This window comes from Ostrea edulis, chromosome 6 (genome assembly GCF_947568905.1).
Source record: "Ostrea edulis chromosome 6, xbOstEdul1.1, whole genome shotgun sequence".
Taxonomy (NCBI): Eukaryota; Metazoa; Mollusca; class Bivalvia; order Ostreida; family Ostreidae; genus Ostrea; species Ostrea edulis.
In genome coordinates, this window is record NC_079169.1 from 60,636,641 (window position 1) to 60,708,729 (window position 72,089).

Here is a 72,089-nt window from a genome sequence, read left to right on the forward strand (position 1 = left end):
ACATATCAAGGAACATTAATTATGCAGTACAAAAACAAAAAATCTACAATTCTATTACTTTCATATCCATTATCCTTGTCACTCGGTAATGGAGGTCATCGGTCCAGGCGGAATAATAAAATGACTCATCTGGAGACATCTGTACCGGCATAATTACTCTCATGATAAACATATAAAAGATCGATTTATGAAATTCAACATTTTTACAGTCAGTTCTCGTCTTATTAACAATTAAAGAACCTTTAAATCTTCTTTTATGGAAAGCTTTAATAAGTGCTCTTACAAGTTAAACAAAATACATACGCGTTTCTGAGAGTTTTAATCAAGATTTGGAATTTAATATTGCATGACTGAAAAATAATGGGGAATGTTGAGACTACATTTGTTCTCGTATTTGGCTCTTGTATATTTTTCATCTACGTTTTTCCCCGAAGTTTGCTATTAATTTCTCTGTTAATCTAATGATCATTTATTATATCGTATGAAGAAACTAGAATTTGCGAAATTCTGACTTTAAACGAGACTGCTGAAACGCCTGCACCATTAGCGTGTTTGTTAGTAGCCTGTAGGCTTACAACAATACCAATTAGTAACTAGAGAACGTTTTTATGTCTCCCTAGCTCCCCAAATTGGAAGTGCTCCAAATGAAACTTCCCCCCTTAATGTACTGCATGATATGGAGGAGAAATCATCAGCAAGAACCACTATAACTTTAAGGACAACAATTGAATCCTCATGTCCCTGCAGTATGCACGTCTGCAAATGCCATTGAAGTATAGTAAAAAAAAAAATTCAAGTCTATCGGATAAGCCATATAGGAGGAGAAGTGTTCACATTTTAACATCCTCCACCCCTCTTAGATCCACTATAACCTTAAGGAAAATAATTGGATCCTGCTGTCCCGACAATATGCACATCTACAAATGGCAATGAAGCATTGTACAAAGTTCCAAATCTATCCAATATGTGATATAGGAGAAGTGTTCACGAAGATATTTTACTTCCTCCACCCCTCTTAAATCCACTATAACTTTTAGGAAAATATTTGAATCCTGTTGTCCCTTTAATATGCACATCTACAAATGACGATGAAGCATTGTACAAAGTGGCAAGTCTATCCGATAGGCCATATAGGGGGAGAAGCGTTCACAAGATTTCATGACAGACAGACGGACAGAAAGTACAAAAACAATGTCTCCCCCTGAAAGAGGGGAGACATAAAAATTGCCCTATAGTGATATGTACTAGTTTCTATATATATATATATATATATATATATATATATATATATATATATTCGCGTTGGACCCACAAGGGGCATCAAAGTGGCCCCCAGACTCCCTGGCTCATAAAGTTGCGCCGCCTAACCGCAATTCCTGGATTCGCCCCTGAGGTGTGTCCTCCGTTGAAGTTCTTCATAAAATAACAAATACGGGCCTAGTTATACCAACCAATCACCACTTCTTGGCTTGCGAATGGCCCGAGAATGTGCGATTACTTGTAGACATAAGCATCTATAGTGATGTAATGCCTCGTTCTTAGCGCTTCGTTCTGGAAATTTCTACAAGCTGATTCAAGACTAAAATCACAGATTGAAGAAACGAACAGGCATATTTTATTTATTCACAAATTGTCTAAACTTATTTCTTCTATAAGATCAAAATCAAGCATCGATAAACAACGGATTTACTCCATATTGTTTTGTATTGAGTTGTTATTAAAAAGAATTTTTTTTAGAACTGGCCTAGATCCGCCAAAGCGTGTCCGCCACTGTACTCTCAGTTTTGCTATTTCAGGGTTGTTTATCGAAACGAAAGTAGGTTTTTAATTAAATTTACTACATTAACTAATCAAGTAAGATTCTATTATAGCTTACGGACTTCACCTCACATATGGAATAATACTAAAGGTACAAGCAGTAACTCTGGAACAAGCTTTTCGGAGTTTATTGGCAAAAATTGTTAATTTATAAGTGTAGATATGTCCTCTAATGCTATTGATACTACATTGAAACGAAATGGATATTTAGAAGGAGGAGGTAGTCTTTTACCAATATCATAAATTTCATTATCCTTTGAGGTAAGGGTTTGGTTTCAGCGTGGTGCCAAACTTATTATAATGATTTGAAGGACTTCTTTAAGATGGCTGATACCGTATGTTTAAATGCATATTTAGGAATAACAGAAAAAGATGTACAAAATATGGTGAATTTTACAACCCCAAGGTTTTACCTCTAGGATGGATCCAAATTCGTCATATCGTTTAATGTTAATACATATATTGTATTATGTAAAGCCTTTCATCGGTGTATGAACTTTTGAGGGTATTGAAGTTTTAAGAACTCATCTTCTTTCATACTGTTGCTGAATATTAGAATTTAGCTTAGATATTCAGAACAGGAATTTATTTTCTCTAGATTTCATTGCTCTTGGAACTCAAGTGATACTTTAACTAGTACTCAGGTGACTGATAAGGCTTGTGGGCCTCTAGTTTATAAATAAAATTAATACTGTATGGAATGTATAGGTGTAATTTATCCCAATGATTTCTCAATGAAGTCCAAAACAGTGGTGGAAATTTGTGTAGAGTGGTATAGGGAAGAGTACTGTATTTCAATTTTTGAACATCATAGAAAATATACGAGTCCCTTATTTTTAGGAATTTCATATTTGTACTCATTACAACCACATTAAACCAAAAATATTAATCCATTTGTTTGTTGATATTAAGTGTCCTTAATCATGTTATATACTTGTGAAAAACTAAATTATTTGAATCAAGTAAGGCGTTAGGTAGCAATGCCACTAAATTTACCAGAATCTCGAATGTTTGTACAGAAGAAAGAATAAATTGGTAGATATCAAACTTTTGTGCTTCGGCTTCTCACAGCCGTAAATGGCAATCAATAATAGTTAAACAAGATAAACGCAAGAGATTACTGAATAATTTGCTTCTTGTATGGTTATATTGGTTACGTGAATCCTCTCTTAAACCACAAGGGCAAATGAAACTTTCAACATTTTTTCCTAAATAGATCATACTTCAAAATCAAGTTACAGATCAAGGTTGAATTTCGTCCTGATCTGTTGATTTTGCACGAAGTTATGCACAAACTTTGTTTGGGGAACATAATAACGTTATACCATCAGAACACATTAAAATAGAAGTAAATGAAAAGAATTCCACTGGCTGTCTCTGCCAACGTTAACGTGAAATAGAACAAAGGAGGGTAGGAGACAAGGATATTCCAACCGATGCCATGCCAAAAGGTCAGATTTATACCATACCAAAAGTCCAGATTTACACCATGCCAAAACGTCAGATTTATGCCATGCCAAAAGTTCAGATTAATAGATTGATACCATGTCAAAAAGTCAGATTTCTACCATGCCAAAAGGTCAGATTTATACCATGCATAAAGGTCAGATTTATACCATGCCAAAAGTTCAGATTTATATCATGCCAAAAGTTCAGATTTTTACCAATTCCAAAAGGTCAGATTTATACCATGCGAAAAGGTCAAATTTATACCATGCCAAAGGGCCATATTTATACCATGCCGAAAGGTCAGATTTACACCATGCCAAAAGGTCAGATTTATACCATGCGAAAATGTAAGATTCATACCATGCCGAAAGTCAGATTTACACCATGCCAAAAGGTCAGATTTACACCATGCCAAAAATTCAGATTTATACCATGCCAAAAGGTCAAATTTTTACCATGCCAAAGTGTCATATTTATACCATGCCGAAAGGTCAGGTTTACACCATGCCAAAAGGTCAGATTTATTCCATGCCAAAAGGTCAGAGTCAGATTTATACCATGCCAAAAGGTCAGAGTCAGATTTATACCATGCCAAAAGGTCAGATTTATTCATGCAACTAACAATCAATCAATCTTAAAGATTCTAATTTTCGCTAACTAAAGTATTCACAAAAAGGAATCATTTATCTTTTAAGAATTTTTGCATTAGAAACTATGTTCCAGCTCAGAAACATCTGCTTACAAACCTTCAGAAAGAAAGAAGACTGAAATGGGCTCTTGCCGCCAATTACAAGAATACCGGGAAAAGGTTTTATTTTTTGATGACAGTATTTCTAAGACGTACAATGACCAATAAGCAAATTGCGTTTGTAGAAGGAATTTTTTTTTTCATTCCAAATATTTACAATTCATGTGAAACACTCTATTTCTGTGAGCTGGAGATAATTGAATAACATAAATGGTGTTGGAGTTTCAAATTAAAATCATACAAAGGTGACCTAAATTCAGATCAATACCAGAAGATTTTGAAAGATGTAAATACATGTGTTTAGTATTTCCAAGAAATTAAATTCTTATTTCTACAAGATTTAGCACCGTGTCATAGCTCAGAAAACACACGAGAAGTTCTACAGCAAATTACTGATCATACATGTACACTTCCATGATCAGGGTCTCTTCATTTGGTGAACGTAATTGAAAACATTTGGGTAGAATAAAAGAAAAATCTTTAACAAAGTTTGTCAAGGACTTTTATGGAATATAATTTATCCCCATATGGAATGCACTTCAACGGGTGTGGTACTCAATCCTCAAGACAGTGCAAAAACTTAGTTCATATCATGTTAAGCAGGGTTAGAATAGGTCTTCAGAGCCCCCTTGCTTGTCGTAAGAAACGACTAAATGGGGCGGTACTTCGTATCAGACCACAACAAACCGAAGCCTTTTCTCTGAGCAGGTATGGCACAATAAAGATCCCTCCCTGCTAAGAGGCCATAAGCGCCAACCATAAGTCTAAAATTTTGCAGCCTTTCACCGACAATGGTGACGTCTCCACATGAGTGAAACAATTGTATTCCTGTAAATGTGGTATATTTTGTTAATATTGCTGTTTAGGCCATCTTTTGTTATGTACACATGTACGTCAATCGACCTATCAAAATTGCGTAGACCCGATCATTTTTCTCAGAATATTAAACTCTATTCGTTACCAGGAATATACTACATGTCGTTAACAATATCAATTTTTTGGAAATCGTTTCTTTCAGACGCCTTTTTTAGAATGACAGTTTGTTGCAATTTACAAACATTTAATCTACATGGATGACAATCATTCGCGCTGAGGTTAAACTTTGTTTCAGCAGCGTTTCAACGAGAGAGGATTCCCTTTAAAAGTATTATAAAACGGGTCTCGGTGAATAACACTAATTGTGAAATATGTAACAGTATTCTTGATGATATGTAAGTGATGGACGTAGAAAATCTGGTGTTAAAATTACAGAAAAGTTAATATTTGTCACAGAACTTGCTAGGCAGAGTTAGCGACTTTAAATTTGGACTTCTAGATAATGTCGGGACCGCGTGTTCAATCTTTTTCCCTTAATGGACGTATTTTAAATGTTAATTTCTTTTAAATAGAACTATATTATATAATATATATATGTATATAATATATATATATATATATATATATATATATATATATATGCATGCACCGGTACGTTGTATCATATTTTAAGAATTATTCCAAAGCCTATATTTAGATTTTTTTTTAAAAATTCAACCAGTGATTTGGTTTTCGCCTTTTCTGACATTTGATATTTTTTCGATACCATCGTATATTTTTCATTTTCTTAGAAATTTAATTTTTTAAAATAAGAATTTAATTCAGCTAAAAATATTTTGAATGCTTGTAAAGTTCACTCACCTTTTTATATATAGAAGTATCTCTCTAACCACTAAACACAGGAAAGCTCTTCGTTAATTTTTAAATTTATTGATGATGTAAAAGTCACAAAGGGATGGTGATGAATACGGCTGCCCCAAACTTCCGAAACAACTGTCTAATGACACGATTTGAGGCCACGATGCGCATTATATAACGTCGTTTTTCCATTAGCTCAAGGACCGTTAGAAAGTATTGAACATTAACCAAAAGGCTTCGTTGAAATCACAATAGGTTTCCAATTAGACATTATCTCTGGTTCTATTTGGATTAAATTTATGAATATGAAGCGATTAATGTCATCTACAGTATTCCATATGGGCAAGAGGGAAATGTAAGAAAAATCCAGCACTTAGATTTTGACGCCGACAAAGACAATGGGTGCTATACAGCAGAGTATTGGTTCAGGTTGATATTATAATACTCCATTAATATTTATAAGAAATGTATACAACAATTATTTTTCTATTACAAAGGAATTTCCTTTATAGAAATAACCTTTTCTGGTCAATGTAATAAAATGTAGATTTGTTTTAACTACTGATGTCCCTATAAAAAATCATATTCTTACGTTGGTTCTCTAATATTATAGATGACGATGACGAGAATTTTCCAACTTCTGAAGGTAAGTTTCCATGTTTCATCTCTCTCTCTCCCCCCCCCCCCTCTCTCTCTCAATAGATACATACCGGTAGATAGATCGATCGAATTTTGGTATTTATATATTTAGTGATCTCTCTTAACAATAATATATATATATATATATATATATATATAACGTAAAAAACGATTAGATACATTTGATACGACAGCATTACCCAGAAAACCTTATTGATGCTGGAATCCAACAAGCAGAAAAAAATTCCTATTTCAGAACATCGGAAAACCTGCCAAAAGGATACCAAAAAGAACAACAATGTGCCTTTCGTCGTCACACACAATCCAAGGAATCACAATATCTTAAATACAGCTAAACGATTTTTTCCAATTTTGGAACAATCCAACAGTATGAAAAATGTGCATGGTGAATTCCTCTCAAATTATTAACAGCCGACGTTAGGTACCATGCCTAAAAAATCCTAACTAGAACCAATTTCTCCCTGAATAAGGTCAAATACTTAAAAAAAAAAAATAGGGTGACCCACGCTGCGCGTGCGAATACATAGAAGAGGGTGATTCCATAACGTTAAGATCCGGGAAAATATTGAAAGTCAATGCCATCATGAACTGTAAATCTGATAATCTTATTTACTGTGCCAATTGCCTAACTTGTGGAGAAAACTACATAGGACAAACGAACAAACTTAATGCGCGAGTGAGGGTGCATAAACAACAAATTAAAGATCCTAGTGTGCGGAACACTCCATGTAGTGAACATTTTGTGGAATGCGGGGGTGGTAAATTTAAAGTGTTCCCGTTCTTTAAAATGTTGACTGAAAATGAAATAACTCGCATAGCCAAAGAGGACTATTTTATTAAACTTTTTAATCCAAGCCTTAATACAAAATATTTGAACAATTGAACTACAATTTAGCATAATATTTTCACAAAATATGTGGGAATACGGAACTTTCGGGATGTGCCGGAACGACCGATTATATTTGACGTTTATACACCACGGTCACGTGATAATAACCATTTGTAGGGCAAAGTTGACATTGATACTCATGATCCTCAAGATATTCCCTATATTTATTTCCCTCGTCAACTCACCTAATTTAATCAAATGCATTTCCGTTAAAAATGGTTGTAGTGATTCCTTACTTGCAAAGATAGCATTTGAATACAGGAATTTGATAGCAAATTGAAGTATCCTATGCTTGATTACTTAGTTGTTATTGTAATCCGGAAGTGGCATGCCCTACAAATTACGTTCAACGCACGATAAAAGTCAGAGTGGATCCGTATCTCGAAAGTCCCGTATTAGGCACAAATTCAACTTTCGGCAGCTCCCTGCTACAGAGTTGCGCATGCGCATTGTAACTTTTTCTTTCGCTTTGAATCCTGAACGGTAAACAAATTCAGTCATGATTGCGCTAGCTATTTTCTGTGTGGTATGTTCCTTTTTAATCATTTGTTAAATTAATATGTTGGCGGTGCTACCGTTTAAGCGAGCGCAGCTTCATGTATGTACAGATTAAATTTTGTAATGTTCATGCTTTGATCAGGTTCAATTTAAACCCCGGGCACTGGAAGTTAATGTAAATATATAGTATGTGCATGTATAAAAATATATCCACATTTGGTATGGAACCCCCCCCCCCTCCTTTTTTATACATGCACATACTTCCAGTGCCCGTGATTTAAACAATATATCTATTGTAATGTTCATGCTTTGATCAGGTTCAATTTAAACAATATCTATTTGCCAAATAATGACATATATGGCAAGGAATAAGGACTGTTTTTAAGTGTTTCTTTTGTACCCAAGGTTACATGCTCTATATTCCTTTATACAAAAGTTACAGAAAGGGTACAACACAAATCATGGAAATTGAAAGTAAGAATTACATGAGGTGGTTTTACATATTACCTAGGGTACAATGGTACAGTGGTTACATTCAGTTGAAGTTGGTCTGTTGGATGCAAGTAACGTATTAAAATATGGTTTTAGCCATATACTTTGAAATGAAAAAAAAATTAAAGCTTATACTTTAGATAAAGGGTACTTTAGACTTTTAAAGGTTTGTCCTGACCCTAACCCAGAGTAATTCAGATAAGGTCAAGGTCACCAGTTTTATAAGAATAAAATTCTTGCCATATCCATAACTTTGTTGTGGAAAAAAACCTTCAGAAGATTATACAAGACATGAATGATACTTGTGATTTTGAGAGGTGTAACAACCCTGCACTATGATTGTTTTAACAAGGTTAGAAAGAAATGTCATTAATACAAAAGTCAAGGTCTCAGAGTTCAAGATATATCTTAGAAATTTAAAATTTGAAAGGACAAAACCTTGGATTGGAAGAGGAACATGAAGTCACGGTCGTAGAACTGAGAATTTAAATGTTTTTGGTCCATGACAATTTGATGCTTGGACTGTTGATAGGTTTTGATACTCACTGCAATTTTTGCTCTCAACATGCATTCATTCCTTATAACATTTCCATTAGAATTTGGACAAAATAGCAGAGTTCTTTAAGCTATTTTAAAGTGAACCTTTTCTGTTTACCTTGCAGGGTAATCAGTCCATAATCCTTGAGACAGCTCTAGTTAGTCTTATTTTGACATTTTATGATTGCAGCAATTGCAAGATATTGAACTATTGTTACATTTTTGTGACAGATGATTGAACAATCTAATTAAAATCAGACCCTAAGATACGCTCACAATCGCTTACGCAGAGTATACGGCATGAATTTAAGAAGTCTGATTTTAATTATATTGATGATTGAAATTCCGATTTTAGGTGAAGATGTTTTAATTTATTTCAGGTTTATGAAGAAGGGGACATGGGTTTGATTCTCAGAATAGCAGTTTATATATACATTAACATGCCTTAGATAAATATATATTTAGTTTGCTTTGCACATATCTTTATTTTTTATGCACATTTTCCTTTATATTTCTCATGATATATTTAAAATATTATGTATGGATGGTGATGGCTGGGGTTGAGTTATATATAATTTAGTATGAAAACAACCAAATTTTTCCCAATTTCGTGTATATAAAGATCTTTATAACACAATTGAAGCTCTTTCTCTCTGCTTGCTGAAATCTTTACTACTTTTCTAACACTTCTACTGCACCAATCTAACACCATTATAGGTAGTGTACGGACAGTCTAAGACATGGGTTCAATTCCCATTACTACCAGAGTTGAATACATTTTTGTATGACTTATAGCTACAGTAATAAATTATAACACACTGCATGGCTTAATTTAACCTCACTGTTACATTGTTGTTTTTCTCTATTAAAAGAATTTATGTTATAGTTTTAGTAATGATGACTTATTTTATAGTACCGTTGTAACCGTATTTACTTTCTTGAATTTAATGAAAACAAAAAGAATATAAGAATATTTCTATTTTAAGCATATTCATTGCAGTATTTTTATAATATAGATTTTGTACACTGTTTGAAAAGATCTTCTTCGTGCTGCATTCATTTCTTAATTGTTCATATAAAGGACCAGTTCCTTTCCAAGGGGAGATAATCAAGAAAAGGCAAAATATATAGTGGGGTCATTAAAAAAAATTCTTTTGAAGAACCATCGTGGCAGAAAAGGTGAAACTTTTGTGAAAGCTTCCTGATATAATGTTGATTCTAAATAATTGAAAGCATCGTCCCAGGAGTAGGATGGGGCTACAATAGGGAATCAAAGTTTTACATTGGAATATATTGGAACAAATCTTAAACAATCTCCTTCCCAAAAGCAACTGAACCAAAAAATGGTAAATCTTATGTGAAAGCTTCTTGACATAATGCATACTCTAAATTGTTCAAATAATGACCCCTTGGTAAGGTTAATTGGGACACAATAGGGGATCAATGTCTTAATTGGACTATTTTAGAAAAAAAAGTCAAAATCTTCCCCAAAAGCACTATCGATCTGCAAATCAAAGTTGTGTTGACTAAATTATTTTGTATTTTAAATTATGGACCCTGGGTTAGAGTTGGCTAAAATCAGGATTGAATTTTAAGTAATGCTTGTATACAAAAAAGGAATCTTCTCCATAACTGCAAGGCCATGTTTGTCATATTGATATTAAAGTATTCCTATGTTGTGTGGATTCAGAGACCCCCTAGAGTTATGGTAGGGTCATAAGAATGGAGTCTCAAATTTTCATGGGAATATAAAGGAGAAAATTCTTTTAAAAATCTTAAGAACAGCAGGGCTCAAGTACTCAGGTGAGCTTTGTGGCACATACACCTCTTGTTTCAAGAATAAACATTATAACTCATACTTAACACTTAGGTTGCTCCTGACCTGAGGGTGTGTCAATACCCTATCATAAGGTAATTGACTGAGGTTAAGGTCACAACATTTTGTGCATAGTTTTGATCCAATAAAAACCCCCATGGTGGGTATTAGTCCTTCTATGACATCTCTGGATAGGGTGATGATCTTAAAAGATCAATCTGCTTCATTTTTCTGTATTTTAAGTCATTAGCTTTAGAAGTTTTGTGTTAGTGTTTGTGTTACTGTTATTCAGTGGTAAGGTTGAATTTACCTAAAAAAAAAACCAAACACATTCTAATGCAACTGTTTTGTAAAATGCATTTTGATTGCCTAATGCACTGTAGTTTGCGGCAATAAAACGAGCATTTACGAGACGGAAAGTATTTGATTAATGCGTCAATTTACTGCCTAGATTTTCCATGAAGACCCTATTGGAAAATTCACATTTCTGGTATATACCCATGTTAAATCAGGCCATGTGTTGAACAAAACATTTGGAAAACAATAGGGTATGGATTTTTATAATGCAATACTTAGCAAGAAACTGCTTGAATGGTACCTGTTATGAGTTGATGTATCAGTATGATACACAGTTATGTACATGTACTTGAACATGTCCAATATCGATCAATAAATTTATATTGATGTCATAAGTTGATTCAGACTAAATGGTAACACAGGATCCACATAATAATAATAAAAGATTTAAATTACATTTTTATTGCAATTAATTTATAGGCATCGGGTTTATTAACACATAACATAGTTTGGTCAAATTGATATGCAAATAATTCTTAATTTGGTTATTTATTGCATGCTTTCTTACCTGAAACCTTTGATAGGCCCTTTTTTGACAATTTTTTTTTAAATGTTGACACTTATGTATTAATGTTGCATATCTATATTTTGTTTTGATTAAAATGTAAACTACTGTATAAAGTACCTGTGGATGTTTAAATGTGTGTTTTAAATTAGGTAAATTAGTAGGAAAAACACATATAGTATAAAATTATAACTATTCCTTCAACACTGTTCAAGACAATGTTGTTTTAAAAGCTAAATCACTTCATGTTGGAATGTTTACATGAAAACTTCTCTTGTTTGATGTATTTAATGTATTGTATATTAAACTTAATGTTGTGTATATTTTACTTGATAATCTTCCAAACCATAGACTTCTGATGATAAAATTATGAAAACACTGTTCACGCTTTTATTTATGAGGGCCGAAACCTTCTTGGTGCTTTGCCTTTAAACTTCATTTTATAAGACTTGCTTTATTTTTTTTTTTTTAAATATGCTTTTTTCTAAGAAAAGTTATAGCCATGTATTATAAATTATTTTGCACCAGGAAGGTCTCAGGAATAAATCTGTTCTCTTACCTGACTGATGAGGCCCAAAGAGAACATTTAAATATCAGCATTTTCAAAAGTATATTTCTTATTTCAAAACAAGCATTAAGAAGCCAAAGAGGCACATCAGATTTGATGTATAGATGCACCTTTTAAAAAAACTTCTCTCTACTATAATACTCAGTATCAGTGAGTGAATGGAAGCATTAACTGAGAAGATTCATTAAAATATTCAATATGATGTGGGTGTTGCAGTTGGGGTGGGAAAAGTTATAATGTAGCTGGAGGGGGGAAGCCCAACTCAATCATTTGAATTAAATATTGGTTATTAATCATCACAATGTTCGTTAAAATAGTGATTTTTTTATTTGAATCATTCAAATAACAAAGAGGAAAGAAAAAGTGTTAATAAACCATGTACATCTACTTCCAATTCATGTGTACTTACTGACCTATAGCTTTCAGTTACTACATGTATTAAACTGTTAAACTACTTATAATATTCTTATTTTGTAATTCCTATTTACCATATTGACATTATTGTGGTGATAACCCTTACTACAATATGTCCACTGTCGTATGTATTTACATATGTGTGTAGAATATTTATTTTCCACCTATATTTTAGAACTTTTCATTCTCACACGGGTCCAACACAAAACTAATTTTACTCACTTCATTAAAATACATATGTGATCATTATTGTGTTTATACATGTATGTCTTAATTTACCAAAATATCACAGGCACTTAACATATTTTTCTTATCTAAATTTCGGTGTACTCTGCAACGTAAAGCTGGGGGGGGGGGGGTGGGGGTGGGGGGGTTAAATACCACTGTGCTTAATTTGTCAGGGTATCTTAAACCACTTATACATTGGGTTAAAATTCCAAGCAAGTTAATACCTTTGTTACCTTGAGTAACACATTAAATATCATAACATTAAACTAACACGCAAAAGAGACGACCGATACGGGATTTGACCGTTTTCTTACTTGATTCTAGGCCTACTTTCACTTTGTGTGTGACGTCACAATTATGGTCACATGGTGTGCAGGGAGCTGCCTTTAGACTCGTTCATTAGGCACCCTACCAAACGTTACCGGTTAACGTTATTATGATGTCATAGAGGACTCGTTTAATTGACGTCATAACAAAGACGTTGCTACATACAATTTTTGAACTGCCTGATGAACCATGTAGACATGGAGAAAGCGCTAGCAGTAAATTATTGTTTTATATGGAATGTGTCATTCTGATTTTCAATATTTATTTACAACGGTGCCGAATCAACTTCTAATATATATATATATATATATTATAAATTTAAAAGTCCTTGGTATAGGTAAAATATAGGAAAAAATTCAGATGAAGATTTCATTTATTCCAAAGCACTTTCGCTCTTCAGTGGAATATAAAAAAACACATTATTGTTGATTAAATTCCACTAAAGAGCCGTAGAGCCATATATATATATATATATATATTTCTTCTACGTGAGAAGAAAAAATCTCTCGCTGTGACCTTCAATTCGACTTTTAGATATATCGATGACGTTTTGTCTATTAACAATGATAGCTTTCATTCATATGTCGATTTGATATATCCCTGTGAGCTCGAAATAAAGGACACCACAGAGTCGTCCACTTCTGCTTCATACTTAGATATTTTATTGAAAGTAGACATTAACGGCAAACTGACAACTCAACTGTATGACAAACGGGATGATTTCAGCTTCTCCATCCTCAACTTCCCACATTTATGTAGCAATATTCCATTATCACCTGCATATGGTGTTTATATATCTCAACTGATTCGATATGCAAGAGCTTGTTCTGCGTATAGTCAGTTTAAGCTACTGACAAACAAGTTGATGGTACAGGGATTTCAACAGTCTCGATTGAAGTCAGCATTTCGCAAATTCTATGGTCGTTATAACGATCTAGTTCGTCAATACAACCTCGCATTGGGTCAAATGCTGTCTGACGTGTTTCATACCGATTGTTAAGCCGTTCTTGGCACACTGATTTTGACTGCGGATAACTCCGTTTACCTGATCAGGATATGGGGCTCACGGCGGGTGTGACCGGTCAACAGGGGATGCTTACTCCTCCTAGGCACCTGATCCCACCTCTGGTGTGTCCAGGGGTCCGTGTTTGCCCAGCTATCTATTTTGTATTGCTTGTAGGAGTTATGAGATTGATCACTGTTGGTTATCTTCACCTTGCATATATATATATATATATATATATAGGGGCAAACTTTCAATTTCAACGGAAAGGAATTCACCGTAAATGCGGATATGTCTTGTGGCTCTAAGAATTTAATATAAGTTATTACATGTAGCGGATGTAGACAAATCCATATCGGAGAGACAGGAACAACTCTTAGAGCCAGAATTCGTGAAAATAAGCAACACATTCAAGTACCGGAATACCGTAAAATAAAACTGAGAGAACATTTAGACGTGTGTGGAAATAGACATTTTAACGTTTTTCCTTTTCACAAACTTTTTACGGGCAATTTAGTGGAAAGGAGAGAAAAAGAAAAATATTTCATTCGCTCATTTAGACCTACGCTCCAAATGACTCCCTCTGTATTGTAACGTCATTATATTGTTATAGTCATAACAACATAATCATGTAAAACGTCTGAAGATTTTTCAAAATGAAAGCGCTATTTTACACACACACACACACACATATATATATATATCGCATCTTTTTAAACATATTTTCTATTAAGCAATCTATATGTTAACAAAAACACGAGCTTTATTTACATAACAAAGAATTGCATCTCACTTGTAACTCAACAACTGACATTAAAATTTCTGCTAATTTAAAAGATACCTTAGTTAAGCATTGTAAACATTAAAATGGAAAAATATTTTTTTTTCTGTTCCCATCGGGTCCATGTCCCTTTAATATGTAGACGTTTTGTTTGTTATCAGCTTTTGCATGTTAGTTGTAGAGTTAGTTTTCTCTTCTATTTAGTTTTCTTTTCAATGTAAATATTCTATCGTCCTGAGGAAGGTATAGGTCGTCCCGAAAATTTGACAATATACTATTGTTCATTTTTAGTACTTTTTATATCCTTTTTTATTTGACCTCGTATCTACAGATCCCACACTTTGGATGTTGAGTGTTGTTATATATATATATATATATATATATATATGGAGACGTCACCATTACCGGTGAAAGGCTGCAAAATTAAGGCCCATGCTCGTCATTTACGGCTTTTGAGCAGGGAGGGATCTTTATCGTGCCGCACCTACTGTGACAAGGGATCTCGGTTTTTGCTGTGATATCCGAAGGACCGCCCCATTTAGTCGCCTCTTACGACAAGCAAGGGGCTTTAAACCGGATCCTTACAGGAACAAGAGGCCCACAGGCCTTATCGGTCACCTGAATACTAGTGAAAAAGTATCACTACTTTCATGGGCTATGAAATCTAGAAACAATTTCCTGTTCTGAATATCTAAGCTAAATTCTAATGTTCAGCAACAGTATAAAACAAGACGTGTTCTTAAAACTTTAATGCCCTTAAAAGTGCATACACTGATGAAAGGCCTTAAATAATAGGTGTATTAACATTAAAACATCAAAAGGTTTGACTCATCCTTAAGTCATAACCCTGGGTTGTGAAATTCACCATTTTTTGTACATCCTTTTCTGCTATTCCTAAGTATGCATTTAGATTTTATACAGTATCAGCAAACTTACACATAAATACTATATACTAAGTTTAGCCCCATCCTAGGGTCAAAACCCTTACTCTGGGGTGGAAATCAAATTTACAATTTTGGTAAAAGACTACCTGTTCTATCCATTTAGTTTCAATTTAGTATCAAAAGCACTAAAAAAAATGTTATTAAAGTGTTTTACACATAAACACTATATATTAACAAGTTTGGCCCGCCCTGGGGGTCAGAACCCCTACCCCGGAGATCATGCAATTTACAATGTTGGTAGAGGCTTTCCTGCTCTACATTACTATGCATTTAGTTTTTCTTACATGTGTGTGGTTTTTGAGAAGCAGATTGTTGACAATTTGTCATTTTTGGGCAGTTTTTGCCCTGCCCCTAAGGCCCCAGGGGTGCAGGAATCCTGAAATTTACAATTTATGTCCCCTTTGCTCCATACCAAATTTGAAAAGAATTGGAATGATAAGTTATCAAGAAGAAGTTAAAAATGTCTATTGTACACACATTTAATAACTGACCATTTTGGCCCCAACCTGATACCAAAAACCCTACCCCTGTGATCATCAAATTTACAATTTTGGTAAAAGATTACCTCTTCTTTCTAAATATCTATTTACTTTCAATTTAGTATCAATAGCACTAAAGAAAATGTTATTTAAGTGTTTTACACATAAGGCCATGCCAATTTGTAATCTAGTTCGTCGGATTCGCCGCTTCTATTTGTAACAAATCCAAATTATAATATTATCAAAAAATAATATCCGCCCGCGTGTTCAAAAATATCCGTAAATATTTTTTTTTAGTTTTTACAACAAGCGCACAAATAACCTTGATGTATATGCTGACAAATGACAGAAGCGCGGGCTCTCGAGAAATTTCCTAACAGTGCAATACGGTTAAGTTATTCATGATGTCAATCTTAATATGTACGATACTTCATAACACTGGATTGGAAGTTGTTCCTTATGCTGGAATCGAACTGGAAGCCGATGAAACTTTTGAAGCGCTGTTCGATGCCACTATTTAGAGAACATTGATAGCGTATGATTGATTGTTTGATTAGCCTATATATTGACTGAAGTCTCTCTTGAGAATATTTCACTTACATGAAGACGTTACCCACTCATTCTCATATAAAACAGCAAAACCATGTCGCCAGTATTTATAGTTGAATCGTGAACATAATATAGCAAATACCGCATTCATTTGGCGAGAAAATATCTGAGGAAGATATAAAAACAAATTTAAAAAATCAAAAGAACTACATTTCAGCATAAATTTATTAAGAACGGGAGTTCAAAGTACAAAAGCACTACAAAAACCCCTTGTCGTCATTTGAGTGGTTCATGTTCAAGTCCAGGTTATAAAAATAAACGTCACATATTCGGGTCAAAGAGTGTGTGTTTACGTAAGATTGGAATGGATAGTTAAATTTGTAAAGAAGTTTGGTACGTTATAAGTAACTCCAAATTAATAAAGGACTGATGAACTTTGTCGCCAAATCACATGTAATCAACGAGTCCAATGTACTTCTGAAAAATTCAATATACTTTATGTCTCAGAAAAAGGCAGAATATATTCTTATCAGTTATATATTATCTACTTTATTTGATATCATAAACATTTCCATCAAGCTGTTAACAATAAAAAAGTTACTAAACCGAGAATCCACAAAAGTCAGTATGCTGAGTTAAGAAAGTAATCATACGGGACGGTCCTACAGGGCATACTACTTGGAAGTGATACAATTTACTTGTGTTTGTTTTTTATTTAGATCGTTTAGAAATTAAAAAATCAAAATTCACTTTGATATAAACAAAAAATATGGAAATTCAACAGTTTTATGTTGAGACAAGTAATATACGGGACGTAATCCACGAGTCCTAATTTTAGTATAGCTATTCCATCAAGAATATCTATTTTTAAAAATTACATCGAGATCGGGAGCTTTTAAATTTTTAAAAACATGCGTGTTTATTACGTCATACGGCCAAGAAGTCTACAAAAAAGTTGAAAGGCGGGACGATGTGGTATTCAAACCCAAAGGATAATTTCTGACTGAAAAAGGTATGTAATTTATATTATCATATTTATTTATTTGTGTATCTAAACAGAAAATTGTCTTATTATGCAATAATTTGATTTATTCATATTGTATGGAACACTATTTGTCGATCGAATAGGCATGCAGATGTAAACAAAATAGCATTGTCATTATGTCACGTGAATTACGGCTCTTTGCCTCGTAAATTACCTTAATGTTTATGGTTTCCATTTTTAGATTAGTTTTTATTTAGGATTGTGTACGGTCTAATCATGTTTTATTTTAATTTATAATATAACAAATTAATGACTGGATAATAAAAAGCTTTGATTATATGAGACGATTATTTCCTGTTAATGTCTCACTTAGAGGTATACGGACATCTTTAACAACAAACCATATTCTACACAAGATACTTTATTTTCTGCATGTAATTAAATGATTTCACGTTTTAATAGATCTATTTGACTTATTGATATACAGACGTTTATCAAATCTGGTTTACTTCCTGCAAAAAGATCTCCAATAAAGAAAGTAAATCTATCAGTTTTTTGTCCCGTAAATTACAGAAAATTATCTTTCTTTATTAAAAGTAGATTTGTAAAATTTGTAGTCTTCAATGTTTATATATAGTATAAGAATGATTATTACTTGCAAAAAATACATAATATACTATTTGATTTACTATCTAAAAGTTCCAAAATAAAATATTTTGATGATTTAATCAGACATCGACTCGTATATTACAGATGGCGAAATCAAAGTCCCAGCGAATGAAAGAGTACCGAGAAAGGAAAAAGGCATCCCTAGGTGAACAGTGGCTTGCAAAAGAACGAGAAAGAACTAAGTTATACTATAAATCAACTGAACAACTATCAAAAATAGACAGAAATAACAGAAGAGAAAGAATAAGAAAAAATGTTGCGGCATACAGAAAAAGACAAAAACTGTTGAAAAATAAGGAAGAGAATAATGATGCTACTAACACACAAGGCAGCAGTAGATGTTCTACCCTAGATGATGAAAATGGTGTCTCGTCGACTACAATATGCTCTCCATTAGTTGTTAAATTACCATCTCTAACACGCCGAATGTCAGGTGGAAAAATGCGCAGGTCTCATATCTTGCAACGTGCTAATAATAATATTCGCTCCTTGAGGAAAAAGAATGAAGAATTGCAAAAAAAGCTGAAAAACTCGAGAAAGATTATTGAAAGAGAGCGGAATAAGAGACTGAAAACCCCCCAAACTCCACGTAGCAAGACAGAATATTTAATGAAACAAGCAGGTTTAAATTCCAAGAAAAGAGAATTCGAACCAATAAAGAAAAAATTATTGTATGCAGAATGCGTATCAAATGAAATTAAGGCAGCCAGTGACAAAAACCCTAAGAAAAAAAATGTCATTGGAAGAGTAGTTTCAGGGCGAATCATGAAGAAATACAGGCTTTTGACTGAACTCAAGCGGGCAACTCATATAAAACGAAACTCAGTCAACAATCATTCAAAAGAACTAACCTTCAAAAGACAATCAAGGAACCTTTTGCATCGCAAATCGGTTGCCAGCGACATAGAATCGTTTCTCTCTAGAGACGATAATTCCAGATGCATGCCCGGAAAAGCTGATGCCTTGAAAGACAACAAGGTGGTGAAACAAAAACGAATCCTGAATGACTATCTTCATAATATTCACCTGAAGTTCTCTGCTGAGCATTCCTACAAGCTTTCCCTAGCAACATTTGCCCGTTATAGACCAAAGTACATAACTTTGGTCAATTATGCATCAAGAAACACCTGTCTTTGCCAAAGACATCAAGACTTCGCTCTGTTACTTCGATGCATGAAACATCATGGAGCCGTCAACAGCACTAGCCCAGACAATTTCGTATCGACCCATCAAGAAGGCATTGAAGAGGATTTAGAGAAGATAAAAGAAGATAACATTGAGTACAAACAATGGAAAAGAGTTAAACTAGACAACGGAAAAGAAAAAATGAGAATTGTAGATGTAGAGAAAACTAAAGATGAGTTCAAAGAAGAAATGAAGAAAAAATACGAAGAATTCAAAGGGCATGTAAACAGAGTGAAAACTCAGTATGAAGCTGTCCGTAAGATGAAAGATGGCCTTTCTGTAAACCATGCACTTGTGCAAATGGACTTCGCGGAGAATTATTCGTGTCAAAACCTTGATGAAATTCAATCCGCTTATTGGAATGCAACAATGGTTACCTTGCATCCAACAATTACCTACCTTCGTTCAACAGATGGATCATTGTCTCATACCAGTTTAGTGTATGTGTCAGATGTTCTACAACACAATGCCGCCATGGTATATTCTATCATCAAGGACCTCATGGTATCCTTAAAGCAAAGCAATCCTACCCTTACCAATATTCATTTCTGGACGGATTCCCCGACTTCCCAATACAGGAACAAATCTATATTCGATGTCATAAGTTGCTTCGAATCAATGTTCGATGTAAAAGCTTCCTGGCATTTCTTTGAGGCCGGACATGGGAAAGGACCTTGTGACGGAATTGGAGGGACAACCAAAAGAAATGCAGATAACGCCGTGAAACAGGGTAAAGCAACTATTCAGGACGCAAATGATTTTTCTGCATGGGCGTCGAGCGAAACCTCAAGCCAGATCAGATATAGATTTATATCACAAGATGAGTTCGAGGTTGGTAAAAAGGAGATTGATGAAAGAAGTAGACGACTACTTCCTGTGAAGGGCACAATGAAAATCCATGCAGTTGTTGGCATTACAGAGGGGAAAATCATGACAAAAAGCTTAACTTGCGTATGTGCTGAATGTTTCGGGGATAATGGATTCGAGAATACTCTTGCATGCCCGTGGGAAATTCATAACTTGCGAAAAGACGAAAGAGAACAATCAGCATCGTCTCAAACTTCCATGCCTGTACCCGATATGTCGGATCAAGATCAGCAACAGAATCGTATGACCAAACAGAATCCTCGAGCTGCAGCGGATGTAGCTAGCAAAACATCAGTAGATGCCCAAGTCGGAACATTCGTGGCTGCCGTGTACGACAACAAACCATATATCGGCAAAATTATTGAAGTTGACGAAGACGAACAGGAAATGAACATATCATTTATGTCATCGGGAAAATTAGAGGGGCATTACAAATGGCCAGGAAATGAAGACTGCATCTGGGTTGAAAATACCAAAGTCATTTGCACTCTTCCGGATCCAATCCCTAAAGGAAGATTTCAAAGATTGTTTGTTTTTTCTGCAGGCGATATGGCTAGAGTTAAAGAAAATTTTGAAGTGCTTAATTTGTCAAATTGAAGTAGAATATGTACATTTCCTCTGCTTTGGATGCTGTTAAGCTCATTTCCTTTACTTTCTTTTAAATTCTGTAAAACACAGAAGACGTTTTGTTATTTGAATATCAAGTAATAGTCATTTGTGTAATTTACGAGACTTGGATCTTCTAATCAAATCGTATCTTACAAATTTTCTTCTAAGGCGAGTTATTGTTGTTTGATGCATTTGCTGTTAATTAAGATACTTTTTGAATGACAATATATGTGGCTTACATAAAAATATGAGACAATATCAAATTCACATGAAGGTGTAATTTACGAGACAGTTTTTAAAATTGTTCCTGTAAGCTTTTTGACCATTTGATAAACATGGTAATGTAAATTTGGCTTATTAAATGATTTATCAGACTTTATCAATCGATTAAATGACCAAGATTCCATGAATTTATTTTTCGTAATTTACGAGTCGAATTAATGTAATTTACGAGACTATTTCATACACCTTTACTGAGTATTTCAGAGATATGCTATACATTTTATCATTTAAAATTCGGGAAGCAAAAGCATTAAAGTGTTTATGAAAAGAATTCTTTGTAAGTAAACTATTTCATTATCTATTCTAGAAATTTGTGCAAAGTTTAGACAAAACATATTTCTTTTGAAATAATTTTCATGATTACAAAAGAATTAGATATTAATACATGTGTCATTGAATGTTCGTTTATGTTGATTTGATTGCATAGTTTAAAATGTTGTTCTTTGATTTGATTAAAACATTTTCACATTTTATATTGGGTTTTCTTCCTATATCATGCTAAATACAATACAAAACGGCCTCGTAAATTACTTCTGGCATTTTATAGTACTCCATTTTAGAAACCATAACTTTTTTTCTGTTCGTCCTAAGCTGCAGATCTTTTAAGTAAGAATCTACGATATAATCAGCAACACATACAAATAATAGAAATTAACACTCTACAAAGTTTATTTTTCAACTTTTCAAAGTTTCAATTTGCTGTTTTATATGAGAATCAGTGTACCATTGCCGGTGAAGGGCTGCAAAATTTAGGCCTATGCTCAGCGCTTATGGCACTGAGGGATCTTTATTGTGCCACACCTGCTGTGACAAGGATCTCAGTTTTTGCAGTCCTATCTGAAGTACCGTCCCATTTATTCTCCTCTTACAACAAGCAAGGGGTACTGATCGATGACTATTTTAAACCGGACCGACAGTTAACGACAAATTCATAAAAGGTTTGGTGATGTCACATCAAAATTCAAGAAAATGCTCAAAGCGATGCAATGGATATTGCATTTGCAATGAATGTCAAAACTGGATGTGTCCCTAGCAATATGCATATCTCTGAATCGAAAGTTTGTAGAAATGAAACTTAAATAAAATTCTTCAAAAAGACCCTATCAGTTAATGTTGCAAAGTACATGTATTAGGTATAAAGAAAATAAGTCTTTGAAACCTGAAATACTTCTTATTTATTGACGTAAACTATATCAACAAAGTTGAAAAATATTAAGTTTATGTGGTAAACAAATGATATCTGATGATTTTAGATCTTTATTTTTAGGCGCCCGCTTTTTAAAATCACACTTAATTCAATTAAAAATATTTATATTTCTTGTATTCGCTCGCCTCATAATTTTTATCTCCATAATTAAAAATAATATTTGTAAAATAATTTCGCCCTCTCGCCTCACTTTTTTTGTTTGAAAATCCGAAGAACTATTTTACAAATTGGTGTGGCCTAAACACTATATAACAAGTTTGGCCCAGCCCTGGGGTCAGAACCCCTACCCCGGGGATCATGAAATTTACAATTCTGATAGAGGCTTTCCTCTTCTACATTACTATGCATTTAGTTTTTCTTGCATGTGTGTAGTTCTTGAGAAGAACATTTTTGAAAATTGGTCATTTTGGGGCAGTATTTGCCCCACCCCTAGGGCCCCAGGAATCCTGAAATTTACAATTTATGTCCCCCTTGTCCCAATGATGCTTCATACCAAATTTGAAAAGAATTGGACTGGTAGTTATTCAGAAGAAGTTAAAAATATTCAATTGTTAACGCACGACGGATGAAAACCAATTGCAATAGGTCACCCGAGTTTACTCAGGTGACCTTAAAAAGTCTTGATGTTAAACAATATACAACCAACCAACCAACCCTAAAGCGCTTTACACGTGAAACAAATTCAAACAAATACCAATACACAATAGGACATAAAATAATACTGAACTGATGTTAATTTAGTACCTGCAACTAAGAGTATGCAAAACTATAAAAGATTATGTAAGAGATGCTAAAAGTTAATGAGAATGGGAAATTTTATTATAAAATCCGATAAAAACAGAATGACAAATCAAATGCAACTTTAAAAGGATATGTTTTAAGTCTATTTTTAAAAACAATTAATGAACTTTCGATTCGAAGATCCGGAGGGAGGCAGTATTAACATGGAAATTCACATTCACCTTGTAAACCAATCAAAAGTTACATAGCAAATTACCGGTAGTTATCTAACTTCAATTAAGGGTGAACGGGTATTTACCACGGGTTGTGTTCCATACACCTTGCGGCCGAATGATGTATTGACGGTGAAGATAACGAACAGTGATCAATCTCACAACTCCCATAAGCAATACAAAATAGTTAAGCAAACACGGACCCCTGGGTATACTAGAGGTGGGATCAGGTGCCTAGGAGGAGTGAGATTTCCCGTGCACTCTAAATTGGACCTCGAGGGATAGTAATGTCTAGGTTCCTTATTTCAGTGGCAATCGCCCGTTATGCTAAATCATTAGAGGTAATTTGCTATAAACAAGACTCCTGGAATACAAAATATACTTCATTACAAGTAATCAACTAATTATAAATTCCAGCATGAATCAGCAAAAACATACAGACGATTTTGCAAGTAGGATATTACAGTTCACAGAAAATGATACTGTTCATTCTTCCGAACCAAACATTAATATTGTAAATGACTGTCATTAAGATGTAACTGATGTGGCTTTACGAATAAATGTTATGGATATATAAAACCAGAAATCGACCATCTGCAATAAATTAAATGTAGGAAAACAATCAAATGTCATATTATATACGCAAACTAGGGTTTTCCAATGCATGAAGTTTTACTAATACCTAAATTGGTACCAAGTTACACAAAGAATGCTTTAACATGAAATCTACCACTTTCGGGGCGATCCTTCTGGGTTCATTTAATATTCCAATACTAGTTTGGTTAAGAGTGATTAATTGAATTCTTCGAGTGGTTAATGAATTCAATGCTTGGTTGTTCCTAAATAGATTTATATTTACATACCCATGTAAATACATCCATACAACTTTCTAATTCATAATAACTTACTTCAAACACATCCATTTTAGCTCGCCAAAGCTATAGACTTAAGTGATATATTCACAAGGGATAGCATTTGGTACATTGCTTTGCCATAACAAAATACAGATCAAGTTGGAATTTGGTTTTTTCACAAAGTTATGGCCCTTGGACTTAGAAAAATCACATGAATTGTCAGTTTCCCCTTCTGTTTTTGCAGAAATTCTTTTGGTTGATGATTTTATCTTGTTTAACGTCCCTCTCGAGAATTGTTCACTCATGGAGAGGTCACCAAAACTGGTGAAGGGCTTTAAATCTAGACCTGTGATCGGCGCTTACAGTCATTGAGCTGTGAGGGTTCTTTAAGTCTCAATATACCTGGCGAATTGCCAATACGAAGCTAAAGTGACCAGGGTTAAAATGTAAATATGTTAAAAGAGTATTTTATAGAATTTAAATAGTTTCATTGTTATTGATATCTGTATTAATATAGGGAGGTGACCATTCTACATTGATCCAGTGCCTTTTTATGGGATTCGAAACTGTGACTGTGAGATGTATGAGAGTTTCACTTCTAGGCGGGCAATTCTACTTTCACTTTAAACGGTAAGTTGAAAAGAGCGTGCTGCATCTTTGATGTAAAATATCTCGAAAAGGAATCAAGGACCCTATTGCAAATTTGGCCTTGTTGTAAAGGTTAGGAATTTTGCTGAAAGTTGATATCTGTCATTATACTGGGAATTTTTTTTTTTTGAATTAGGAGGGGTTGAAAATGGGTATATTTCCCTCATTTTTGTTGCTTTTTTACTTCCAGGATGGCAGGTGCCTGAGTATATCTCGACCCATTTCCAGGCTAGCATCAGATGTCATGATGGACCTTTAAAATCTTTCACATGTGTACTTTCAAGAACCATATACATTATTTTTGAAAATTGGTTGCCATGGTAATAAAATCTGAAAATTAAAACATGGGCTTCTGAAGGCGAATTTTCCTCCATTTCCTGGTAGTTTGTGACCTTAGCGTGCCACACCTACTTTGACACGGGACATCCGTTTTTAAAGTCATTTCCGAGGACCCGTGACATCCACACCTGATGCCGAACGTTTAGCGATGGAACTGTCACTACCCGTTTTAAGGACTTAGGTCTGTCCCGGTCGGATTCGAACCCCGACCTTCCGCATGCGGGGCGAACGCTCTACCTCTAGACCACTGCGGCGGTCTTTGGTACATTGCTTTGCCATAACAAGTTACTGATCAAGTTTGATCTACTTTCACAGAGATATACTCAGGAAATCATACGTAAACTACAAAACGTAAAGGAAGCTGCATAGGCTCGCACAAATAGATTGAATTTAACCCAATTTTTATTAAATTGAAAAAGCCGCTGAAACTTTTTATAAAACTGCATGAAAAACAAGATGCGCTCTTGTACAACATTGAGATATAAAGATCGCATCGCGGAGAACATCACCATTCTGTAATCTAGACTGGCAGACATACTATTTTGATCTTGCCAACGAAGACTCATCCAAAACTGTTTGATGAGAAATTAAAAAACTGGATAAAACCGCAGAGAACATGAATACCCATCTGAACCACTAACGACACTATTTTTACAGAACGAGACGCCATAACCGTTCAGGAGATCAAGCTGAAAATTAAACTAAAGGAAAAGGTTTCAACAGTCTCGATTGAAGTCAGCATTTCGCAAATTCTATGGTCGTTATAACGATTTAGTTCGTCAATACAACCTATCATTGGGTCATATGCTGTCTCACGTGTTTCATACCGATTGTTAAGCCGTTCTTGGCACACTGATTTTGACTGCGGATAACTCCGTTTACCTGATCAGGATATAGGGTGTGCGGTGGGTGTGACCGCTCGACAGGGGGTGCTTACTGCTCCTAGGCACCTGATCCCACCTCTGGTGTGTCCAGGGGTCTGTGTTTGCCCAACTATCTAATTTGTATTTCTTGTAGGAGTTATGAGATTGATCATTGTTCGTTATCTTCACCTTTCATATGGAAACGTGTCGTGCTTCCCTCTGTCCTCTACTCTTGTGAAGTTTGGCCTTCATAAAGAACCACGAACACAGAAGAACTTCAATATATACAAACACAATTTTTCAGAATCATTCAAGGATTTTCAAAAAACGTAATCCACCAACATGTTCTTGTTCTTCATCTTCTTTCAACTACAGTCCAGCTGGACATGTCATTACTGGTGATGTTGATATAGTTGAAATTGAGGACCTCAAATCACTTATTCCTTTGTTTGTAAATTTCAGCTTAAGGAACTGACGGCATGATTTGGAAGGAATATCATCCATGGTCCGTGCTGGTTTATAGAGCTTGTGGTAGGCAACATCCATAATCATAGAGTTCAGTCTATATTCAGGTGTTGAAAAATCCAAGTATAGACTAGCCATAGCTTCTTCAAATAACGTGTGTAAAACCCTCAATGGAATAGAGTAAAGTTTTGTACGAATATGATGTGGACCCAATTGTCTGTTGACGTGAGGCAAAAGTGAATTAGTAAAAATATTTCTGGTCAGGATATGAAAAGGGGGATTTTTAACTTGGATTAAAGTTAACAAAGTGGAAGAAATATACAAACTGATAGAACAAACACCATCATTGAAAATAAAACCATTCTTCTTGAATGGTACAAATGTAATGGCAAAACATATGAAAGAACAATAACTTAATCGAACAGTATTTCGAAATGCAAATCTCTTTGTCAACTTCATTTTAAAAATCTTACAAAGTGTATAACATCTTGGATTCTTTCAGCTTGAACTATGTCTACAAAAACTTTATTAAAATATAGAAGGAAGAAATATGTACATCTTAAATTTTTCATCAATATTTACAACTTTCATTTTGTGCTCTCCTACTTGTCAACAATCATTTTAGGTCGCCTTTTTTGTAATCCTCAAAGAGGTTGTAGGCATACACTGTATTGTCATTTCATATTGCACGTTTTACCAGTGGGGATATCCAGGATCAACTGATATTACTTTGCCTTTATAAAGACCATCTGTGAACTTGTGTTCAATGGTCTTATGAACCAAAAGGGGAATTCCCTCAGTTGCAACTTCATGAGTCGGAGTGGTTAAAGTGCTATCAACAAGTTACGTTAAATTTTCTTTCAGCTTTGTTAAAGAGAACTTCTCATATTTGCCTATTGGGAACTTTCTGGAAACGTTAAATCAGCCGTTAACTGCCTGCTTCTGCTTTAGAACAGTCTTTCTAAATTTCAGTTGAGATTCCAGAGCTGTCATCTGGCAGTCTCTCCAGTCCTTCTGCTATTTGTGATGGTGATTGCCATAACCTATAATAACAAGTCAGGTTGGTGAGAGATTCATCTCTCTGAAGTCTGACTTTTTCAAGCCGTTTTAATTCAGCACGCTTGTGAGCCAACTGTTCTTGGCACTTCAGTTTTATTTCTTTGATACGACACTTGAACTGTTGACGAATGTCATGACCCTCCTTTCTGGGCTCTGTGACAAGTTGTTCTCGTTCCTCCTTTGTCAAAGTCTCCAACCAGTTCCTTGTCTTCTTGTGGGAATATATGATAAATGATTCGTTAACCAAAATAGTTGCATTTGGCCTATATCTTATTAGCTGATCTAACTGTCCAAACACAAATTCTGGGAGTTTATTGCGTTTCATTACAGACTTTGCAGACTTTGTCTTATTTACCAGATCTTCTGAGGGTTGGCAAATGTTCCGGGATAAGTCTACAAAGTAAACCATGAAACATACTCTGTAGTATGGCCTAAATGTTTGCAGTTACTCCCCTTACACCGGAAGTTGGGGGCGCGCTTACGATTGCGGTCCTAAGCTTCACATGGATAGTATTAACAAATAGTGTATAGTTAAGCTTACGTTACCAAATTCTTTAGTATACTAAGTTTTAACAGGCTATGATGATATATCTATGACAAAAACAAGGTTTGAATTCTTGGATTTTATGCAGAAAACTTTTTAAAGCATGCACTTCGTCAAATTGAAGAGTTGGGGAAGGGGGGGGGGGGTATAAGTGTATTTGACGTTATTTCTGTCCAAGTTATAATGCAATTAATACCGAGAATTTCAGTAGTAATCTGTTTTCAAAACAACAGACACCTAGAATTAAAAGCACTATGAAAGCAGTTGATACAATCAGGCATGTGACATCGTAAAAGGGGAGGAGAGACTTCATAATATTGCCTAAAATTTCTTTGACAAGTAAATTTTCAAAAAAAATATCCAAAGCTCGTGAAGGAAGGCAGCAAGGGTTGATTTTTCAGTTCCATTCATCGGTTAAATTTTACATTTCCACTACCATTCACGACAGTTTTTTAAAGGGGGGGGGGCACCCTATCCGACTATAGATCTATCTCTGCATGTAAACATAACCAAGTTTGTATGTTGTAATAAGAGGAGGCAGACCCATTGTTGTTAGAAGCCTAATGATTGTTTTTGTGCTCATTTGAGTAATTGAAGTACAAGAAGAGGTGTAAGTTGATGTGCACAAAATCTAACTTTCAACAGATTGAATGCAAGGTGAAGATAACCTATTTTCCATTGTGAATGGGGCAGAATATCAGGTCATGAGAAGGTACCGATAATCCCAAGGCATGGCTTTCTTTTTTTTTTTTTTTTTAGCTCACTTCAACCAAAGACTGAATAATGTGAGCATTCCTGATCAAAACTTTCCGTTGTTGTTGTAAACTCTTCACATTTTCATCATCTTCAGAACCACCTGGCCAATTTCAATCAAACTTGGCATAAAGCATCCTTGGGTAAAGGGGATTCACGTTTGTTTAAATGAGGGCAATGCCCTTCTCCAAGGGGAAATAATTATGGCGAAGTAGTGAAAATACACTGACAATTTTTTTTTTATATTTTTCTTCTCCAGAACCAGCTAGCTAATTTCAATCAAACTTTGTACAAATTATCCTTGGGTGAAGGGGATTCAAGTTCACCTAAAGGGCTATGTTCCCTTCAAAAGGGAGATCATCACAAAAATGCAAAATAGGGTCATATAAATATCTTCTTCTCAAGAACCACTAGGCCAGAAAAATTCAAATTTACATGGAAGCTTCCTGACATCGTGCAGATTTAAGTTTGTTAAATTCATGGCCTATGGGTAGAGTGGGCCACAATAGGGAATCTTAAGTTTTACATGAAAATATACAGGAAAAAGTCTTCATAAATTTTCTCAAGAATCACTAGTCCTGACAAACTTTCTGACGTAGTGCTGACTCATGTTTGTAAAAATTATTGCACACGGTGGTAGCTTGGGGTCACAATAGGGGATCAAAATTTTACATGCGAATATTTGGGGGATATTTTTATATATGGGCCAAGGTGACTCATGAGTCCCTTATTTTCATATTGCATTACAAATGTCACATCGGGTGGGGCGTTCTTATGGACATATTTCTAGTCAACAAATGATACTTTTCATCTTTACAATGGTGTTCAATTTAATTGATCTATACTCAGCAAAACCACAGCTGCGGTGAAACTGTGCAGCATCAGGAAACATAAATAACATACCGAAATTTAAACTTTAAGCTGTTATACATGTAGAATGTGTTGTTAAAATGCGAAATATTAAAATGTTGAAATACTTTATAGTCCTTTAATATATTATCTAAATCAATTTTGGTCTCTTCCTTTTGTCGAAGTTTATAAAGATCTTTGTAAAATATTTCAATTTCACTTAAATTTCCTTTTGATATGATGTCATTTCAATTTGTATCTCGTTATCAGTTTTAACCATATTGGGTATTGTCAAACTTGTATTATTGCGATTTCATGAAACAGGTGGTAATAATTTACAGGTGTGTGCCCGAATGTAAACATGAACACGATATTACTTATATACTCATTATCGGCTCACCCGCCAGATGAAGCAATGAAATTTATGACTAATGTTTAATTGCCTCAAAGTGACATTCAATTGCCCTGGGTGTTGAATGAATGAAATCATTTACGGTTTACATGCATAGTTTCATGTTCGAGCTATTATTCTGACATGAGTACCATCCACGGCTCCAAAAACACCAGGAAAACCAGCAATGGCATAAACTCCCATGTTCCCCTCGTCAGTAGATGCCCATTTGATAAAGTTTCCAGAGAGGTCTTCAAGAGCTTGGTATACATCACGGACGCTCCTTAACACACCAGGCACATAGAAACATATTGTGTATCCTACAGTTTTCATTGTATGGCCTGTAGCCATCTCTACTTTACTGTCCAGGGATCTGTGTTTGTCCAAATCTTTATTTTGTATTCCTTATGAAAGGTGAAGATAACAAACAGTGATCAATCTCATAACTCCTATAAGCAACACAAAGGAGAGAGGTTGGCAAACACGGACCCCCGGATATACCAGAGGTGGGATCAGGTGTCAAGGAGGAGTAAGCATCCCCTGTCAATCTGGATAGCAGTTATGAGATCGATCACTGTTCCTTATCTTCACCTTTCGTTTAAGGATAGGACGACATATATAAATCTGCATGTACCACGATTTGGGGTAGGCATTTGACAAATAATTCTGTTAGTAATTGGACAGGAAACAATTTTGAATAAGTTTGTCATTGTATCCCATGACCTCAAAGAGGTCTACGGGGTCAAAGGTCATGCAACTGCACATTTTTTCAATCTTTTTTCTTAGAAATATATATATTATGACCCCTCTCACTAGATTAGGAAATTCTAAATTTATGAGGTGATGTGTCTTTTAAAATACTACAAAAACATCACAATCAAATTAATCAATTTGTTGACAAATATTTTTGGTTGCTTAGTAACAACACTCATAGTACAATTTTGACCATAATTTGCCTTTCTGCATCCATTCGACACAATTTAAGAATAATTACATTGCATGATGATTAGTAAATGTCACATTCATATTTCACTCATAAGGAGACGTCAGCATTGCCGGTGAAGGGGTGCAAAATTTCGGCCTATGCTCGGCGCTTATGGCCTTTGAGCAGGGAGGGATCTTTATCGTGCAAGGTGAAGATAACGAACAGTGATCAATCTCATAACTCCTACAAGCAATACAAAATAGATAGTTGGGCAATCACGGACCCATGGACACACCAGAGGTGGGATCAGGTGCCTAGGAGGAGTAAGCATCCCCTGTTGACCGGTCACACCCGCCGTGAGCCCCATATCCTGATCAGGTAAACGGAGTTACCCGCAGTCAAAATCAGTGTGCCAAGAACGGCTTAACAACGGTATGAAACACGTCAGACAGCATTTGACCCAATGCGAGGTTGTATTGACGAACTAGATCGTTATAACGAACATAGAATTTGCGAAATGCTGACTTCAATCGAGACTGTTGAAATCCCTGTACCATCAACTTGTTTGTCAGTAGCTTACCTCGATTTAAAAACTGACTATACCCAGAACAAGGTCTTGCATATCGAATCAGTTGAGATATATAAACACCATATGCAGGTGATAATGGAATATTGCTACATAAATGTGGGAAGTTGACGATGGAGAAGCTGAAATCATCCCGTTTGTCATACAGTTGAGTTGTTAGTTTGCCGTTAATGTCTACTTTCAATAAAATATCTAAGTATGAAGCAGAAGTGGACGACTCTGTGGTGTCCTTTATTTCGAGCTCACAGGGATATATCAAATCGACATATGAATGAAAGCTATCATTGTTAATAGACAAAACGTCATCAATATATCTAAAAGTCGAATTGAAGGTCACAGCGAGAGATTCTTCCTTCTCACGTAGAAGTTTTTGAATAAATTCTGCTTCATATGAATATAAAAACAGGTCAGCTAACAAAGGAGCACAATTCGTGCCCATGGGAATTCCAACAGACTGTTGGAAGACCTGATCACCAAAGACCACGTAGATATTGTCAATGAGGAACTCTAGCATATTTTTTTTATTTCAACTTCAGAGTACTTGTGCGTGGAATCAGAGTGGTGTTTAACAAAGTAAGTTTTTGAATGACTGATCACTAGATATGAATATTTCCGTTTTCCGTTTTTGTTGAAGAAGCAACTGTCTATGATGTCAAAAAGTCTAGTCTTTAATTTATCGTGAGGAATGGTCGTGTATAGTGTTGAAAAGTTATAGGTTTTAATGCTATTGATTTGGGAAAAATTCTGTGATTTCAAGTTTACTAAAAGTTCTTTAGAATTTTTTAGAATCCACATTGATTAACACCACTTCTGGCATATGTAGTCGCACAGTAAGTTTGAAGTTTCTCCTTCACAGCTGTTAACATCTGCTGTGACACGGGACCTCGTTTTTTTCTGTCTCATCCGAAGGACCGCCCATTTAGTCGCCTCTTACGACAAGTAAGTGGTACTGAGGATCTATTCTAACCCCGATCCCCACGGGGTACAAGAATATGATGAAGAGAATTAAGGTCAAAGGTCATAAAATGGAAACTTCGAATTTTATATACATACCCATCATTTTCTAATATGACGGGATCTTTATCGTGCCACACCTGCTGTGACATGGGACTTCGGTTTTTGCGGTCTGATCCGAAGGACCGCCCCATCTAGTCGCCTCTTACGACAAACAAGGCCGAAGGGGGTACTGAGGACCTATTCTAACCTGAATCCCCACGGGAGTAGAACAAAGATCTTTACTGGTAATCTAAAATACTTTAATTTGTATGCATTTAAATATATCACTTACTTTCAATTACTAAAAAATGTACATGCATCGTATTTAACAAAAACGTTCTTATAACCTCTTTCTACAGTTTAGATATAATTCTTGATATTGGGTTGTTCCGATAGGAGCATGCGTTGACCAATATCTGTCTATCGACTCGAACTTCACAGCAGACATATATAAGATAATTCCCAAAAATCTGGGGGGGGGGGAGTATTTCTTAATACTCAGCTCCAAATACTAAATAAAATGTATTGTAAGAGGTTTTGAATACTCAATTGGTTCTGTAAATGTTTACTATAATCAAGGCCCTCTGAAAATTATGCGATTAATTACTTATGAAATTTTATCAGAGGTATTGTAGTACACATTTATTAAATATCAAAAGATTTTGCAATTTATTTCTCCGAGAGTGGAAGAAATTATTGCATCTTTTATCGTTTACATTTTTCTAATTTGAAAATTTTAGGGGACACGCTCCGGATGCGTGTAAAGTGTTGATAAATCATATGTTTTCATGTTGTTGTTTTGTGGTTTCAAATTTACTAGAAGTTCTTCAGAATTTTTTAGAATCCACATTTTATTTACACCACCTCAGGTATATTTTGTGGTATAATACGCTTAAATTTTCTCCTCTATAACTGTTATTATTTTTCGTGAAAAACAACGATACGGCTTAGTAGAACATTTACTGGATCCAGCAATGTTTCTTAGTAAGGGTTAATTTTGATGTTTCGGGATCCAGTATAACCGCTACAGTAAATAATTAAGCTTACACGGGATCATGTACAGTAAGTGGGAATGCAGAAGAAACGCCATTTTTTCTCTCTCAGCCAATCAAAAGCAATGTAGGCCATTTTGAATTTGGATTGATTCAAAAGTAACAATATCACCGCGGGACAACTTGGGAATTATTGGTATCAATTATGGTGACTTGGTATGACGTCATATTTGAGATAGATGTTGACCAGCCTTTTGTCAGATCCCGACGTCTCCTAGGCGGACGTCAATCTCCTAACAGATGTGTTAAAATACATTTTGTTTTTTTGTTTTTGTATATTTATTTTATACGTATAAATCGGTGGTAATAAACATTTTCAAGAATATGGAATCACAATAATGTCAAATCTTCATCCATTATAAATCATTCTATACATACGATGTCACTGTATTATTGTTCATCCATGGATTTGCATCACAATGTGTTGAACGATCAAAGGCACGAATTGGGGAGGATCTCCCATTGTCGGACGGCATAACCCCCACAAAATTTTTCTTTCCCAAAGATGGTGCAATCGTAATGGCGTACATGTTGCTTCTATAGCAACGCGATCCCGAAAAGCACAATACTTCCCGACATCCTCTTCTGAAGTTTGCGTTGTACACAAAATACAACAAAGGCTTAATCAATCCAGTAAGAAACACTAGCCACATACAAATTCGGACAATAAGATTCTTGTGTGGAATTTTCTGAAAGCAAAATATTGCGCTGGTCATATACAAAGGTAAATAGGATAAGAAGGTGGCTGATGTAATCAACATCAAAAGCTTCACCATGGTCCCTTTCGTCCGTGAAACAATATTGGTCGTCCTTTGGAACTTACAACATGCACCCATTTTCCAAATATGGAAAAAAACTTTTGAGTACAAAACACCTATCACAATCACGGGAAATATATACTGGAACAGGACTATTGATAGCATGTATAAAACAGATAAAATATCTGTGTTTGTGATATTTACGTATGATCTACAGTCGGCTTTTTGACCTGGTGACTCTATTTCTTGAAATACATAAAGACATATAATACTGTGAATTGAAATCGTGATGCAACTTGCAATAATCATCCGCTTTGCAGTACCTCTTCTAATTTTGAAGCTAAGTGGATAAATGATTGTGTAATATCTATCTAAACAGATAGAAAGCAGTAGATATGTGACCAGGCCTGGGATTGTAAATTGCAGAAAACGAACTATACGGCACATTGCGTCGGAGAAAATCCAACCCCCGGCAAGATGTTGGCCAATAACAAAAGGCATCACTGAGAATGTAAACAAGATATCTGCAATGGACAGGGAAGTGACAAAATAGTTCGTTGTAGATTGAACTCGACGACTTCGACGTATCACAACACAAACGACGATATTGCAAACGACATTGAAAATGGCTAAAAGTATGAAACCAAGGACCTCCACTTTCACTGATCCCGTGGCTATGTCCTGTTCCTGGTCCCGTGAGGCATTCATGGCTACCTTTTGTGAAATGTCACGATCTTCTATCTAACCTGTTAAAAGATAAAGAAAAGATTTTTAGAATTTGACTCAAACGAGAAATATAGTCTCTCCAAACGTCTTGTTGTAAATATGGTACTCTACCCACGATGGATTGTAAAATGTTGACCCTATGAAATCGCTATATACATCGCAGCTTGGATAATTGAAGTTCAAAATGATAGACAAGACAGTCATACTATATATTTACGTTTACAGTTGGTGATGTCTCAATCTCCAATGGGCTGTAAAGTAACTTACAAAGAAAACTAATAATACAGGTCTATACAAACATCTTGTTTTTAATTCTTTCCTGGTTTCCGAACGGCGAAATGTTATACTGATGAATTTAAAATAAAAGTGTCTCTTTATATACGAGAAATATCATATCTACATTTCCATTGGGGATCAGGTTAGAATAGGTCTTCAATAAACCTTGATTGCAAGAGGAGACAAAAACCGAGGCCCCGTGTCACAGCAGATGTAGGACATTAAAGATCCCTCCCTGCTTAAAGGCCGTAAGCGCTGAGCATAGTCCATTTTGCAGCCCTTCACTGGCAATGGTGACGTCTGCATGAGTGAAAAATTCTCAAGAGGGATGTTATACAATCTACTATCGACCAACCCGTATTGATTAAAATATCTATAAACAAAACTGCATGTTACAGTTATTTCGAATATATCATAATCATTATTTATTGCAATTTTTTAAAATTATTTACATAGATATCTTCACCTTTCACAGTGCTAATTGCATTGTTACTTGTACATACCAGTGAAATTGCAAGTAGCCCGATGTTGGACTTCACGGTCAATGCTCTATACATGCATATGTAAAAGTCTCTCATTCAGGTATTCAAATTTATTTCTTGATTATATGCATGGACAGTAGTGATAATTGCAATATAGGATTTTACAAAACATTCTACGGTTCAGTTCAAATCTCATGACAAAAATCATCATGAAAGATGAAGATAATGAACAGTGATCAATCTCATAACTCCTTTAAGCAATACAAAATAGATAGCTGTGCAAACACGGACCGCTGGACACACCAGAGGTGGGATCAGGTGCCTAGGACGAGTAAGCATATATCTTTCAAATAACAAAATGGTAAGTCCATTAGTAAATGCAATTATTTTTATGATTTATTTATTTTTATGAAGAGGCATACAATGATATCTTATTTCAAAAGTACAAGTATACATACTTATAATAAATACATATCTAAGTATATTTACAGTCAGTACAGATTGATTATTTGCTTAATATTCATATTTCATTGTAGCTCTATTTTTTAAGATAGAAAGAGAAAGAAAGAGCAGATATAAAGAAATAAAGATAGATTTATAGGGTGTAAGATTCGAAAGAAAGAAAGACATTGCAGTGCACCTTCAAGTAATCAATATTAAGACATCAGTGCAATTAAATACTTATAGAGTAATATACCATATTTGCCAGAAAGTATTGAAATCATTACGTTTATGATCATTCGCACTGTACATGTGTTTCAGAGATTTGATATAGGAGTTGAATTGATTCAAGAAATCTTGATTAGATAGACAGGTATTATGACAACGATCTTGATATATGTATTTGCTTCATTAGCATTAGTGTAGAATAAATAAAATTTGAAACATTATTATTGGTTTTTGTCACCAAAACAGAAAGTTCTAGCATTTAAATTCAAATTAATATCTTTTGACTGACATAAAGAAATAAAGTTATCCAAAAATTGTTGAACAATAGGACATTGTCAAATTAAATGAAAAATAGTTTCCTCCTCTTCTTCACAAAAATTACAGAGATTTGTATCGGCGTTACCTATTTTACACATGAAACTACATGTATTGGTAGTTAAGATGTGATTATCAAGTCTGTATTGAAACCATTGCAATTTCCTATCCTTTGTCACCAGGAATGGACGATAGTAAATCTCTTTTCATTGTACATCAGTTATTTCAAAATATCTAGCCCACTTTTCCTTACCCTTGGGATTTACTACTGGTTTATTTAAGATTTCATACATAGATTTTGATCCTTTTCTAGTATGAGCAAACACTTTGATATTACAAGGAATCACTGGTCTTTGTATAAATCCATTCCTACTAAAGTTAAAATTTCTTAAATCAGATATAATTGTTTGTTTTAAAACCATTGTATGTTACATAATTTGTTTTGATATTAAATTTATTTTGAAGATTATCTAGTGACAAAAAATTGCTATTTTCATCCAATAGGTCCAGTACAAGTATTATGCTTTTTTGATAGAAGACAATTTGTTTTTCAATTTTGAAATGTTTATTATACCATAAAGGTTGGCCGATATATTCATGCTAATTTTTAATTTCAGCATTATCTTGGATTTCTCTAAAAGCATTGAAAGTATCTTTCCAAAATTTTGTGCATACTCATTAAAAGTTGCTAAGTACACTGATTCTGTATATAATTGCAAAAAATTAATGTGTCTGGGTAGCGCAGAGGTAGCTCTCTCGCTTCTCACCATTGCGACCCGGGTTCGATCCCCGCTCGCACACGTGGGCTTACTTCCTCCCACATAATGACCCATGAGCGCCAACATCCGTTCATTATAGGACCTCGTTGGAAATAAGCTTTCGAGTTTTCATGGGTTATCTTTGGTATGTCCGTATATCTCTATGTATATACCGAATAAACATTCATTTTCATTTATTTAGTCTTTCACATGAAAGGTGAAGATAACAAACAGTGATCAATCTCATAACTCCTACAAGCAATGCAAAATACATGGGCCCCTGAACTCTTTAACACCAAACTACAGTCTTTGAAATATCAATGTGCATTGAACTGCACTTGGTCCTGGTCTTTTACAGATGCAGCATGTCCTCTTGGTGTACTAGGAAAGGTTACAGATGATGGACAAACAGAGGTGCCGATGTTACAGCTGTACTCGTTGATGGTGTTGATTCTCCTCGATAATCTGCAGTGTTCGTCACGGTGTGCTATATTGGTAGTCTTTCTGCTCTATGTAATGTGCACACATGCAGATACATCTTCTACAGAGGAAGGCACTGTCACATGCATGATTACTGATTTTTAAAGATGAATTGATGACTCCATTGTCTTGTAATGTTCATGTACATGAATATGTCTATGCGGCGTATCATACGTGGATGTTTAACAGTTGTAGGCACCTGGTACCTAAAATGTCAAATACAATCTGTTTCATTATATGTATTTATTAATACATGTAACTTTTAAATTCAGTACTCACGTACACGATTGAATATTTTTATATAGATTACGAGAGCCTGCAATCTCCCTACCTGGGTCCTTCCAAAACAAATCCTTAAAAAAATTATCAACTATTTTCCTAATATAAAGGGACCCAGTTTCACAAACTGCAGCAGAAGCGCTACACATACATCTCCATCGAAGATATTAACAATAAATGATAAATTGTATTGTTATGCCTTTCCTGTAACGGGAGCGATGCTACATCGTGCTATTTCATCTTAAATTATTTGCTTTTCTTCTTTACTTTCAATATATATAAGGGCCGAGCGGTTAGAGCATCGCGCTCAAAATCACACGGCCTCTCCCTTCTGTCGGCGCGAGTACGAATCCCGCTCGCGCCGGTAAGTGAGAAAGTTTTCCAGTTTACTTTCGGAAGGTCGGTGGTCTCTTCCCAGGTACATTGTATATGGGTTCTCTCTTCCACCAATAAAAACTGGGCGTCACTAGATAACTGAAAAATTGTTAAGTGTGGCGGAAAACATCAAAGAAACAATCAATCAATATATATATATATATATATATATATATATATATATATATATATATATATATATTTCTAATATTGATTTTGTCCTAAACATAAAACGTTTGGTAAATATCCCCCCCCCCCCCGGAAACCCTCTCTTTAAAAAACAAGTTAAGATCCGGGTTAGAATAGGTCCTCATACTCATCACTTGTCGTAAGAGGCGACTAAATGGGGGTGATCATTCGGATGATACTGCAAAATCCGAGGTCTCGTGTCACAGGAGGTGTGGCACGATAAAGATCCCTCCCTGCTCTAAGGCCTAAATTTTGCAGCCCTTCACCGGCAATGGTGACGTCTCAATATGAGTGACATATTCTCGAGAGGGACGTTTTACGATATTTAATCAATCAATCCATCGGAAAAGTAAACAAATAATAATAGTACATAATGTTATTCCACATTTAAGACAATTGTATGCTAAATAATACTCAAAAACATCTATTTTGCATACGTGTATTTCCATAACTTAAATGAATTGATTGTATATTGTTTAACTGGACGTTAATTTCGAGTATATTTCACTCTTGTGGAGACGTCACCAATACCGGTGAAGGGCTGCAAAATTTAGGCTTTTTTGTCAGTAGCCTTCGTCGATTTAAAAACTTACCATACGCAGAACAAGCTCTTGCGTATCGAATCAGTTGAGAGATGTAAACACCATATGCAGGTGATATTTGGTTCTTGTGGTTTTTGTTCTTTGCAGAATTAACACGTGCCTTGTGAATCTACAATGTGATCAAAAACTGTAAGTTGAAAGATTAACTTGCCAATATTTTGTTACATAAAAATAGACAAGTGACATAATGTTGCGAGTATTGTTTCATTTCACTGACCGCATAAAATGTCAACTGCATGAGCATAAGTAAGTGTAAGAATGATGCCGATTATTTTCCTAACATATATATGCCAGGTAAAAATTTGATCCACTGTTGTGGACTCATCATACTTTCCAAGGTCGTCATGATTTGAATAAATCTACATCTGATGATGCTTGGGGATTACTATGACTAAGGTCTAGAGAAGACGATCCCCCCCCCCCCCCCCCCCCCCCAATTATCAGGTAAAACTTTGATTCCTTATTGATGCCCCATTCTATATGATTTGAACAAACTTTTTTAACCTGTCCTTGTTTTAGGTGACACCGAACATCTTCGGCACAATGTAGTCCTGGACGAACATCGAAACGACTCTATTTGGATGAAATAATGATTTAAATAAACCTTGTTTCCATTGTCAAAAATAAATACAATTGTAAACAAAAATACAGCACTGTAGACATATTTAATTTCGCTGGGGGAAATAATCGGGTGTTTTTTGTTGTAGTTTTTTTGCAGTGAACACGATTTCAGGTAGATTAATTTTCATTGTTCGTGATCACTTAAAACTTGCATATTATGCATACCCAGTATAAGCAGTGTTGCTGGTCTAATTTCTTAACTGGTTTCAATACCGTTGCGATAAATCTGCAGTTGTATACAGTCTACCTATTGTTCGAAGCGTTCCGTCAACATTTATTCACAAATATATGTAAGCTTCGGTCAATAAATTGTAACAGTGGTACTCAAGCCATTAGAATGTTGAAAGCGTATATATCCTATTCCTTTTGTCAGTACAATTCGTAAAGTAATCAGTCGTATACGGGTAGAAGCCCAACTCGATGTTCATAGAGCACAACAGGACAGGATTTGCCTCGATCTGCTACAAATAACCATGTGATAAAATTTAGAAATTCATTTCAAAATTAAGGATTATCTCCCTCATGCATAGCACTTATCCTTAGACGAATTTGACTCTACTTTTTGGCAATGTTTTCCCCTAAAATAGCTCTAGCAAGTTTATCGTTATTTCGGATTTCAAACATTTCGATTGAGCATCACTGAAGAGACCTTATTTGTCGAAATGCGCATCTGGTGCATCAAAAGTGGTACCGTATAAGTTTTACATTCAAACAATATTTAACACCCCTCCCCCAGCTGAACGGAAAATTTATTGTTTTTTAACAGTTCACTCATATTGAGACGTCACCAACTGTAAGTGAAATACCACACATTTAGACTTATGCTTAGCGCTCGGGTCCGTAGCAGTTAAGGTTCTTTATCGTGTCAAGGCCTGTCACGACACGGGACCTCCGTTTTTAAGGTCATATCCGAAAGACCCGTGATTCTCACTTGATGCCGATGCCAAGCGTTTGGCGAAGGAACAATCACTACCTATTGGTTTCACGCGGCCATGGCACAAGCGGGGCTGGAACTCACAACCTTCCGGTTACGAAGCAAACGCTCTACCACTGAGCTTCCGCGACCGATCCTGAATGGAAAAACATCATCCATGTGACCATACAATTAAACTCTATATTTCGAAAAACAAATCATGGCGAGATGCCTGATGAAAGGCGTGTATACTGACATAGCGCTGGTGAATCTACGGGTGTCTTAGAAATAACATTAAATGTGACATACAGAGGCGTTTCGTCTCGGCGGCCTATTAGATGCGCTGTCTGCATGGGCAGTTAGCTGTACCTGCACTTTGTCGTGTTAATGTCAATATTAATACTTATGTCAATACTTATTACAAAAATGCACCTGTCAGGTAAAATTAAAAAAAACTTCCAAGGTAATTACCGTGTAAGAATGGTTACTATCTAAACAGTACATTTCATTTTAAGATAATGAGTTGATTATATGAAAATATAAATATCAGTAATATTTGTCTGTTCATTTCAAATATCAATTCCTACATGTAGCTGAGTGGCTCAAAAGGTTAGCACGTCGATAGCGAAGAAAAAAATTATATTGAAAGGCTTTGTAAAATATACATTGAGACAATACATTCCATATAGCCATTATCAATTAAATGACTGTTTTAGAAAAGGAAATGAACATGCCTAAAAAGCTTCTTCTTTTTTATATAGAAATCCTCAGTAAAAAGAAACAGAAGGAATATGATTATTCATATTTTAAATATAAAGTATCTTAAATGTGATTGTAACTAACGATTAGTCTATGGTATGTTTTTGGTTTCAATGTTAATCAATAAAAGAGAAATAAGCACGTCGACAGCTGAACTGTAGATCGCGTGTTCTAGTCCAGCAGGAGTTTTAATTTTTTCCAGATTGCTTTCCACTAAATCTGCATTTTTGGGGTGTTGCTAAAACACGGAACGGTAAACGGAACGAACTTTCACATAGATTCATCCCAAACGAGGCAAAACTTTTATCCACACCAGACTCGTTCGCTTTGAAATTTGATGTGACATATAAATGTATATTGTATCAGGTGTAGAACTGAATTCAAATTCAGTTATCTTAAAATAACATATCTAGTTCGATTAAAAGCCAACAGACACTTAAAGCTTATTATGTAAAATATTAAGCAAGCACCTTTTGGTACATTCATCCACAAAACCCATCGTTTTTAAATACATTATAATGCATTAGTATGAGGTATCGATATGAAATGGTGGATTCTGAGGATGACTTCCTGTTCCCCTTGTTTATAATAAGCCTTTTGATTTTATTTTGATTTTACAAAATGCTGACTTCCTCATCACATTGCATAATTCATACAATATAACAGCCGAGGCCCTGTGTCACAGCAAGTGTGGTGCAATAAATACCCCTCCCTGCTCAAAGGTCGTAAGCGCCGAGCATAGGCCTAAATTTTGCAGCCCTTCACCGGCAATGGTGACGTCTCCACATGAGAGAAAAAGTCTAGAGAGGGACGTTAAACAATATAGAATCAATCATACAATATAAAATACAGTCTGTAGATGTATATACATATGCAAGTTACATTTTATAGATCTCCGTGCATAATACATGTATGACGTTAGATATACACGAATGTACCTTTTCACCGTTTATATATATTTCCTGGCTTAAATATTGTTATCAATAAACACATAACATTTAAAAAAAAACCCACCTCTTCAAGTCGTATCAACTGTGTATGATGCTTCACCAATGCAGACTTTTTTCATGAAATTTTCTGGTTCCAGACGACACTTTTCAGCCATCGCGATTGTTGTCTCTCGACATGACCACTGCGCACTGATTATTGTTTTCTTTCTTTAAAACGGTTAATTTCACTGTGTATTTTGATTTGCTGTGAAATAATTGAAGTGGGAGGAATGTGGTCCATGTGAATTTCAAGTCTGAAGTTGGAGGAAAGAGGATATTTTCCCGGAAAATGTTAAACTTTTTTAGGTTTGTGCATTTACTTGTCCGTTGTAAACAGTCGGTATAATGGAACTATTGCGCATTTCTATGTTTCCAATCAGCTTGTCCCTATATACATGTATATCCAATACCCAACTATTTCCCCATAGTGCATGCTTACCTGTAAATGCGCACTATTCTTATTGCTGTTGTGTAATTTTACTTGTTTGTCTTCTTCAAACTTTTCATATTAAAAAATTCTCCATATGAATGAAATATTTTCAAGAGGGACGTTAAATAATATACAATCAATCATATAATAATTAAAAAATGCGTTCGTTGCTTTACTATAATAGTTGATAAGTTTGCCATTAACTAATTATGTCGAGGATTGTGTCATTTTATTTCATATAGTTGCACTATCAGCATAATGATTACGATTTGCATGTACTAGGCCGAGATAGCACTTTACGGCTCGCACACCATGGATCAAACCCTGAACAATATATTGGCATAGCACATGCAAATCATAACACTATTATATAAATATCACGTGGAACACGTTTTGAATGAGAAATATTATCTAAGTATATAATCATTTTAAAGTGTTCTTTACGTTTCTCAAAATTTCATGTGGTGGGTTGAGTTCTTTAAACTATTGCGCTTGCAGTTCTATAGCTTGACAATTTCAACACAGAATCTATTATTGCACTGTACATTCCCCAAATAAAGTTTGGAGATAAACCGTTTTTATTCTGTTTCTTATTTTTCCAGCAGTTCAGTTTTTGTTCTCAGAAAATACATTTGGGATTAAGATGAAACCGTTATCGGATTATAGTATATCATTTCTAGATGTGCAGAATGAATGTCATTTTGTCTGAACATGCATGCACGTGCATTGGATTTGTGGTACTGTAGAACTTCGTAATCAGTCTGATAGTTTAGTTTTCCATGATTGGCATGATCTAAATCACTTATATCAAGCACATACACGCCCTTTTAATTTTGATTGAATAATGCTTAAATGTCTAGAATTTTCTTCTTTTTCAATTAATTAGTTTGAAAATTATACTGTAGGTATCTATATTGAGACACTTAAGAGATTTACATGGTTAAAATTACTGACCAGTATGAGTTCAAACATGTGCGTTCGATTGATTTTGAATTAATAATGCTTTAATACACAATAAAGTTAAAGTTGTTGTTAATTAAAGTGTACAGTATTTATTGAATGACTCAGCCAAGAAAATAACAGCACTTTGTAAATGTGGGATGTTTGGTGAACATCTGTAACGGTCACCGTTACAATTAGCTACATGTACTTTCTTTTTTCATGTATATAACAATGTTATTTTCATGAGTATTAACAACGTTTATGTTTTAGCCATTTTTAAAGTAAGTGTAATATTTCTGAAGATTTTATCATTATCGTTACTGAATTAGATTATTTTACTATATTTCATAGTGTATTTGGTATGGGTATCTAATCTAGCTCATAACAACAATTGAGGAAATCTCGGAAACAGCTAAAGATTGAATTATACAATGTACATAGGTAAAGGTCGAATGAAACGCTGTAATGACTGGCTCGTTAAAACCACTTATCTCTTCGATTTTGTAATGCGTCGTATGATAGAGAAATATTTTCCACAATTTGCCTATGACTTTCACACGCTGGTGTGAACATCGTTAATAGATGTGTAATTTTGATGAAACGTTTGATTATACACAGTGAAGAGATTTTTCTTTTACAATTCTTGATGTTTTCTATTTTATCTCAATAAAAAGAAAAAGGCTATCATTATGAGATCCTTTTTAAGTGACATTAACGACAGGGAAATAACTTTAGATTTTGCTGTCAATACATAGAAAGTGTGAAATCTAACCTTCACTGCAAAATTCGCTGAATAAAAAAAATGTCAATACAAATGAAACGGTTTAATGAACGTATAGTGTGAATTCACCGGTAGAATATCGAGGTTTGTTTAGAATGAGTGTGAATCTGCGTGATATTCAGCCTCGAAGCTGTAATCTGTCTGCTAGATGCCTTCATTGATTAGTATACTGATGAGGACGATATGCGAGTCGCAGCAATGCATCGAATGCTGTTAAATTAAATCAATCTTACCAAGGTACACTTTCATTTTATACATTTAAGCTATGATTACTAAATACACATTTACTTGTAGGTATCAACATTGCACAGCTGAGTAAAACGTTCAAAATACAGTAGTAATGCAAATACCCATAAATACCTTGTGATGTTGATCCTGTGTCACTGGATTTCATCACACACGCTCTCCTCTCTATTGCAGGCATAATGTATCGAGGAATTGTCTCTCATTAACTAATCATAATCATAAATTTACCTCGTGATGAGGCATTCTGATATCTTTCCACGCATTATGAGTCCACCTTTAACGTTAGATAGCGGTTGACAGGTGGACTAGTGATCGATTTTTCGTACAATATAATGGTAAGCATTTGTCACGTGATTTTCTATATCTGTGACGTCAATAATTAAGCAGGCAAATCATACGAAAAGATGACAGAAACATTTTGAGCAATCAAATTGTTTGTAATATTCCAATACATGTAACTGTTCAATCATTGGGTAAAGCTTAACTTCTTTAATGATAAACAATGAGCGGTTGACGGTATGTAATAATTATTGTTTATTGCCTCAAACCCACCAAGGATACTTGTAGGTAAAGCTTAACTTCTTTTATGTAATACCCGTTCAATGATCACAGAAACTTGTTGCTCTGACCCCAACAGTAAGACAGACAACATTACTTGTGTGAATTGTCATTTATTGTGATGACAATGTAAAAAGGGGAGATCACCCAGAATGATATACATTGGTACTACTTAAAATTGCGTAGTGATCTCCCCTGATATAAAAACAAATTAATGTAGAAATAACGACACTGTAAAAAGGGGAGATCACCCATAAATATATCATACATTGTTGCTACTGAAAGTTGCCTAATGATCTCCCCTGATATAAAACAAAATACTGTAAGATTTAAAAACAGGGAACAAAGTGTAAAAACATATATACAATACAACCCAAAAGTTGGTTTATTGCCTCAAACCCACCAAGGATACTTGTAGGTAAAGCTTAACTTCTTTAATGATAAACAATGAACGGTTGACGGTATGTAATAATTATTGTTTATTGCCTCAAACCCACCAATGATAATTATATGTTATTGACTGAATATTAGGTAATATGACCTTCTAAGGTCTTTTCGCGGAAACAAACAAGGTTCACATCAGGGCAAGTATATTTCTCAATATTATTATTTTCTAAAGAGATGTGATGTCACAAATGAGTTAAGGTAGTGCCTCCAGACAAGCAGTTACAGTCCTCTTTATAAAAACCATAGGCAACGTATGAAAAGCTTATTAAATTTAGAATAATCTACTGTTATTTTTATTTTGGTTTTGGTATCTGCCCGTGCCTGGGAGGGGGTTGTACTTGTCAAGGACTGAAATGAAAAGAAATAGTGAAGTTGATGTAGTATTCATTTACAAGAGTCTGGGTTTGCCACAGCAATGGAAAAAAAAAAGATTGTTTAACGTCCCTCTCGAGAATCTTTCACTCATATGAAGACGTCACCATTGCCGGGCTACAAAATTTAGGCCTATGCTCGGCGCTTACGATGATAACAAGTACCGTGTGTATTTGAATAAAATAGCCTTGTAAGAAAATGGAATCTCATAATACATCATCCACTTTGTCACATAAATATAACGTGGTTGTTTTTTTGTTGTTGTTTTTTTTTTTTCTCAAATGTTTGTTTTGGTTTCGTCTTTAAAGCTGTTGAATATTAAGAACATAATCCCATCATCCTAGTTTCATTCCAAATCGTCCTTACCGTATCACTTTGCGTCTCGTGTTATCTTATTGGCTTGTACTTGCGTCATCTTGCTAAAACATTTCAGCTTAATTAATTTGGATTGATTATCATCTTCAAATAATTAATTATATAAAGTTATGTATCAAAACTAGCTTTTTACCATGAAATAATCTGAGTTGATATTCCTATTAGTCATTTTCGTTTTTACAACCATGCGCCTTAGACAAATTTTTAATAGCTCTTTTGTATATTTTCATTCATTGCTAAGAAAAATCCGAGGTGGTCGGAAGATTGAAGAGCCAATCAGATAAAGCCAGACGCAAAGTGATGTCACAAATAGATATAAAAAGGAAAAAAACTCTTATCTACACTACATGTAGATGTGCAACATTTCGACCCCTTCCCGATTGGGGTCCGATTTTATTATTAAATTCACAGAAAAAAACCTATTCTCCTTCACGGTTAAGTTCAGAGAAGATTTTCCTTCTCATCCGTCGCTTCAGAAGTTTAAACTTCCTCCCAATAATCTGACAAGATGTTAACGATATTTTGAACATTCCCACCAAGACCTGACCACCATGCCGAAACGTAAGAAAATCACATCTTCACACCAAATAATCTAACTCTACCAGATTAGTCAAATTTACAATTTGCATTTATTTATATAGAGATTTCCCCCCCCTATTGATATCTCTTTGATTAAAGTTCAGGTACCTGTGCATGGACTATTCAACATGGACTATCACAATACCGAACCCGATATAAAATACCTTTTCCAAAAGAAACTGTTTCATATACTCGCCATGTGGGCTACCTAGATTTCAATTTCACTCGCCTAACCCAAATTTTACTCGAATATGGCGAGTGACAAGTGTTAAGTTCAAATCCTGGTCTACATCCATGTAAACAGGAATACCTGAATGGTCGCTTGCAGATTCTCAACACACTCATGTAGGTCTTCTTCTACTGGTATTTCTGTATTGTTGTCACACAGCAGCTCTGTCAGTATCTATAATAAACCAATGCAACAAATTCTGGGTGGGGATCTGGAACACCCCCTCCCTGCAAATCCTCGACCTCTGCATGCAAGCAACAATGCAGCTAGAAAAGTATAAAACATAGTCATGCATCTCAACTGATCTGAATTGTTTTGGCCTAATGATAAAAATGTTCTACTGAGTACCATGGTGTAAGATAAGGAATAATGAATTGACAAGCAACTTATAGCTAAAACTTGACCTACAATCAAATTTTTGCAACTAAAGTAGTTAATTACGAAGATGTAATTCAACAAATACGCAGATACATGTAGGTATGCTATTTGATTATGAGACACGTGCATTGTACCCACTTCTGTGTCACTGTCTCGCCTCACTGATGCGTGAAGTCCAACAATTCATGAAGTAAAAAATAAATGACATCTTTGTATAAGCATGTTACGTTGATTTGTATTGTTTTGGTAAATGGAAATGTACCAGACATAATTTAAGCTTAAACATGTACTTTATTTATAAAGTTGAACCCCACATCGTTGTGGGAATAATACTTAAAAGTGTGTTTGATGTTAGTATACGTCACTTCCGGTAGAGCCCATTTTCGTTATCGTAAAGGTGTGGATTAGCAATATTTTGATATTTCATGTAAAACTTATACGGTACCAATTTTGATGCACCAGATGTGCATTTCGACAAATAATGTCTCTTCAGTGATGCTCAACCGAAATGTTTGAAATCCGAAATAACAATGAAGTTTTAGAGTTTTAAAATATAATAACTCGCATATCAATAAACACTGAGTACTCAGACTTGTTTTTTTTTTTTTTCTGTTCTTTATTATGTAAACAATAATTAAACAAGCACTTTGAAAACGGCTCCACGGACACTTTAAGGCTGTCGATGGACGTAAAAGCTCAGGTACCATGAAATAAAAGGCAGAATACGACAAATAAAATGGACGGCATTTGATTTAGACAAAAGACATAAGTGGAGCTACATTAGCCTGACGAGATATTTGCAGAAATTCCTTCGATAACGTTGGTTTATATCTCGTGAATCGGTCTCGAAGCAGGTAGCCTCCTGTTTATTTACATGATTTGTTGCACACCTTTACATATATAAGTATCTCACAAGTATCCATCTCAAAAGCTTATAGAAGGTACAAACTGACAATTCAGAACGACTTATGAGGTTGATCGGTGGGGAAATAACACATTTTGGATAAATTTTCGGTTCTGTATAAAATAATTTCATTCTAGTGGGGATATGTACATAAAATTTATACAAGCTATCCACACTTCAGGTGCCTGTGGTTCATACATCTAGCGTTTGACTGGTATCGACTGTATAGCTTATTCCGGAATAATGCTTTTCTTAAACTGATATGCAAAACTCGGACTATTAATTACAAACTCCGCTCCGCTTCACTCAGGTAGCTTTCTACCCCAAGCATTTTTACATGTACTTCAAGGACGGTGTACACCAAAGCTATAAAAGTAAATACAAAACAACTCACAATAATATTATTCATCTCTTTGTCTTTCAAGAGCCTGACCCACATAAAATATTGATTATATAATCTTTTTTGCTGAAGACATACGTCTTATGGCATACAGTACCCGCAACGTTATTCTTGACATTCCTATCGTGCTCTGTCATGCGTGTATCCGATCGTATCGTGCGTGTATCCTATCCTATCGTGTATCAGGTTTTCCGTTTTCTATCGTGTTTTGCGTTTATCAGGTCTATCGTGTATCATATTTTGCGTGTATCAGGTTTATCGTGAAAAATCGTTTATCGTGTAGCTTCGGAAACTATCGGGATCGTATATTAAATCTAATGAAAAAGTAAGATACTTTCCGAAAGCTTTATTCGTTTTGTTAAAGAAGCTATTTTTAGGAATCGAGGAAAGACAGTATATTTGAAGGAGAACATAAAGCTGTCGATTTTAAGGCAGAAAAAGAGCTATATGTCTGTCCAGAGAGGGTGGAAATTTATCGCAATTTCATTCTAAGTAGTCGGGGAAAGTAGGCAGTGGTTTGCCGAGCAAACCGAGGACAGTAAAACTGAAAGCTCCTTCATCTGGAGTTCATAAACATTTCCTTGTCTAGAAACAGTTATTTGTAATTAACACTAACAGAGAAATAGAAAATTCCGATCTGAAAAGAAAAATCAGTAAATTCCATTGTTTATTACATATATTTTAATAATGGTTCTTTTTCTTCCGATTTTGTTCACCTGTATTCAACTTATATACCAACTACTGAACTTGAGCGAGTTCTTATCTATCTGATTTTGTGTATCACTCGTGTTTTGAAAGTAAACATTCTCAGGGACATTGTATTTCACACATTTAGAGGATTAAGTTTTAAAAGAGTGCAAGGGTATATTGCATCTCCCAAAATTCTGCTCAATTGGGCACGATTCAGCTGTCATCGTTGTTTTTTTTTATTTGTACATGTACACATATACCAATAGTCGTACGTGTAGATACTGGAAATTTATGCTGGTTTTGATGATTATTTGAATTTTTTACATGCTAAACACAAACATTTTAAAGCGTTTCTAAATTGCGACTTTAAATCAAGCCGGGTTTCGTATATGTTTTTAATAGTTTATTTATTTTTTGTTAACAAAATATAAATTCATATAAATATGTTCCAATTACTTATAACTATCAATTATCACTCGTAGAGTAAAAATATGAGCATATGGTGTAGTGCAGTGGATTGTATTTAAAGCGGTCATTATGAAAATAATTGTAGTTGTTGAATGAGCGGTGAACTCAGAGCTTGATGCAAAATAACCCCCCTCCTCGCTATACACAAATATTACTTGGTTTTATTTGATATCCAAGATCATAGATATTAGAATAAGAGAGCTATTGAAGCATGATATCACTACATTATATTACATTTTGTTAATTTCCTGTTTAATTGCTAAACGCTCGGCATCAAGTGTGAATGCCACGGGTCCTCGGAGATGACCTTGAAAACAGACGCCCCGTGTCACGGTAGGTGTGGCACGCTAAAATACCCTCACTGCTCAATGGCCGTAATTGCCGAGCATAAGCCAAAATTTACATGTAAAAGCTCTTCACCGGTCATGGTGACGTCTCCATATGAGTGAAATATTCTCGAGCGAGACGTTAAGCAAGATAAAATTCAATCACTCCCTGTATGATTCATATATTAAACATTCAACGTGACAATATACGTTTTAGAATCATTGGCTGAGAAAATTCAAATAGATATCAAATAATGAATTCAATACCTTATATAGTTTACCTTCCGGATTTTAGCTGTAATGACGTTAAAAAAACCATAAATAGAATTTTAAAAAAATAAACGTACAACCGTGGATAAATAAATTATATGCTTTAGGTATATATTGAGTATTGAAATCCTTCAATGTTATTATCAACATAATGTAATTATTTTGTACGTATCAAACTTTCGTTCTGTCTACATTTCTATCAGGTTTTCCGTTTATCGTGTTTTGCGTTTATCAGGTTTACCGTGTATCCTATCGTATCGTGCGTGTATCGTGTTCTATCGTTTATCATGTCAAGAATAACATTGCGGGGACTGTACATGTTTACAAAGATAATATGTCTGACGGCGTGACCGTGTTTGAGGGCGAAGCAAAAAATATTGGCATTAGTATCTAGATCCACAACAGGACAGAAAATATCTCGAAGAATTAGCACCTAACGTGTGAGGACAGAGTTCAATCAAAGTATTCTAACTTTAGACATTTTTGATCCGCCTATTTATTGAACGCGGGAAACGCTATGCAACTGATGTAAACAGTGCATTGTGACGTCATATTCAGCGTCGGTGTTTAGCAAATACATAATCATAGGGAGACGTTGCATTATACAATCGCGATTTAAATCGAGGAGTGATTATATGATTTTAAAAAAAGAAAAAGATTTACATGCTTTTACGGATTTCATGTAACATCTCAGAACGACGTTAACTTGGGTACACGAGATTCAAAATGGAGAAATACATGTCCACGTGCATGTATTCGAATCGACTCCATTGGTACCAAACTTTTCAAGTTCCATAGGTATGGTTTAATTTTTCATTATTTTCCTATTTTTTCCTTTTAAACATGTATATACGTGTTACCTTCGTGTATCCCTTCGGGCCGTGAGAGGGCTTCGCCCTCTAATAAACAAGTTAACAATTGTATGGCATGGCATGACATTATACATGTAAGGGGAGAACATTTGTTTATGAGAAATTTTTTTGTATCGGATGGGATTCGAACCGGGTGCCGATATGCGGTCACGCGTGATGGACGATAGGCGTTGACCTCTGCGCCATTGAGACTTTACAACTATGTAGATATTTTTGGTATTTTGTGTGTTTGATTATTATTGTAAAATTAATTATAATTGACTTTTAAGAGTATTATATTTTATTAATTTTGGTAAAAATATCTCTTGTTGAGTTAAAATAATTTCGGATAATAGTTTTCACACTTATGAAGACGGTCAGTGATTGGTCAGTGTATGTAATAATAGAACCTGCCATTGGCGGTATTTTTGCACGAGATACAGAACAATGAAGACGTGTCTGATGTTGTGTAAGTTTTTGGTGATATATTTGTCATTTTCAAGTACACAATGATTTGTCAGTGAATATTTTGAGTGCATAGATTCACTATATCGTGTGTAAGATATTATAGGAGATTCTTTGCTAAACAATGCTGTTAGGAAGCGGAATTCGACATTTAGCATTTTCTTTAATCAGACATATAGAATTGAGAACTAGGTTATAACTTAATGTTTTCTATTTATACTTAATGGGAGAATATAATTGAAATTTACATACATGTACTTCAGTGACACAACGGTGTTCGAGTTATATGTGTGTTTCAGTATATTTACAGTGTTTATTTTATTAATAGGTCTACATGTAGGTGATCAGTGTATTGCGTTGACCTTGACCTGTCGTGGTGGCCATTTTTTGGGGGCCGGACATTGAGTGCCTTGTTTAGGTTTGTGAACTCTGCGTATTCGCAACCTTTTTCTATTTTGCAATTGCTATTTGCTCATGTTGCTAATTATGCATGTTTATAATATATGTACTACATATGAATCCTTGCGTAGGAAATATGTTTGTATAAATGATTGAGGTCAAGCAAATCTTATACATGGGTTAAGTCACTAGCACAAATTGTAATGTGTTTTTATTGATTTATATTTATAGGAGCACTGTCATTGATTGATTACATTACACTACAACTCTGAATAAACGGTGAAAAGAACTTGTGTGTTACATACATGTATGGTATGTTACACAATATTGATGTGAATGTATAGCCAGAGATCCCCAAATTACACAACTCTTTGAAATTTTCTTTAAACTTCATAATTGTATAACTTTAGCAAGAGGCCCATGGGCCCAGAATCGCTCTTCTGATACATTGTAGAACAGGCAAAAATTCTCCCTAACCAAGATTCATCAATTAACAAGTTTGATGATGTTAAGTCAAATAGTACCTGAAAATTTAAATATAACTGTCCAAAAGTAGGTCACGGTGACCTACTTTAAGTCAACACACTGAAGACTCAAGATGCATCAACTGACAAGTCAAATAGTATTCAAATATAGCCATCAAATTCCAAAAGGCCACAGTGACCTTCTTTTTGGTCGACACACTCCAAAGACTCAAGATGCATCAACTGACAAAGTTTGATAATTGAAATCAAAAGTATCTGAAATATTCAGATATCAACGTCAAATTCCAAAAGTAGGTCACAGTGACCTACCTTTTAGTCAACACACTCTGAAGACTCAACATGCATCAACTGACAGTTTGATAATTGTAAGTCAAATAGTATCTGAAATATTAAAATATAGCCGTCAAATTCTAAAAGTAGGCCACAGTGACCTACTTTTTGGTCAACAAACTATGAAGACTCAAGATGCATCAACTGACAAAGTTTGATGATCCTAGCTTTCATAGTGTCCAAAATATGCATCTAAAATTGAAAATGTGAAATTTGAATATCTGTGACCTACTTTTTTAAATAAATATGTTTTGAGGCCTCTAGACGCTTCAACTTACAGGGTTTGATGATTCTAAACCTCTCGGTATCTGAAATAACAACCTAAAATGTATTCATAAATGATTAGCCATAAAATCCAGAAAGTAGGTCATGGTGACATACTTTTCACATGATGCAGTTCAAGGTCCCATGATCCATCAACTGACAACTTTTGATGATCATAGGCTCAAAAGTGTCCAAGATATGCATCAACATTCATTGCATAATAATTACCTGCGAAATTCAAAAAGTAGGTCACCATGACCTACTTTTGAGACAACATGATATTAGGGCCTAAGATGCAAAATTTGATGATCCTAGTCCTTACACTAAGCAAAATATCAAAGTTTTAACAAAACAAAATTTAAGGTCAACTTTGAAGTGACCTTGAGGCCACACCCTTTGCCCCAGGATGATGCCTTGAACAATTTTTTTTTATTTGCAACCTATCCTCATCTTTATGCATCAGTTTGGTGATAATTTGCCCAGTGGTTCTTGAGAAGAATTTTTTTTAGCAACCACTACTTTTGCTTACATTTTCCTAATTATCTCCCCTTGTTAAAGGATCAAAACCCTAGTTTTGGTACAAATGAAAGCCCTGTGATAAATTTGACAAACATTGACCAAGGGGTTCTTGAGATATAGCCCTTTTTCCAAAAAGTTGACGCACACCGCACGACAGATACATGGCCAGATGATTAGCTCAGAAGAGCTAAAAACAGATGGGGGTTTCTGATACCTGTACATCTTGATATATTTCCTGCACAATTCAATAAAGCAAGGACATTTTAAAACAAAAATGAAAATCATCCTCAATATGAAAGGTGAATATAACGAACAGTGATCAATCTCGTAACTCCTATAAGGAATACAAAGTAGATAGTTGGGCAAACACGGACCCCTTGATATACTAGAGGTGGATCAGGTTCATAGGAGGAGTAAGCATCCCCTGACGACCGGTCACACCCGCCGTGAGCCCTATATCCTGATCAGGTAAGCGGAGTTATCCGTAGTCAAAGTCAGTGTGCCAAGAACGGCCTAACAATCGGTATGAAAATGTCAGACAGCATTTAACCCAATGATAGGTTGATTTGACGAACTAGATCGTTATAACGACCATATTATTTGCGAAATGCGGACTTCAATCCAGACTATTGAAACCCCTGTACCATCAACTTGTTTGTCAGTAGCTTGTCTCGATTTAAAAACTGACTATACGCAGAACAAGCTCTTGCGTATGGAATCAGTTGAGAGATATAAACACCATATGCATGTGATAATGGAATATGGGAAGCTGACGATGGAGAAGCTGAAATCATCCCGTTTGTCATGTAGTTGAGTTGTCAGTTTGCCGTTGATGTCTACTTTCAATAAAATATCTAAGTATGAAGCAGAAGTGGACGACTCTGTGGTGTCTTTTAATAGTTTACAATAGCGGTTATTTCTTGCTACATTAAAATGACGTCCACTCTCAATGAGAAGATTATGCGAAGACATTCTAATTCTACTAATGTGTTTTTAAATGTGTCATCAAGTAAAATGTCCAAGATTATGCCAGACGATGGGCTAAATATGAAAAACAAGAACTTGATACATTGTCAGAATGGGTTAAAAGCATAAGAGGGATATTAAAATCCCGCATTAGACACATGAAAACAAAAGTACGTACCATCTATCCTTCTGTGTTTAGTAAACCAGAAGTGATAAAAGAATTAGATAGGTTACATGAGGAATATGTTTTGGTTCCAGCTGACAAAGCTAGTAACAACATTGTCTTTGTAAGGCTCATTATTACAACTGTATTTTAAACGAACTTGGCATTAATTCCACTTTTGGTAATCATACTTATACTCCAACTGCCCTTTCAACAGACGAAATTCTTCAAAACCATGCTTAAGTTTTAGACACATTTAATATTCCAGTCAATGGGTCGAATGGATATGAGTTACCGTACCTATACTAGATTCCTAAACTACATAAAAACCCTTACAAACAAAGATACATTGCTGGATCCAGTAAGTGCTCTACCAAGCCCCTATCTTTGCTCCTAACGTAAATGTTAACAGCTGTGAAGGAGAAACTTCAAACTTACTGTGCGACTACATATGCCAGAAGTGGTGTTAATCAAATGTGGATTCTAAAAAATTCTAAAGAACTTTTAGTAAACTTGAAATCACAGAATTTCCCCCAAAATCAATAGCATTAAAACCTATGACTTTTCAACACTATACACGACCATTCCTCACGATACATTAAAGACTAGACTTTTTGACATCATAGACAGTTGCTTCTTCAACAAAAACGGAAAACGGAAATATTCATATCTAGTGATCAGTCATTCAAAAACTTCTCATTGACAATATCTTCGTGGTCTTTGGTGATCAGGTCTTCCAACAGTCTGTTGGGATTCCCATGGGCACGAATTGTGCTCCTTTGTTAGTTGACCTGTTTTTATATTCATATGAAGCAGAATTTATTCAAAAACTTCTACGTGAGAAGAAAAAATCTCTCGCTGTGACCTTCAATTCGACTTTTAGATATATCAATGACGTTTTGTCTATTAACAATGATAGCTTTCATTCATATGTCGATTTGATATATCCATGTGAGCTGGAAATAAAGGACACCACAGAGTCGTCCACTTCTGCTTCATACTTAGATATTTTATTGAAAGTAGACATTAACGGCAAACTAACAACTCGACTGTATGACAAACGGGATGATTTCAGCTTCTCCATCGTCAACTTCCACATTTATGTAGCAATATTCCAATATCACCTGCATATGGTGTTTATATATCTCAACTGATTCGATATGCAAGAGCTTGTTCTGGGTATAGTCAGTTTTTAAATCGAGGTAAGCTACTGACAAACAAGTTGATGGTACAGGGATTTCAACAGTCTCGATTGAAGTCAGCATTTCGCAAATTCTATGGTCGTTATAACGATCTAGTTCGTCAATACAACCTCGCATTAGGTCAAATGCTGTCTGACGTGTTTCATACCGATTGTTAAGCCGTTCTTGGCACACTGATTTTGACTACGGATAACTCCGTTTACCTGATCAGGATATGGGGCTCACGGCGGGTGTGACCGGTCAACAGGGGATGCTTACTCCTCCTAGGCACCTGATCCCACCTCTGGTGTGTCCAGGGGTCCGTGTTTGCCCAGCTATCTATTTTGTATTGCTTGTAGGAGTTATGAGATTGATCACTGTTCGTTATCTTCACCTTGCATAAATGATGAGGAGTTGACTTCTTCAACAATTCTCTGCACAAAAATATCAGTAATTCGCTGTTTAATTATTGGGAAATAAGTATTGCAATAGTGTAGTCCAGTTAGGTGTCCGTAAATATACTGATCATGTGGCCTCGGTCCATTGCTTTTAAGGAATGGAGTGATACGAGTACATTGACCCACTTAAAATCCACATTAATAAAAACTAAACTTTGTGCATTTTAATCATGTCTTAAGTTTTTCATTCTTTTGTTGCATGTATTTATATCTACTTGTATAAAGGTTGACCTACTTTCCGAACACTCCATTCCTGAAAAATAATGGAGTGTTCGAACAAAAGAATGACGTCATAGGTGGATTTTAACTGTGTGTCAGTTACATGTATGTCCAACATGCCTGTATCGAACCTCTGCCGTATGTATGTATGCTTTGCATTAAGGTATTCCATGTATAATGAAAGGATAATGAACAATTTTGAAGGATTTAGATCAACATAAATGTTTATCGTTAAATAATGATGAAAGTGAAGCAGATGAAATTCACATGACTGGTAAATAATTAGAAGTTGACCTTTTTACACTTAAGACTTTTTGGAAGAGTTGTCTGCCCTTTGTAAATATAAGAAAAATCTAATTTTCTAAAAATGTGTGTGGTCAATGATTAATTTTATTTCATATTTTCATTAAGAGAAAGTGTATGTAACTTTCTACCAAGAGATTTGTATGAAAATATAATTTCTTCTTAAAATATTGTAATAAAACATGCTTTTCCCATATACCTCAATGTTAAATTCTAGGTGAAATAAATCAAGCAGTAAACAAAATTTTGAAAATTCCTATGGTGGATTATTTTTATTTGATGAACCCTTCAAAATGATACCATGATTACAAAAATTCCACCATCCATTTATTAGATATGAAATATGGTCATTATACATTGAATACCTTAAGGGCTGCTACATGTATTTACTAAATACATGTAGTAGTTGCATTTTCATATACTCTCGCTTTGTAATTGCTTGCCATTTTAACACAGCAAGAATGTCAACAATGGCGCTGGGAGCTTTATTCGAACTTTGAGCGTGCCTTGTTACTTTAGTAACGGTCATAAGGTATATCTTTATTGCCGCAATTTATTGTGGGTTTTTTGCTCTGCAAAAAATCTTTCTGGTAGCAGTTTACTGTTATCTTTTGCTTGCAAAATATTTTAACGCTGTGCTTTTTCTTTTTGTATGCCATACATGTACATAATGTAAAACTTATACGGTACCAATTTTGATGCACCAGATGCGCATTTCGACAAATAATGTCTCTTCAGTGATGCTCAACCGAAATGTTTGAAATCCGAAATAACTATGAAGTTTTAGATCTATATATAGCCAAAAACAGCGTGCCAAACAAGTGGAGCCAAATTCGTCCAAGGATAAGAGCTATGCATGAGGGAGATAATCCTTAATTTTGAAATGAATTTCTAAATTTTATAACAGCAATTAAATATACATCCGTATTTTCAAGCTAGTAACGAAGTACTTAGCTACTGGGCTGTAGAGACGCTCGGGGACTAATAGTCCACCAGCAGAGGCCTCGACCCAGGGGTCATAATGTTTGAAATCCGAAATAACTATGAAGTTTTAGATCTAAATATAGCCCAAAACAGCGTGCCAATAATCTGTCTTCTATTTGGCATAATTTGTTGAACAAATAGAAGATATTAAATTGAATATTGTCTTTAATAGTCTATAACAGTAATTTTGTAAACGGATAAAGCTGTTTCATTACAGAACGTCTGTTTGATACAAGCTGTTTTGATTGTTATAGACAATATTAACAAGGGGTATGCCCTTCCTCAACAAATCATTTTGGGAGTGGTGAGGAAGTATATTGTATACGTTGTAGAAATAATTAGTTACAAATTTACAATAACTGTTTTGCTGTAGACTTTATTTAGTATAGTTATTTAGCTTTACATGCAAGTTCACTTTACAGACATTGCAGTGGATTTACGGTCTGTCGTTTTGGACATAATTAGTTAACGTCTGTTTTGTGGATATATTTTGTTATGTGCAGATCACAGGCACTTGGGGCATGGATCATGATTACCCCCACCCCCATTATTACTATCAAATTTTTTTTTCGACCAATTTTTTTTTCTTCATATTTTTTGTAGATATGCATTTAGGATCACCCAAAAATGTTACTTTTCGTCTCTGTTACGTATTAGTCAAAATCACGTTCTCAGTCATTATAAGGAGAGAAGGCATGCAACTCTTTTCACGTCGTCTGTCTCACCTGGCTCAAACTTAGCCTGTTTTTTTCACTCAAAGCAAGTCAAAACATTGGATATGCATACATCAATAAATTGGTCAAACATTCTTCTTTCCTTTTGAGTTTTCCTTATATTTTTAAAACTCGCAGATATTTCATTACAACAATCAAATCACTCACAACTGGGGTAAATTTCGCTGTTCTGCATCAAACGGCCCGGAAGTGCACGAACGATAACTCAAGACTAATGTTCCGAATGACATTAGCCACACGATGACACCCGAAGCTTCCGAGGGAGAGAATTTGGCGCCGATATTTGATATTGAAAAACCAGCAATTGTTCTAAACGATGGCAAGAAAATCAAAGTACGCCGACAAAGAAATTGTTGCTTGGTAATTGTTTGTTTTTAGACATTTATAGTTAAATGACTACAATTCTTAATTTGAAAAAAGAAAAAGAAATAATAAATCAAATATTTTCAATATTAGACCTATTATAAAAATTGATAAGTGAAAAAAAAAATATTCCAGGTTTCTTGACAACATATGTGAAGAGGAATCAGGAAAACTTTTCTTGCATGAAATAAATCAGAGGAATTCCCTTTCACCAAAGGCAACTGGAAATTTGATGAAAAAAATTATTCCCCAATGTAAAACATTAAGACAGACGTCAAATTGGGAGAAGAAAGGGTTTATTTGGGTGTTGCTTGGCGAACTATTCAAAATGAGGAAATCAAATCAAATCTGTGTGAAATTTCACAATATATCACAAAACATTGCTTCATTATGAATGAAACTGAAGCTGAAATTAAAGTAGGATATCCTACTGACTATATTTTAAATGGAAACAGACTGACTGCAGAGGTTAAATTTGAGAAAAACTGTATTTGGTCTGTATCTTTATGTGGGAAGAAGATCAACATCACCAATCTTGGTCTCTCCAATAAATTTACCATTTCCCAGTCTAGCATTCACAGCGTTTTTTCCGCTATAAAGAAGTTTAAGTATTGCAAGGGAATACAGCATCACGATGACGCTTTGACTACACACCATGACTTCTTTAAGGAAGTATGGAATAAATGCGGCGATGAGAATAGTGAACAGTCTGTATTACGTTCTAAATCATGCCTTGTTGTGTTGACTTACACATCTGTATATTCCACCTGTGTAAACTGTAGGCAGTTACAAGAAGAGAAGATACAAGAGCTTCCCTCTCAACCTTAACAAAATGAAACAGTTGACGAGTCTCATGTCATTCTTTCTGACACTGACCACAGTGACTTTAACACAATTTTGAATACAGTCATTCCAGAATGTCTAGAAAACCTTAAACATTTTTTGAATTCACAAAAAGAAGCCATACAAAGAAAACCGAAGGGTCGTCGATGGTCTAAGGAAGTTATCAGAATATGTCTGACATTATATAGCCGCAGTCCAAGAGGGTACTCTGAACTTCGGTCTAGTGGGTTCATCGTCCTTCCTTCTGCACGGATTATGCAGTATTACAAAAATGCCGTTAACCAAACTTCAGGTTGTTTTAATTTTATTTGTATCATTCAACTCTACACTAATCAAACACCTGAATGCAAGTGTTACACAAAGCAGCATTCCCATGCACCGAGTCTCATAACATTGAATATCAATTTGAATATACATTAGACACCATCACAAGATGCAATGAAATGGATGTATATTGAATATTTCTCATTCAGAAGAAAAAATGCTAACCTTCCAAAATATGTACAATGTATATTCAGATTCTAATAGTGTCCAATGTCCTTATCTAAAATATGTGCATAGCTCATAAAATATATAAGAATTAGTTTTACTTGAATGTTCACACTCATGCAAGACATAAATGTATCACAAGAAAATTTAACCTGTTAGAGTTTTCACAAAAAGTTTTTTTCTATGAAAGAGAACCAGTGGTTTTATTGGTAGTATTAGATGTTATTTCCATAAAACAAAAAGGCTGCACATGTACTATTTAAAGTTTGAATACTAAACACTTTACATCTCCAATTTGAATGAGTCAAAATAAGAAGGCAATACACTAAAACTTGATACAAGATGTTAATACATCTAATATTCAAGAATGGATGCTATTCAAAAAAGGTCATATACGTGTTTGTGTAAAACTTGAAAATGGTGTTCAAGGTGAATCATAATGCAGGGCTGAAAAATAAGGTTAGTGACTTGCAGATGTATTGAACTTGAGAGTGATAACCAGTTTGACTTTTTAAAGCAACTTTAACAAAAACCTTAATGAGCAAAACAGTGCAACAACTTTCAGTCTCTGTAAATTACATCTGCATGGTGACCTTGGCTTCTTTTCATTTATTCAAAATTGATCCTCCTTCCTTCTGAATTAACCTAATTTGCACTCACTACACACATTTACTCTACAAAAAACTATATCCTATACATGTATTTCCTTTATTTACTATACATTACGAGTAATGTTTAAAACTTTTAAAATGATAAATTAGAGTGGTTCATATCCAAACAACAAAGTTTCTTTGTGACATGTGCAATAAGTGAGGAGGATAAAGATTCATGTATTTTTAATGTCTAGTCCGAGAAACAAATTAATGAAATAATGTATCAAGATACATACATGTAAGGTGTCATGTTTAATTATTTAAAATTTCAAAAATGTTGAATTTGAAAAAAAAATTCGGATCAGAAGGTGCAGGATTATACTCCTGCTTATGTGAATTTATATCGTAGTGATTTATAATAATTATTAAATTTAGGATTTAATAAAGAGATGTTCCACTGGGTGCTGACTGAAGCAAAAAATAAAAATATACCACTAGAAAGCTATGAAGGTGGACTACTAATAGATGAGACGAGTCTGGAACAGGACATTCAATTCTCAAAAAAAAAAGGTGGAAATTTTAAGATGGTAGGATTTAAAGATGTCACTGAAGAGTGTGTTGCTATGGACGTACTAATGCACCATAGAAAAAATGTTCACTTGTCAAAATATGTTCTGCAATTTCTTTCCTTGGACAATACTGAATTCCGATTTCCATTCACATACTTTGCCTCCACTGGTGCATCAGCTTCTGAGTTATACTTGGATTTTTGGAAAGCAGTCAATTACCTCGCTATGTTTGGTTTTACTGTAACATTCCTCAGCGTGGACGGAGCACAATCCAACAGAGACTTTATGAATATTCTTATTCACCAACAACCAGCAGGTTCATTCACATTTAGCAATGTTTTAATCCAAGCCGTCCCGAGATCACAATCATCATGGACTTTTCACATGTACTGAAAAAAATACGTAATAATATATCAAAAAGTGGCAAGACATCACACAATAAGAAAACATTGACTCTTGGTGGAAAAGATATTCTCTGGGAACATTGGAAAATGCATACTTGTGGGACATTTCATCTAAACTTTCCCAAATTCACAGAAAACTTAATCAAGATAATTTCTTCCTAATAAGTGAATCTAAAATGAGTAACCATCTTGCAGAAGATGTGCTTGATAAAGAGATGCTCCATTTGATGAAAAAGTACAGGGAGACTCTTGAATTATATGAAAAACATAAGTTAGACAGTTCTATTTTGCTTTTTGAAAACACAAGTATTCTTATAAAGAATTTCAGAGATTCGAGGCCATTAACAGATGCTTCAGACTCGAGACTTGTGGAAAATGACAATGTCCTATCATGGTTTACTTCTTGGGGAAAGAGAAATCAAAGAAGACAAATCCAAAAAGAATCAGGAAAAGTGTATGATTTCTCATAAAACCCGACAAGACATAACATCCCTTATAACTGGGTTTAAGGAATTTTGTCAAAATACTTTCCTGCGACTAAATACCTCAATAAACTCCAGTAGAGTGAACAGTGATGTTTTCGAAAACATTTTTTGTCTGCAACGAGCCTTGTATAATGGAGCAAATACAAATCCTACATTTCTTGCATACTCTAGGACTATCAATTCTATTGTTCTTGGCCAAACCAGTCTCTAAGAAATCAAATTCTGCAGAGCCATTTCAGGTCATGCCACCATCCAATAAGAAACTGAAAAAGTGAGGTACGTTAAAGTAGTTGTATCATGTATGTTTTAAACAAGAAATACTATATATGAAAGTTAGATGACAGTGACATCAGATTATGTTTTTAATATACTGTACATGTAATGTCAGACATGTTGAAAGAGAGATATTGATAAGAAAATTAAAGTGAAGTTAATAACATGATGGCACCAGTTAGCATCATAATTAAGGTTACAAGATCAAAACATATGATATCAATAAACAAGAGGCCCAGGGGCCTTATAGGTCACCTGAGTATCATGTAACAACCTTCCAATGTTTGAATTAGGGTTGTGTTTAAATATAAGAATTTTACTTTTGGATGGAAGAAACATTGAATAGCTATGTGGTCAGCCCCGACTTTGCACCAGAACCCCTGACCCAGGGGCCATAAATTTCAGTTTTGAAAGAAGCATCCTTGATCATCATTATCATACTATTAGTTTGTCTACTTAATACCCAGCAGCAGAGGAGAAGATTTTCAAAGAAATAAAATGCATTTTCACTATATGATCAATAGGGCCCCACCCTAATACCAGAACCCCTGACCCAGGGGCCATAAATTTCACAATTTTGAAAGAGGCATCCTTGCTCATCATAATCATGCTATTGGTTTGTCTACTTAATACCCAAGGACAGAGAAGAAGATTTTCAAAGAAATAATGCATTTTCACTATATGACTTATAGAGCCCCACCCTAGCACCAGAACCCCTGATCCAGGGGCCATGAATTTCACAATTTTTAACAAGAGGTACTGTGAGCAATGCTCACTAAGAATACCCCCGCTTACCCCAATCTCCCAAAGGGTGTTGGTAATAGGTATAAACTACCTCTTTTCTGAGTGTTGCTACTTCGATGTCCAGTGCGCATGACCTTTGACCTTTTGACCCCAAAGTCGATAGGGAACATCTTCATCCCATGGGTAGTCCATATGTATGATATGGTGACTGTAGGTGGAAAGGATAACGCTTTAGAGCCCGGAAACCATATTGCTACTTCAATGTCCAGTGCACGTGACCTTTGACCTTTTGACCCCAAAATCGATAGGGATCATCTTCATCCCATTAGTAGTCCATATATATGATATGGTGACTGTAGGTGGAAAGGATAACGCTTTAGAGCCCGGAAACCATATTGCTACTTCAATGTCCAGTGCGCTTGACCTTTGACCTTTTGACCCCAAAATCGATAGGGATCATCTTCATCCCATTAGTAGTCCATATATATGATATGGTGACTGTAGGTGGAAAGGATAACGCTTTAGAGCCCGAAAACCATATTGCTACTTCAATATCCAGTGCGCTTGACCTTTTGACCCCAAAATCGATAGGGAACATCTTCATCCCATGGGTAGTCCATATGTTTGATATGGTGACTGTAGGTGGAAAGGATAACGCTTTAGAGCCTGGAAACCATATTGCTACTTCAATGTCCAGTGCGCTTGACCTTTGACCTTTTGACCCTAAAATCGATATTGAACATCTTCATCCTATGGGTAGTCCATATGTATGATATGGTGACTATAGGTGGAAAGGATAACACTTTAGAGCCCGGAAACCCTATTGCTACTTCGATGTCCATTGTGCTTGACCTTTGACCCCAAAATCGATAGGGAACATCTTCATCCCATGGGTAGTCCATATATATGATATGGTGACGGTAGGTGGAAAGGATAATGCTTTAGAGCCCGGAAACCATTGCGTCTACAGACGGACGGACGGACGGACAACTCAATTCCAGTATACCCCCCCCCCCCCCCAACTTGTTGCGGGGGGTATAAAGAGGCATCCTTGCTCATCATTACCATGCTATTAGTTTGTCTACTTAATACCCAGAGACAGAGAAGATTTTCAAAGAATTTCTATATTTTCACTATATGACCAATAGAGCCCCACCCTAACACAAGAACCCCTGCCCCAGGGGCCATGAATTTCACAATTTTGGTAGAGGGCTCAATGCTCATTATAATTATGCCCACAGTTTGGCTTCTTGATGTCCAGGAGTAAAGAAGAAGATTTTTTAAAATTACACTCATTTTGATGGTTTTTGCCATTTTCACTATATGACCAATAGAGCCCCACCCTAACACAAGAACCCCTGCCCCAGGGGCCATGAATTTCACAATTTTGGTAGAGGGCTCAATGCTCATTATAATTATGCCCACAGTTTGGCTTCTTGATGTCCAGGAGTAAAGAAGAAGATTTTTAAAAATTACACTCATTTTGATGGTTTTTGCCCCACCCCTCAGGCCCCAGGGACCACGAATTTCACAATTTTTGTTCCCCTTCACCCACAGATGCTATATGCCAAAATTGGTTGAAATTGGTTCAGGGGTTTCAGAGAAGAAGTTGAAAATGTTCAAATGTTAACGCACGACGACGGACAAAAACAGATAGCAATAGGTCACCTGAATGAATTCAGGTGACCTAAAAAGGACTTGCCAAATACAAATGTGAAATATGAAAGTCTAATCATTACCAAATCAAACGTCATGGCCAGTGTTAAAGTTTTATGCAATTACAAAAAGACTTAAGACTACATGCCCCTGAATCTTTGATTTGGCCAGGGCATAAAACATCATACCACTCTGATTATATATATATATATATGTATATGTCATACGAATTTGGTGTGAGGGATTATTGAATTACAACGCCAGATGTTCTGCGCATGTCATTGAGCTTGGTAGTTATAAAAGCGGAGCCTAGTTGCCACACCTCATTCTCTCTTCTGATATTCGCTTGGTAACATGGCACAGAAACTAGTCGACTTAAAGAAAGCTAAGAAGCCCGTAGATCAGACGCAGCAAGAATACATGGACAGGCAGTTGGAAATGGCACATACCACGGACTTTCTCCCTAGTCAGAATCCTACGGACCAAGACCTGGGGGTTTTCTTCCCCGATTCGCAGGATGCAACGGGACTGGAGTTTGGATTGTACGATAACCTCCCTATTAGTAGTGAAGATTCCCCTATGACCAGTGCTGATTTTGCGATCATTACGACCACACTGGACGGTATTGTCATTTGTCAACCGCATCAACGTGCTGGCCGACGAAATCGCCAATCACACGGGGGTCTTGGTGCAAAAACTGGAGGAAGTAGTCGCGGCGAAATCCCGTAAGGACCCCGTCAACAACGTCTGCTTCACCTGTGGGGAAACGGGGCATTGGTCACCAGATTGCCCGCAGAAAACCACCAAGAAAAGCAAAGAGCGCGACCCGTGCTACAAGTGTGGGCAAGTGGGCCATTGGATTGCGGACTGTCCAAAACAGCAGGACGTGATTCCTACCGTTCCCAGCGCAAACCCTCCACCACCCAAAAAGAAGAGGAAGACTGTCGCCAAGTCCGCGTGAAAGACTGTTTTAATGTGTGGACTTGTAAATTTGTGTGGACTTGTAAAAATTATGTTTAATTGTGTGGACTTTATAAATTGTTGAATTGTGTCTGTGTAAACTTTTAATTGTTGATTTGATAAATGTGTAAACTTTTAATTGTTCATTTAATAAATGTGTAAACTTTCAACCATTGTTCTTCTTTAATTCAATTCTTTATTTGAAATTTAACAAAAGGAATACAAAGGGAATATCAATACAAAAGGAATACAAACGCAATATCAAAACGTTCACACGCTATCTCCTCAGATTTTCCCACCTGCCCTGCTTGACCTCGCCACCTGGACTGCGCCAGGTGGCCTGCTGGCCACCTGCTTGACCCCTACACTCATGTGACTACCGCCACTCCAATCTGCACTCCGCTGACCCGCCTATAAAACCTGCACTCAGTTGAACCGCCTATCGACCCGCGTTATACTACTGCGAGATACATGTATAAACACCATATGCGGGCGATAAAGGAATATTGCTACATAAATATGGGAAGTTTACGATGGAGAGGCTGAAATCATTCTGTTTATCATCAAGTTGATTTGTTAGTTTGCCGTTAATGCCTATTTTCAATAAAATATCTAAGTATGAAGTAAAAATGGAGGACTCTGTGGTGACTTTTCTTTAGAGTTCAATGGGATATATTGAATCGACATATGAATGAAAATTATTATTGTTAATAGATAAAACGTCGTCGATAATTTCTAAATGTCAAATTGAAGGCCACAGCATGATATGTTTGTTTCTCATGTAGAAGTTTTTGAATAAATTTTAATTTATATGAATATAAAAACAGGTCAGCTTACAAAGAAGCACAATTCGTGCTCATAGGGATTCCAACAGACTGTTGGAAGACCTGATCACCAAAGACCACGAAGATATTGTCAATGAAGAACTCCAGCATATTTTTCATTTCAACTTCATAGTACTTGTGCGGGGAATCAGAGTGGCGTTTAATAAAGTAATTTTTTTTAATCACTGATCACTAGATGGAAAATTTGCGTTTTTCATTCTTGTTGAAGAAGCAACTGTCTATGGTGTAAAAAAGTATAGTCTTTAATTTATTGTGAGGAATAGTCGTGTAAAGAGTTGAAAAGTCATACGTTTTGATGTTGTTGACTATTATGAATGAATAATAAATAGATGAAAAATTGTTGAGTGTGGCGGAAAACATCAATCAATCAATCAATCAATCATAAAAGGTGAAGATAACGACCAGTGATTAATCTCATAACTCCCACAAGCAATACAAAATAGAGAGTTGGGCAAACGCGGACTCCTGGACACACCAGGGGTAGGATCAGGTGCCTAGGAGGAGTAAGCATCCCCTGTCGACCGGTCACACCCGCCTATATCTTGATCAGGTAAACGGAGTCTCAAAGTATCCACATGTAATATACCTAGTGGTTCAAATATTAAACATATTACAACTTTAGTCATGATATAATCATATATATATATATATATATATATATATATATATATATATATATATATAAAGTCAACACTATATGCCTTTACTTACCAAAATCGTTACAATTTGTTTTACACATCATGTTTGGCATAAATGATCCAATTTATTGACTAGCCTAAAGTATATAGCCCCAGCTGAGTTGATGATAAACAAGAGTTCCACAGGCCTTATCCGTCACCCGAGTATTAGTTAAAAGTACCACTAGTTCCAAGGGATACAACATAGACTTAGGAAATATTGACATGAATGGAGTTTCAAGAGATGTTGTTCGAATTTGTTAGGCGTTCAACAGAAGGAGAGGAATTGAGCGTACCTGCTTTAAACTCGAAATGGCAGGAGATTGATAAAATATTTGCCAAGGGTTTCAAAGATCAAAATGTTTTTCCAGTACAGATGTCACATGTTACTAGCATAGTAGTTTCTTTTGGTGAAGCATCAATTATAAATAAAGTTTTGAATGATGCTTTTTTAAATTACAGAAAGAGACACTATGGTTTTGACCTTAAACACAGAAAACTTTGACGAATAACTCTTTGATGATCTTCTTGACTTGCACGCAGAAACCAACGAAAGAAAACTTCCAAACCCTAATCAACAATACAGCACACAAAGAACTAATCCAAACGACAGGTTATGTATGCATTGATACATTGTCATTATGGATTAAAAGTGTTAGGGGAATATTGAAATTCCGCATTAGACACGTCAAAACAAAAGTATGTACCATCTATCCGTATGTGTTTAGTAAACTCGAAGTGATAAAGACTTAGATAGTTTACATAGGAATATGTTTTGGTTCCAGCAGATAAAGCTTGTAACAATGTTGTCTTTGTGAGATTCATTATTACAACTGTATTTTAAACTAACATGGCATTAATTCCACTTCTGGTAATCGTACTTATACTCCAATTGCTCTTTCAATAGATGAGATTCTTCAAAAACCATGCTTCAGTTTTAGACACATTTAATATCCCAGTCAATGGGTCGGATTAATACGAGTTATCGTACCTATACTGGATTCCAAAACTTAGTGAAATTCCTTACAAACAAAATACATCGATGGATCCAGTAACAGTGTTTTACCAAGCCTTTACCTTTGCTCGTCGAGAAAATATTAACAGCTGTAAAGGAGAAACTTCAAATGCTACTACATAAGTCTTCGTAGTCTTTGGTGGTCAGGTATTCCAACAATCTATTGTAATTCTCATGGACACGAATTGTGCTCCTTTCTTAGCTTTGTGACAAACGGGATAAATTCAACTTCTCCACCGTCAACTTCCCATATTTCTGTAGCAATGTTCCATTATCACCTGCATATGGTGTTTACATCTCTCAGTTGATTCGATACACAAGAGCTTCTTCTGCGTGTGGTCAGTTTTTAAATCGATTAATAGTAAATATTCTTTAACGTCCCTCTCGAAATTATTTCACATATATGGAGACGACACCATTGTTAGTGAAGGGCTGCAAAATTTAACCCTATGCTCGGCGCTTACGGCCTTTGAGCAGGGAGGGATCTTTTTCGTGCCACACCTGTGACACGGCGCCTCGAATTTTGCGGTCTCATCCGAAGGAACGCCTCATTTAGTCACTTCGTTCGACAAGCAAGGGGTACTGAGGACCTATTCTAACCCGAATTCCCATGGGATTTTTAAATCGAAGCAGGCAAATTCTATGGTCGGTGTAACGATCTATTTTGCGAAGACAACCTATCATTGGGTCAAATGCTGTCTGACGTGTTTCATACCGATTGTAGACCGTTCTTGGCACACTGATTTTGACTACGGATAACTCCGTTTACCTGATCAAGATACAAGGCTTACGGCGGGTGCGACCGATCGACAGGGGATGCTTACTCCTCCTAGGCACCTGATCCCACCTCTGGTGTATCTTGGGTTCCGTGTTTGCCCAACTCTTTATTTTGTATTGCTTACAGGAGTTACGAGATTGATCCCTTTTCGTTATCTTTGCCTTTCATAGTCACGTTCATTTGGTTTCATCTTCCAATATTTGTATATACATGTACACCAATCTCATTAAAATCAGATCCTATGATCCGCTCACTTAGATCGCTACACTAAGATCTGACGTAATCCCATATAGAGTCACGTCCGCATGATCTATCGTTAAGCCAATCAAATTGACCCTGTAGATTTATTGAATATTGTTTTATGTCCCTCTTGAGAATATGTCATTTATATGGAGACGTCACCACTGCCGGTGAAGAGCTGCAAATTTTAGGCCTATGCTCGGCGCTTATGGCCATTGAGCAAGGAGGGATCTTTATAGTGCTAGACTTGCTGTGACACGGGACCTTGGATTTTGCTGTCAATTTATACCAACGATAATGTAAAACTTATAAGGTACCAATTTTGATGCACCAGATGCGCATTTTGATATATAATGTCTCTTCAGTGATGCTCAACCGAAATGTTTGAAATCCGAAATAACTATGAAGTTTTGGATCTAAATATAGCCAAAAACAGCGTGCCAAACAAGTGGAGCCAAATTCGTCCAAGGATAAGAGCTATGCATGAGGGAGATAATCCTTAATTTTGAAATGAATTTCTAAATTTTATAACAGCAATGAAATATACATCCGTATTTTCAAGCTAGTAACGAAGTACTTAGCTACTGGGCTGTAGAGACCCTCGGGGACTAACAGTCCACCAGCAGAGGCCTCGACCCAGGGGTCATAATGAAAAAACTTATACGGTACCAATTTTGATGCGCCAGATGCGCATTTCGACAAATAATGTCTCTTCAGTGATGCTCAATGTTTCTCCTTTGCGTCATTATTTACGATAGAGATGCGTTGAAGATGGTTGCACGATTGACAGAAGACTGCACACCTGTCAAAACGTGTGATTTAAACAACGTCTGCATTCTCTGCGGGTTTTCTTTTATTCAAACGCCAAAGAAATCCCGATGGAGTGGAAACGATCCAAAAATTCTTGGACAGAAAATTAAAGTTGACCGAAGAAAGAAAACAGATGATCAGTCACAGTTTAAACCTTGCCATCGTTGAAGTTATATGCCCGAAATGCTTCAGGTTGGTGCAGAGGAATAAAGATTCATTAGAGTTGAAAGACAGTGAAAAAGTCGACAGCGGAAAAAGTAAAAAACTTCCTGTCCCTGCCAACACGCTCGGTGAATTCTAAGAGAATGCTCCGCAGTTTTTGCATATCTCAGCCAGCTAAACCGGAACTAAATTTTCTGCTACCCGTTAATCATGTACATTCTGTCAAAATATTACCATTTAATGACATTACTAATGTACAACACAGAACCCTATTGTCAAAGATGTTTTAACATTGAATTCAACGCCACATCGTCAGCCATCTTGAAAATCTACATATTACTTTAATCGTACCCATCCCTACATAATTGGGGATTAGTTAAGTACCAAATTTAGTTGTAATTTATATTGTAAATGTTGTTTGTATAAAGGGAATAAATTAGGCGTTATTACGAAAGTTTA

General features: G+C 35.4%; 1 protein-coding gene and 2 long non-coding RNA genes across 3 annotated transcripts in view; 1 reads left to right on the forward strand and 2 right to left on the reverse strand.

The window, feature by feature from the left end:
- The window catches only part of LOC125647487 (uncharacterized), a 100,960-nt gene extending 95,139 nt beyond the window's left edge, over nt 1-5,821 (reverse strand). The window contains exon 1 of the long non-coding RNA XR_007359977.2: nt 5,693-5,821. This is a non-coding gene — a long non-coding RNA (uncharacterized LOC125647487). The remainder of the gene's footprint in view (nt 1-5,692) is intronic.
- Nucleotides 5,822-24,691: 18,870 nt separating this feature from the next.
- Nucleotides 24,692-25,352, forward strand: LOC125647858 (uncharacterized). The gene is made up of 2 exons (XR_007360125.2): nt 24,692-24,977; nt 25,186-25,352. It is a non-coding gene; the product is annotated as an uncharacterized LOC125647858 (long non-coding RNA).
- An 8,720-nt stretch (nt 25,353-34,072) lies between these two features.
- Nucleotides 34,073-45,767, reverse strand: LOC125647857 (probable G-protein coupled receptor 19). Its single transcript, XM_048874679.2, has 2 exons — nt 45,522-45,767; nt 34,073-35,321 (listed from the first exon to the last, which is right to left on the reverse strand). The coding sequence occupies exon 2, from the start codon at nt 35,281-35,283 to the stop codon at nt 34,186-34,188; it is 1,098 nt and encodes a 365-aa protein (XP_048730636.2). The 5' UTR covers nt 35,284-35,321; nt 45,522-45,767; the 3' UTR covers nt 34,073-34,185.
- Nucleotides 45,768-72,089: the final 26,322 nt, after the last annotated feature.

Coding starts and splice junctions, on each gene's coding strand:
- LOC125647857 (XM_048874679.2), bottom strand. CDS start 35,283: ATGAATGCCTCACGGGACCAGGAACAGGACATAGCCACGGGATCAGTG.